Below are 72,089 nucleotides of genomic sequence, written 5' to 3' on the forward strand. Positions count from 1 at the left end.
AAGCACATGCAAATGCGGTGCATGATATGATTACCAAGTTGTTATTAGTCCTTTTCATACAGCAGGATTGGGAAGCTAAAGTACCTTCCTCATATCACCATCCAAACAGTAATCCATACTAAGGTCGTCAATCCTAGATATCTCATACGATCATATAGTTGAGGTCGTAGCAAAGGGCTCGCCACCAATCAATGCACGCCTTTCATGCCCTTACTACCACAGATCGGCTCGTCACCTCCTTGCGGTATCCGGATGCTCGAGGTCACTATAAAGGGCTCGTCACCAATCAATGTAGGCCGACAAAGACGAATATAGTGTCCCATACCACCATAATCGGCCACGAGTTAAGTTGCTCACGGTCACTACGGGAGGCTCGTCACCCCAACGTAGGCCGGCTGACCACGGTGTCCCATACCACCATGTCCCTCATGAGTCTTAGTGGATCGTACCATGGTTATTAGGATTTCCCTGGTAAGTTCGGTATTCAAGCAATAGCGCCCATACATGGTTAACATACCTCGACAATCGGGTTAGTTGACGAACTCGACTAGCACGAGCGCACGTTGAATTGAACGACATAGAGTGCGCAAACACTCCGCGTGGCCAAACCACTGCCGCCAACTCTAATACGGCTCGGGTTCGTCTAATACGTCCTACGTGGCGAAAGCAATCTCAACCACGATTCATAGGGTCAATTACCGATTTCCTGGACTAAGGCATAGTCCCAAACATCCTACACTACGACAAATATTCATATGGAATGTAAAACAGTAATGGAACAACCACTCAAATCATGGTGCATACACATCTGAAGAATACCAACTTAACATAAATGTAAGCATAGGAATGCTTGAATTTAAATAACTTGGAATGTAAATGCATAAAGGAAATCATGCGCATCCATAGAAGTATTGAGAACCACTTCTCAACGCCTGCATTTAGTGTAATCAGTTACACTTAGATCATTCATGCATTTCTACAAACACTTAGCATACAAGGAACAACATACATGACGTATGTTGGAATACATGTACTTAGGCAATTCCCTTTACCAAGGAGTTGTCATACATGCATCTAGCATACATACATGACCAATAATCATGGCAAGCACAAGTGCGTATTTTATAGTATACGGTACTTTATAAATACACTTAGAATACACAAATCTCAATATAGCACATGCATATCGTGAAAGCAATGTAAACATAACATTTGACATGTGAAATCTCATCCATAACAAGAATAAATCACTAACGGGATTGAAAGCCTTGAAAACCATAACCTATACACTTAAAGTCCGCACCTTAAGCAAAGAAAGAACCGCCGAACTGATTTAGACGAGTTGTATGGCGCTAAAATACCCTAAAATAAGGATAGAAATGAGATACAACAACACCAAGTCTAATCTAAGCTCTAACACGGGTTAGGGTTAGGTTAACTTACCCCAAAAGAACTCAGAATCGTCAGAGGAACGATTCAAAGTGAAGGTTCAAAGGTGAAGAAGAACAAGGAAGAATCAAGATGATTCACCAACCAATCTCTCTCACTAACTCTCTCTTTTCCACTCTCTCTCAAGCTAGGGTTAGAGAAAAATCGTATGGAAATGAGAGCTAGGTTTAAGGACTATATATAGGCCTTAAAATGATGGAAATAACCCGAGGCCAAGGTTACTTAGGTTATAACCAAAGCACGCCTTTCTCGATCCAACGAAGCACTTCGGTGGGCCTATAACCACGAAAGGCGGACTTAAGCTCACCGACCATGGATCTAGGTCAGCTGAGTTTTCATACCGCTATAGATCAACCGTGGCGGACCACACTCAATTCAACGGCCACAATCTCGATCAGTCCACAAGCACTAGGATATGCCTGGGCCAACCATCCCGATCGGAGGGTGAAATTGGGTCGAATCCAACGGTCGAATGCTTAAAATCGTCGCGTAAGCAACACGACTCGATTTCATAAAAAGCTTATTAAATTCCAACCGTTTCACACTCTTCACTCGAACTCAACCAAATCGACCTAGAAAGATCGACTTGATTTTGAGGTGAAGACCAAGCCCAACTCTGTGACAAATGCCTAAGATCATCGCCATCGGACTTTCGACGCCGGAGTCCGATCCGATCTTCCAAAAATCCCGAACAACCGGATTTAGGATGGATCCTGCATTTCGAGTAACATATACTAATCTACACGTTTAGAGCCATGCAGATACAATTTAAAGTGATTGATGCGAATTTCACAAGCAATCAAGTAAAGCGCTAATTGCCCCAAAAACAACTACTTAAGGAAAGATTAGCACAAAAATTTCAAGGTCGTTACAATCTACCCCCCTTAAAGAAAATTTCGTCCTCGAAATTCATACCTTCATATAATCCTCGAGGATCGGAGGGTAGGTCTTCCCGACCTCCCGATTCCCAAGTAGCCTCTTCTACGCCACGATGCGTCCATAAGACCTTCACAAGAGGGATAACCTTGTAACGCAATACCTGCTCCTTCAATACGCGTCGGTCGCAGAACATAAGTGGCATCCTCACTCAACCGCACTTGCTCCCAACGATAATATGCGAAGGATCAGGAACGTTCTTCAACATAAAAACATGAAATACGTTATGCACGCCCGCAAGAGGTGTGGGCAAAGCAAGGCGGTATGCTACCGCTCCCACTCGATCCAACTTGAAATGGACCAATAAATCTCGGCCTCTCCCTTCTTACCGAACCGCTAACTCCCTTCATAGGAGAGACCTTCAAACACATGATCTCCCACTACAACTCAAGCGGTCGACGCCGACGATCAGCATTGCTCTGCACTGTTAGAAGTCGACGCGAATGATGTCAACCTTCTCTCAAGTCACCTGCACCTCTAGGCCAAGCAAACTACGCCACCAATTTCTGCCCAGCAAGTGGTGCTCTGCACGGCGACCATACAACGCCTCGTAGGGAGCCATGCCGATACTCGAAACTATTATTATAAGCGAACTCGATCAATGATAATCATCCCAACCGTCTTTGAAATCCAAAACACAAGCTCGCAACATATCTTCCGAGATTCACGCGCTCCGTCCGCCCATCTGTTTGCGGATGAAACGCGGTGCGACTATTTCACACCCATCGCTTCCCGGATACGAGTCCAAGATAGATGTAAAACGCGTGTCTCTATCGACACAATCTCCAGGGGAACTCCACGCAGACGCACTATCTCCTGATATACAACCTAGCCAACTCGTCGAGTAAGTGACTCGGATCGGTAAAAAATGCGCCGACTTCGTTAATCGATCGACGATCACCCAAATATAATCAAATCCCTTTCTCATCCTCAGCAACCCATAAATAAAATCCATAGAGATGAAATCCCACTTCCATTCAGCTATGGGCATGGGCTGCAACAACCCAGGAGGTCGGCGATGCTCTGCCCTTGACTGCTGGCACGTGAGACAACGAGAAACAAATTCAGCAATCTGGACCTTCATATTGTCCCACCAATAAGACCTCTTCATATCCCGATACATCTTCGTGCTACCGGATGCATCGCAAGCTTAGAACTATGGGCTAACTCGAGAACCTCACGCCTCAAGTCAGGGATGTCAGGAACACATAACCGGCCACGAAAACGTAGGCCCCCATCAGAACTAACACTCCAGTCGGAGTTTCCATCGTACCAACCCGCTTCCTCATCTTCACTAAAAGCTCATCATCTGCCTGAGCTGCAAGGATCCACTCGTCGATAAGGGGCTGGACACGAATGTGTGCGATAACCTCATACGGCTCAACCACCGTAAGCTTCTGCTCAAAATCGCGCACGAACTCCAACTCTGCTATCATCAGCGGAGCAGCAAACTCCAAAGCCTTCTTCTCACTCAATGCATCAGACACAAGGGTCGCCTTACCAGGATGGTAAGAAACATCGAACTTAAAGTCCTTCAATGTTTCCATCCATCGGCGCTGCCTCATATTCAAGTCACGCCGCGTGAAGATATACTTAAGGCTCTTGTGGTCACAAAAGAGCTCGAACTCCTCACCATAGAGGTAATGTCTTCAGAGCTTTAATGCAAACATGAACTCCAGGTCGTGCTAGGGTAATTCTCTTCGTGTTTCCTTAATTGACGCCAAGCATAAGCAATCACCTGTCCTTCCGCATAAGGACACAACCCACAACGCGAGAGGCGTCAGGATATATAATATACTTAACCCCTTGCTCGCAATACTAGCACAGGGGCGGACGTCAACTTGTCCTTCACCTCCTGAAAAGTAACTCCGCCCGCTCACTCCAAGCAAACTTCAAATCCTTCCGTGTCACCTACGACCGGTCTGGCAATCTTCGAGAAGTCCCGAATAAAGCGCGATAGTATCCTGCAAGGCCAAGAAAACTCCTCACCTCAAGAATGTTTGTCGACCTGCACTGCACCTACCTTGGCAAGGTCGACGGCTATCCCGTCCACACAACATGTCCCAGAACTTGACTTCCTCTTTCCGGAAATCACACTTCTTGAATTGTGCGAAAAGCTGATGCTCCTTAAGAGTACCCAAAACCGCTCTTAAGTGCTCCTCGTGCTCGTCCCTCGAATAAATCAAAATGTCATCAATGAAGACAATGACGAATCAAACAGAAAGGCCGAAACACCTGCTTCATCGATCCATGAACACGGGTGCGTCGTCGACCAACGACATCACAAGGAACTCATAATGACCGGCGTCCTCGAAGCGGTCTTCCGACGCCCCCATCCTCGACGCCAAATCGATGATACCCCGATCGCAGATCAACCTTCGAGAAGTACCGTGCCCCCTTCAACTAATCAAACAGATCATCAATCCTGGGCAAGGGGTACTTATTCTTCACAGTTACCAAATTCAACCCGCGATAATCAATACACAATCGCAAGGAACCATCCTTCTTCTTCACAAACAAAACAGGTGCTCCCCAAGGAGACACACGGGGCCGAATAAAACCCAATCAACAAACCATCTATCCGCTTCCTCAACTCCTCCATTTCACTGGAGGCATCCGATAGGTGGGTAAAGAAATGGGCGCCGCACTGCATAAGATCGATAGTAAAATCAATCTCACGCCGAGGAGGTAATCCAGAATCGACTCAAACACATCTTCAAACTCCCGAACTACCGGCGACTAACCAACGCCGACTCGGCCGAACTCTCCAACAAAGAAGAATAAAATCAATACGAATAGGGTAATTGACCTGAACCGGGAAAGTAACAGTCCCTCAGGTCCATGGATCGTCACCGATCTCGCTTCACAATCAATCTCACGCATCCTCGTGAGCCAATCCATACCCATAATAACATCGTAGTGATAAAAGCTGCGACTAGCAAATCAACACGGATCGATCCACTTCCCAGATCGACCAAACAATCCATACAACGCTTGCCCAAGGCAGAGGACATCCCCGTAGCGGTAGTAAGCGTCACTCCTGCATAGGAACAGATCTCAAACCCAAACGCCTAATCGCCGCATAAGAAATAAGAGAAGTAGTGGACCGTGTATCCCAACATCGAAACGGGAATACCTTCAATATGCGCTGGTCACCTCAAAGGACCTCGAAGTCAGACATAGGCGCTTCAGCAGAAAGCGCATGAACACGAGCCGCCGACGATTCGGCGGAGGAACCATGGGCCGCCGAGGTGGCCTGAAACCAGAACCGCAGTCCAAGGATGGATGAGCTGGCGCTGATCCAAGAGGAGGAGGAGAAATAACCGAGGCATCGGACGGCTAACCCTCTCCGGTGGAGTAAAACCACCTGCTCGCATGGAAAAGCAGAAACGGTCCAAGTGCCCAACCTTCCCACAATAAGAACATCTCAGATCAGCTCTCATCTGCTGAGCGGCGGCGCTAACGCCCAGGAGGAGAATCAACACGCGGCCTCTTGCCAAGGAAAGGTGCACTCTGAAAGTCGCGGCCTAGGAGACATCGGTGCTCGCATGTGGGACGCTCTATCTCCGTCCCGCTCGCTCGCAAGGACATGCTCACTAGCTCGCATATGAAGAAATGCTAGCACAACAAAATCTTCGATTCGATCTCAGGTCGCAGCCCCTCATAAAAACGCCGCATCCTCATCGGCCGATCACCAAGATCAAAGGAACATACCGCCCCAACTCAAGAAACCGGTTCTCATACTCCGTAACCGACATCCCTCCTCGGCGGAGGCGAAGGAACTCACTCTCCTTCTCGTGCTGGTGTAACCGGAAATACTTCTCGTGGAAGCGCCCTCAAACGCCCGCCACGACCACACGAAGTCCTCTTCGACAGGGCGAAGCACACTGTCCCACCACAAACCGGCCTCCTTCTCAAACATGAAGGTGGCAAGCTCAACTTGCTCGACCTCAGAGCACAGTGAAGCGGCCTCAAGATCTTAGAGATGCGGTCAATCCAATACTCGGCCTCCTCGTCCATGAGAACCCGCAAAAGTAGGAGGTCGCAAGCGCTGAATCGCTCAGAAGTGTCGCTGGCATGGCACTGGCACTCCCTGATGGAGGCATAGGTGAAACAGTTGGAGTCGCCTATCGACTGAGCAAAGATGCCACCATGGAGGAGAGGAACTCCTCGCCGCCGTGTGGCCGGCTGCTGCGCTGCAAATCGCCAGATCAACAACATCATCTCGCTCAAACCTATCAACAGTGAAGCGTAAGAAGGTGCATGGCTCGGCCCAGGAACCGGGGTGTGACCGGAGGAGCCATAGGTGTCGACCCAACACCAACACGAGATGGACCCGCCTGTGGATCTGACTCGCTATCGCTCAAGGGAGGAACCCCAACAAGCGACTCAAAGAGAGACGGCCGAAGTCTTCGAACCCTCAGAGGCATCCCTACATTAAATCAAAGGATGCAACCTCCGATTCTAAGTCACATAATCCATCCACACAACAACAACACAGCACAACTCCAAAAACAAACAACATGCATTCCATTAACCAAAATCGTCGCAATACAAGTAGTGCAGCAATACATGAATCACGACTAGGAAAGCATGAAAACAACAACATCTAACACTACAAACAACCACAACTACTACAACCACTAACAGCTACCACACTACAACAACTCCAACTACAAGCCAACAACGGCCACACACAGAAAGAAACACCAAACAAAGCAAAGACGGCCACGACGATGCTACTCGTCGGAATCAGGAGACGGAGGCGGAGCACCCTTATCCTGCAAGCAACACAGGATAAACTTCAAAGTCCGAGACATCTTCTTGAACTTGTGCTTAACCAAGCCTCGAAGATCAACCATCTCCTGGCGAAAAGCAGCTTGCCCTTCTTCAAGCCGTGTAAGACGGGCATCTCTGGCAACCTGCTCTGGCACCACAAGAGGAGAGCTATCACTCGAATCCTGTGCCTCAATCTCTTCCTCGTCTTGCTCTGCTTCTTCCTCAGACTCCGCACCACCTTCAGCATAACTCTCATCGTCACCACTCTCAGACCCGGCCTCACCCTCAGAGGCAAGCCGACCAAAACCAACCTCCATCAGCTTAAGGGTCCTCAAGTTGATATAGCGAACAGGGACCGGCTTCTCAGCTCCAAGCCTATAGCCAAACTCATGTGCGATCTTGCAAATGAGGCGGCCAAAGGGAAGAGACTCGGTCCGTCTACTCGAACGAGCGATGAGAATAATCTGACGCAGGACGTACGTCGGCACACACAACTTCGCATCCTGCCCCACCTGATATAGGAAATCTACCATCAGGCGCGTACACTCGCTGCGGTTGCTCCACCTTGGATATACATTGAACGTAAAGATGTGGTGAAGCAAACGGAAGTCGTCCGTCATGAAAGAAGCCAGAAGACTCCTATTCGGCTGCCATTCAACCAGACGACCACACAAGGATCGGGTGCGACGATCCTTCTCGCCACACTGTCCACATTCTTCTCGCTGGCATGCACTTCCCCAAGTGGCACCTTCAAGAGTCGGGATATCAAAGCAACATTGACAATTCCAACTCGACCGCTACCACAGGGAATCTTGAACTGCAGAGGATCCAGCGAAGGCTCCAGAATGTTGGCATAGAAGGCCCGAGTGCTAGCATTCGCGCGATACTCGCCTTCGAACAAGGGACCCCAACCAGCCCCTTCTAGGCGCTCCAACAAGAAGAACTCTCCAAAGAGCCGCGGATCAACATGAGCCTCAAAAAGGACTCTACGCCCCTCATAGACTCCATGCGACAATTCCGCCAACAAGGTCCTACTGACAGGAGCTCGAGGATCGAGGTCCCGCTTCGTCTGGAACTCGCGCGTGGCGGACGTGCTAGCGGCGGCACCTCTCGGCCTCCGTGCACGGGTTGGGCGGCTCGGCCCGACTTCATCCACGGGCGCTCTCTTCTTCCCCATCAAGGAAAGAAGGGAAGAAATGGAAAAGTCACAATCTCAAAGAGGGCAATGAGAAATGAGAGAAAGAGAGAAATAGGAAGATGGTGAAGCTTCCACACAACTATGAGCCAAAAAGGGAATGAAAGGGCTCAAATGAGAGGGAAAGATGGAGAAATCAGCAATGGAATGGAAGATTTGAGAATGGAGTGATGGGTTTGCACGAAAATGGGAGGAAAATGGAATTGGGGAGTTTGAAGGTTTGGGGGTTTTAGGGAAAGCTTAAGGGGTTTTGGAAGGAAAAGATGAAAAATGGGAAGTAGGGCCATCCTACACCTCAAATTAAGGGAGAGGGTCTAGGAAAGGATTTTGGCGAGGGTCCTCCCGGGTCCTCCTTGGTCCAAATGATGTGGTTCCCCCCACCCCCAGAAAATGCCCCGATTGGCCCCTTGTGTAGTTTGAAGCCTATCGGGTCATTCTGAGATCTGGTTCAACCGACGATTTCTGGAAGGTTTAAAGATCCAGAATGGGAAGATCGCCCATCTACACTCATTAATAGAGGGTCTAGTAAAGATTTCGGGTCGCTGTGTGTGATCAGGTAGGAGTACAGACTCGGCAAAGGTTTTCAGAAACTTTCGCCGATAGAAACTACGGAGCACAAACACAAAGCGATGATAAACCCGCACCCAATTACACTATAGTGGCGACAATGTGCGGTGTGTGACCATAACCTAGGTCCGGTTTAATCCAGATCATGCTCTGATACCAACTTGTAACGCCCTGAAATTCGGGGGTCGAGCATAACTCAGCTCCCGAGTTCCAAAACATCACTTATGCAACATAATTAATGAATGATGTATGTTGATTGTATTAGCACATAAACATGGGATAGATTAAGCCAAAACGCAGATGATTCAAGGATAAGTGAATAAAGCAAGCGGAAGACTTATAGTAAAATATGTGTACAAGTGTAAGTCCTAATTACATATACAACCAGATCGTGTAAAAGTGTTATTTATCAAAATTATAAGTACAAGTTACATCATTTCAGTTCCCAAAATAGTAATCCCATAGATCCCGCACAACAAGATCGAGGCTCGCTAGAACCCGTCCGGAAAACCGCATATAGGAGAAGGCAGCCTCGTCATCCAGCCGCTCTGCCTCAGACGCGCATCCACATCTGCAACATCGGGGCCAAGACAGAGTCCGGTGGGTGTGTAACACCGCCTAAACGTGGGAGTGAGTGATCAACTCTGGGTGCTATAAGGCAACGGTTAACATGTTATCAGCTCAATCAAACAGTAATGTAAAGCATAACAATTAAATAAATCCTAAGTACTCTTATTAATGCAAGTATGAATGCAATATGATGCGTGCCCTCACCGTACACCCTCACCGTCTTCATCTTACGTTACGCATGACATCGCCTCAAAGTGCGCCACATCTACAAAGCACATGCAAATGCGGTGCATGGATATGATTACCAAGTTGTTATTAGTCCAATTCATACACGATTGGGAAGCTAAGATACCTTCCTCATATCACCATCCAAACAGTGATCCATACTAGGGTCGTCAATCCTAGACATCTCATACGATTTATATTTAAGGTCGTAGCAAAGGGCTCGTCACCAATCAATGCACGCCTTTCATGCCCTTACTACCACAGATCGGCTCGCACCTCCTGCGGTATCCGGTATGCTCGAGGTCACTACAAAGGGCTCGTCCACCAATCAATGTAGGCCGACAAAGACGAATATAGTGTCCCATACCACCATAATCGGCTCACGAGTTAAGTTGCTCACGGTCACTACGGGAGGCTCGTCACCCCAACGTAGGCCGAAAGCGACACTGTCCCATACCACCATGTCCGGCCATGAGTCTTAGCGGATCGTGTACCATGGTTATTAGGATTTCACTGGTAAGTTCGGTACCCTAGATTCAAGCAGTAGCGTCCATACATGGTTAACATACCTGGACAATCGGGTTAGTTGACGAACTCGACTAGCACGAGCGCACGTTGAATTGAACGACATAGAGTGCGCAAACACTCCGCGTGGCCAAACCACTGCCGCCAACTCTAATACGGCTCGGGTTCGTCTAATACGTCCTACGTGGCGAAAGCAATCTCAACCACGATTCATAGGGTCAATTACCGATTTCCTGGACTAAGGCATAGTCCCAAACATCCTACACTACGACAAATATTCATATGGAATGTAAAACAGTAATGGAACAACCACTCAAATCATGGTGCATACACATCTGAAGAATACCAACTTAACATAAATGTAAGCATAGGAATGCTTGAATTTAAATAACTTGGAATGTAAATGCATAAAGGAAATCATGCGCATCCATAGAAGTATTGAGAACCACTTCTACGCCCGCAATTAGTGTAATAAATTACACTTAGATCATTCATGCATTTCTACAAACACTTAGCATACAAGGAACAACATACATGACGTATGTTGGAATACATGTACTTAGGCAATTCCCTTTACCAAGGAGTTGTCATACATGCATCTAGCATACATACATGACCAATAATCATGGCAAGCACAAGTGCGTATTTTATACGTATACGGTACTTTATAAATACACTTAGAATACACAAATCTCAATATAGCACATGCATATCAGGAAAGCAATGTAAACATAACATTTGACATGTGAAATCTCATCCATAACAAGAATAAATCACTAACTGGGATTGAAAGCCTTGAAAACCATAACCTATACACTTAAAGTCCGCACCTTAAGCAAAGAAAGAACCGCCGAACTGATTTAGACGAGTTGTCTTCGTCAACGGCGCTAGAATACCCTAAAATAAGGATAGAAATGAGATACAACAACACCAAGTCTAATCTAAGCTCTAACACAGTTAGGGTTAGGTTAACTTACCCCAAAAAGAACTCAGGAATCGTCAGAGGAACGATTCAAAGTGAAGGTTCAAAGGTGAAGAAGAACAAGGAAGAATCAAGATGATTCACCAACCAATCTCTCTCTCTAACTCTCTCTTTTCCACTCTCTTCCAAGCTAGGGTTAGAGAAAATTCGTATGGAAATGAGAGCTAGGTTTAAGGACTATATATAGGCCTTAAAATGATGGAAATAACCCTATGGTCAAGGTATACTTAGGTTATAACCAAAGACGCCTTCTCGATCCAACGAAGCACTTCGGTGGGCCTATAACCACGAAAGGTCGGACTTAAGCTCACCGACCATGGATCTAGGTCAGCCTGAGTTTTCGTACCGACCTTCAGATCAGCCGTGGCGACCACACTCAATTCAACGGTCACAATCTCGATCAGTCCACAAGCACTAGGATATGCATGGGCCAACCTCCCTGATTCGAGGGTGAAATTGGGTCGAAATCCAACGGTCAGATTGCTTAAAATCGTCGCGAACGCCACGACTCGAATTTCATAAAAGCTTATTAAATTCCAACCGATTCTCACACTCTTCACTCGAACTCAACCAAATCGACCTAATCTCATCGACTTGATTTTTGAGGTGAAGACCAAGCCCAACTCAGTGACCGCAACAGCCTAAGATCATCGCCATCGGACTTTCGACGCGCGGTCTAGGTCCGATCCAGATCTTCCAAAAAATCCCCAGAACAACTGGATTTAGCGATGGATCCCAGATTTCAGAGTAACATAGCGCTCACTAATCTACACGTTTAGAGCCATGCAGATACAATTTAAAGTGATTGATGCGAATTTCACAAGCAATCAAGTAAAGCGCTAATTACCCCAAAAACAACTACTTAAGGAAAGATTAGCACAAAAATTCCAAGGTCGTTACAGGCTTGCAGGTTTTGACCCTTCCATTTTCATGCCTGATTAAATTTCTTCTCTACCCTTTGATTTTATAGATGTGGATTGGCTTGTTACCCGAGGTAGATGGTGGAAAAGCATAGCTTGGATCAGAAAAAGAAGGTCATATCAATTTCTTTTGAAGAATGAATATCTTATGATGCATTGTCTTTCATAGGATAAAAGTCTTATGTTACACTGCATAAGTTTATTTCCCCTGCCTCATCTTGGTTTTTATCAATTTCTACAGGCTGAGAGTCTGCAACATGGACCTGATGAGGTCCACCGCATTAAGAAAATCCGGGTTAGTGAGAATGTACTATAATCCACATCTTGTCTGTTTTCTCACTCGTTATTGGATCCTCCTTTTGGGTTTCCTTTCCAGCACTTCCAACTCTCAATTCTACTTTCTTTCCTTTCCCTACACACATCCATCTGCATTTCATTTCTTGTTTGAGAGTTTCATTTCATGTGTTGCAGCCAGCAGACCACAACTACCTGTTGAGGTTGCAGGGCCTGCTACGCACAATTCGAATGGAGAATGCTGGTGGAGGCAATGATGACGTTGGCCTGGAAGCAGCAGAAGATGGATGAGTAGTGTTATCTCAGGGTCCACCAAGCACGACGGCACCGGTGATGACAGGCACAACCATGACTTTGTATTATTTGTGGAACCTAGTGTTGTGTAACAGTTTGATTGAGTTAAACTTTAAATAGACTATTGTTAACTGTTTTGTTGGTATTGTGGCTTTCATGATTGATTGTTTCATGAGTGGATTGAAAATGCATTAGTAGTTTAAATAAATATTTATATATATATAAAAAAACCGTTTTTAGCCTCAATTTGTAACTGAGGCTTGAATTTAGCCTCGGTTATTGATAACCAAGGTTGAAATTCCCGTGGCTAAAGGCTTTAGCCTCGATTGTTGAGAACCGAGGTTAAAACTAGATTTAGCTTCGATTGGAGGCAATTGAGGTTAAAATTCAGATTTAGTCTTAGTTGAAAACAATGGAGGCTAAAAGTTTGATTTAGCCTCATTTCGAGAAAATTGAAACTAAAAAGGTTTTTAGCCTCACTTGAAGAATCGAGGCTATAAGAGTCATTTTAGCCTCAGTTGCTAAAACTGAGGCTAAAGCCTTTAGCCACAGGGGTTTCAACATCGGTTTGAATAACTGAGGCAAAACTGAAGCTAAAGGCTTTAACCTCTGTTTTTAACCTTTTTAGCCACAGTTTTGAACCGAGGCTAAAACCCCCTTTTCTTGTAGTGACATGTCAAGGAAGTTCTCTCTCACGGTCCTTATCAAAGGAATAATGAATGGTCTACATTAAAGGTTGCCCCTAATGATACATAGCCCAAATCCAAAGCATGTTAGTATAACAAACAAACCACTTCAAAGGAGGGGCCTACATGATGGACTGTCCATATCAAAGGTTGGCACCGCATGATGGGCAATGGATATTTAATGGGCCCCAAATTATGCACAGTCCACATCGAAGGTTGGCCTTTAATGATAAATGGCCTACATCCAAGGCAAGCCCTCCATGATGGATGACCCAGATTGAAGGTGGGGCTCACATGATGGACAATCAATATTGAAGACGTACAGGCCCCACATGATGGACGGTCCACATCAAAGGGGAGTTATAACGATAGGTGGCCCATATTAAGGTGAGCCTATAGACACCCCACCTCAAGTTGATAAGTTGATAGAATTTGAATTGATGGATGGACAATCCAACCTTCATCCTAGAATCTTAAAATCAACTTTACAGCAGAGCCTCCACACGTTTAGAAGATGTCGCCTGCTAAATTAGGGAGTCTAAGTGAGGACCAACGGTAGCCAGGTTTCCACCGGCCATGTGGTACTCTCCCTCTTTTGGGCAACATTCCTCAAGCATGTGGGCTTCTCCTTTCTTGAACCTTAAGCATGTGGTTGAGGGGCATCTAAGATGATACTATGTAGTAATCTCCAATCCTAGCCATTCAACTATATTTTGCCCCTAGGATTACCAAGAGTTACTAGAAAACTGGGTGGGGAGACTATAAATAGCTCATATCTCATTCTCATTTCACATACACCAAGTGTAAGGCCCGTATCCTTGTTGTGAGACCCACTTGATGTATGCATTGTATAAGGGAGGGCCCAATAATAGCGAGGTCCCTCCCCTTCACGTTTCTCTCTATCTCTCTCCCTCTCTCTCTCTCTTTGATGTGTGGCCCACCTGATGATACATGTATTTTATCCATGCCGTCCATACGTGGGGCCCACCTTTGCTACCTGTGCAGCAGGCAAGCCAGCTGCCTGTCTAGACAAGGCTGGTTGAAGGGAAAAATACAAATGTTAGCTGATCTAAAACGGGTGAGCCATATCCACGTGGGACTTGCCTTCTATTGATGTATTACATCCACACCGTCCAATCCATGGATAGTGGATGCAGAATGGCTGATGTACCGTGCAACTATATAGTTACTGACTTACGTCAGCAGGTTTTATGGCCCACTATGTGGCGTGTGAGATCCACACTGTCCAGCCACGAGGACGGTGGATCCCACCATAAGGTACATGTTATATCCTAACCATCCATTCATTGGACGCGGACCTATTCACTCCCCAAGTATAGGGTTGTGATGTAGTAATAAACTCGGTAAGACCGAGGTCGAATCCACAGGGACTGAAACTTGTACGTGATCTGAAACTAATTAGAAATAAAACTAGCCTAAGATGCAATCTAAATCCAATGTAAATTGATGAATAATGGTGAGAGATTAATCTAAACTTAAGGAATTCAAAGGAAGGAAACTAGGGATTCAGAGGATCCACTTGTAGGGATCAGGGAGCTTTTATGCCTGCATCATGGAAATCAAGCTGAACTTACTTGATCTAGTCTTCACAAGATGAAAAGTATATGAATTAGAATGGATTCCATCATCTAACCATGCCCAGAAGACAAAGTAAACAACAGGATTAAACTAATTACTAACCAATCAATAGTGCATGAAAGTTAGAAAGGGTACCATCATCCAACCATGCCCAGAAGACGATGGTGAACAACAGGGCTTCCTGACATCATAAACATCAAAAGGGAAAAGAAATATTCAAAGCCATTATAAACCCATCGTAATTTCAGTCACAACAGACTATTAAAGACTAAGAAAAACCTTTCTTTAATAATCAACTAAAATTAAATTCAGTTCAAAAATTAAAAGCATGACATAGTATCTCCCATCTCGCTACAGGCTTCACCTCTTAGCCCTAGCTAAGAGGGTTAGCCGACCATGATTAGGCTAAAATCCTTAGGAGTCATAAGGAAAGAAAAAATAACAGCAAAGAAGAATAATAAAAAGAAAATAAGGGAAAAATTCCTTTTACTCTTCTTGTCTTCTCGTTCCAACCAAGCCCCCCTCAGCTCTCTCCTTCCTGTCTTCCTTATAACCGCATGAAGGGTTGGTCGGATGGTTCTTCCGCACAAGGAAACAGCCCGTGGACAGCTACAATCGGCGGGATTTTCGCACGACAGGCGGAGTCGGTGCGAACTATAACAATTTACGCTGTTGAAGTCGGTGGGCCCCTGATTAGCGTTAAATGAAAAATCCAGTCCGTCCACTGGATTGTGCACGGAAAACCAGTCAGACATGATCGTTTCTACTCTGGTTTGGTGCAACCAATCAGGATTTTAACTATACCGTTTATTCTTGCGTTTACATGAGATTTGCCTAGGTGGGCATGCATTGAAGCAAAAGGAAATCTTAGCTGGGGTTATCCCCATCCCCTGGAGCATGTGTACGGTCCAGATGGACCATACAATCAACGGTGGTGGGCCACGGAAGGCCGGATGCGCGAACGGACGTCCCTGCGTAAACAAGGACTGCGTAATTCTTATGCTGTGATGATGGCGGGCCTCCATTCACTGTCGATTTAGTAAATCCATGCCGTCCAATGATTTCTTCTCGAAAAACCGGTCGGACGTGATCAGTTTTTAGTCTGTTTCAATGTGGCCCACGTTATCTTTCAAGTCACCGTCCGTTTTCTATTTGGACGATCGAAACCCAATCTCCGATTATGTTGTAAAATTTCTCCATCTAGGCCTGCGTGGCATGAGCCATATGAATGTCCTGGACGGTCCGGATTGGACCTTTTATGCACGGTGGTGGCCACTGACGTCGACCGCGACTTCCTTGTTGCGAAGCAGAACACGGAGATTTTCGTGTTTTAAGAAGAAAATCGGGTCAGCGTCTGCTAACCCGTTTCCTGATTCTGATGCGGCGCGGGTGTTGATGTGCATGATGTACATGCATCACGTACGGGTTCCACCGTGATGATTTTGCCAAATCCAATCCATCCATTCGTTTTGCCTTCCTATTTAAGAGGTTGATACCAAAATTGAAGCATATCCTGTTATCAAGTGGGCCCCAAATTGGAGTTTAATGGGCTGATCTATCCGTTGGCCCACTTTCTGAGATCTTCAATGGCTGAAATTTAATATGTACAGTTAATTATGATCCCCATCACATGTATGAAGTTTCGAGCTGAACAGATGGTGGAAACCCTGTGATCTTGACATCTGGATACTTTTCAGGCCCATTTAGGATGAGTGGCTGGAATTCTTCGATCTCTGGCGTGTAAAACCTCAATATTGTTCCCGTCCAATGCCTTGGTGATGTCTGAGCATTAAATCCTTGCTTTTAGTATCATTTCCCATTCAAGCTCATAAACACGCCCTGCAACACAAACACGATTTAAATCGGGCCGTTAAACAGTATCATGTTTGAAAATCCAGGCAATAATAGGGTCTGATATGCAATATTTGACCCTCAACACAACCCCCAACAAGCATCTTGCTAGTCCTGAGCAAAGTATGCGAAAAATAAATTGAGAATTACAGGACAATTTCTACAAACTCAAGAGATTTATGAAAACAATTCAGATACTCGAATTCTAAGATTCATGAATGTTGGCGATACTTTCTCCTGAAATCAGGTTCACGGTAAACTTCATAATCAAGCTCAAATATTAATCCATTAATTAGAACGATTCTAAATATTAAATTCCATGGGTGTATCGTGTAATCTCGGCTTATCATTAAGGTTCACTTCTTAAATTCATGATATTATCGGTAAACACTAAGATAATTCATAATAACTAAAACTTTCCTCACGGATCATCTTTGATATATTATTTTTTTTTCATTAAAATACCGCCAAGGGGAGGAATCAAATCTTCACCTATAGGGAGCAAACCTATGATGAAGACCATTGCCCACCCCTTTCCGTCGGCTACTTTGGGAAATCAAACCTTCACCTATAGGGAGCAAACCCATGGTGAAGATTGTTCACCCAATCCTTTCAATTTTCTCAGGCCGGTTCCTTTCATGCTTAGTGAGTACCAAGTAAATCCCTCAATATCAAACTGAGACCTTAATGTGAAAGCGAGATGTGACATGTGAGATCATAACTCAATCATAGTGTACAACTTCTAATTCTGGATTAACAATTCAAACTTAATTATGCAATCCAACAGATACTGAATCCAAGCATCTTAAATTCCCAACATCATGTATCTTGAAATTCCAAGTGCCCTAAATGGCTGTCAAAATCCCTTCGAATTCACAAGAAAGTCCAGAAAAATTAAAAAAATTAAAAAAATTTCACAATTTTTGTTCAAGACGACCAAGAAAATGCTGATTAAGTCACCTAATCTCCCACCCCCAACCTAAAATCTACATTGTCCTCAATGTAAAAGATATGAGCGTGCAATACACTTGGGACAACGAAAAGTAAATATGAAGTGATGGGAAGATAGTACCTGGATGATGAATCGAGAGACACTTTCCAAGAAATCGCAGTATGGGCGTCGGTCAGCACGGGAGAGAAGGCAACACAAAAATAACAAAAATAAAATCCTACCTATACCACTTTCGTAGGTGCTCTCGATTGCATTTAGCGTATGTAACAAGCCTTTAAACCCCTAGGTTACCCCTAGTGGACGAGTTGTAGTCTCATGAGGGTTTGTAGCAATGTTACCACAAACATTGAACTAACTAATGATAAAAATGAAATAAAATGAAGAACTGGGTTACCTTCCAGGAGCGCTAAGTTTACCGTCTTCAGCCAGACAAGAAAAGAGCTACCCTAGTCCTATGAAAGCGATAAACCTACCTATACCTCTATCAGACTAGGAGATCAATCCTGGTAAACAGGAGCAGTCAGGGGCATGGACATGTCCTCTGAATCAAATTTCTCGACAAATGGTTTCAATCAATGTCTATTGACTTTAAACTCCTTGCCATTGTCGGGATCTCTTATCTTAACGGCCCCATAAGAAAAAACAGTAACAACAATATAAGGGCCGGTCCAACGAGATCGAAGCTTACCCGGAAAGAGATGTAATCGAGAATTGTACAAAAGGACCTTCTGACCAGGCGTGAATGATTTTTGCAAAATGTGTTGGTCATGAAATGCTTTCATCTTGTCCTTGTAAATTCTCGAATTATCGTACGCATCATTCCGGATTTCCTCAAGTTCATTCAATTGAAGTTTGCGTTACGAGCCAGCATTGTCCAGATTGAAATTAAGATTTTTGATTGCCCAGTATGCTTTATGTTCCAACTCTATAGGCAAGTGACAAGCTTTCCCATAAACAAGTCTAAAGGGAGACATTCCAATAGGGGTTTTAAAAGCAGTACGGTATGCCCATAAAGCATCGGTCAATTGGATTGACCAATCCTTATGATCAGGGTTAACCGTTTTTTTCAAAATGTGTTTAATTTTCCTATTAGAAATCTCAGCTTGCCCACTTGTCTGTGGGTGGTACGGGGTGCTCACCCTATGAGAGATACCGTATTTCTTCATTAAGCTCTCAAATGGTTTATTACAAAAGTGTAAGCCCTCATCACTAATGATGGCTCGAGGCATTCCGAATCGAGAAAGGATGTTTTCTTTTAGGAATTTAATGACCATGCGATGGTCGAGAAAGAATTTCTTCTTATCTTGCGCAGTCCACTGTGTCGGTATGGCACCTGTAGCAAGATAATTAGCAATATCAGCGAACCAAGGTGAATGGGAGACTTTGAACAGTTGTTCATCAGGGAACATGTCGTTGATGTGGGTCGTCTCAAGGGAATCAGAGGTATTAAGGCGAGAAAGGTGATCGGCCACTACGTTCTCTACTCTCTTTTTATCTTTAATTTCCAAATCAAATTCTTGGAGTAGAAGGATCCATCGTATCAAACGGGGCTTAGAATCATTCTTAGAAAGAAGATACTTAAGTGCCGCATGATCTGTGTAGATAATGATCTTGGATCCGATCAAGTAGGACCTAAATTTGTCCAAGGCGAACACTACAGCTAAGAGTTCCTTTTCCGTAGTCGAGTAGTTCACCTGGGCAGAATTTAGAGTTCTACTTGCGTAATGAATGACGTAGGGCCTCTTATCTTTTCTCTGGCCTAGAACCGCTCCAAGAGCATAATCAGAAGCGTTGCACATAAGCTCAAAAGGAAGGCCCCAGTCGGGTGGCTGCATGATAGGTGCAGTAGTTAACGTGCCCTTAAGCTTGGTGAAAGCTTCCTGGCATTGCTCAGTCCACTCGTACGGAGCATCCTTTTGAAGAAGATTACATAAAGGACGAGAGAGGAGACTAAAGTCCTTTATGAATCGCCTGTAAAATCCTGCGTGTCCTAAGAAGGATCGCATGTCTCTGATGTTCTTGCGTGGCGGTAGGTTAGAGATAAGATCGATTTTTGCCTTATCTACCTCGATTCCTTTGGATGAGATGATATGCCTAAGGACAATTCCCTTCTGAACCATGAAATGACACTTCTCCCAATTAAGTACCAAGTTCTTTTCTTCACATATTTCCAGCACACATTTAAGACTTTTCAAGCACTTGCTGAAAGATGGACCGTAAACAGAGAAATCGTCCATGAAGACCTCTAGATATTGCCCCACCATGTCAGAAAACATACTAAGCATACATCGCTGAAAGGTGGCAGGGGCATTACATAGTCTGAATGGCATCCTTCGATAAGCAAAGGTGTCGTAGGGACATGTAAATGTGGTCTTTTCCTGGTCTTCAGGGGCTATCTCTATCTGGTTGTAGCCCGAATACCCGTCAAGGAAACTGTAATAGGAATGACCAGCTAACCCTTCCAGGATCTGATCAATGAATGATAAAGGAAAGTGGTCTTTCCTCGTGACGGTATTCAACTTCCTGTAGTCAATGCACATTCTCCAACCAGTAGTGACTCTAGTTGGCACGAGTTCATTATTAGCATTGGCTATGATAGTGATTTCGGACTTCTTAGGGACCACTTGAGTTGGACTCACCCATTGACTATCAGATATAGGGTATATAATACCCACGTCCAATAGTTTAAGAACCTCGGCCTTAACCACTTTCTTCATGTTTGGATTTAGTTTAGTTGTGGTTGCCGAGCAGTTTTTGCATTATCCTTAAGATATATGCGGTGAGTACAAATCGAGGGATCGATTCCCTTGAGGTCCGCTATCGTCCATCCCAGGGCTCCTTTATGCTCAATGAGAGTAGATATGAGCATACTCTCCTGTTCTTTCTCCAGGTGGGCAGAGATCACCACCGGGTATGTCTCATCTTGACCTAAATAAGCATATTTTAAATCAGAAGGCAAAGGTTTTAGATCAAGCTTCGGCGGCTTAAGATTAGACGGTAGAGGCACTACATCGGTTTGTGGCAATTCTTCAAATTGTGGCCTCCACCGGTTAACTTCAAGTACCGGTGTAGTATCAGGCAAGGCGCACGTCTCCCTAATCATGTCATCATCAAAATCATGAGAGTGGGCCAGACACGTCTCTAGAGAGTCAGAGGATAAGGTTAGAGGTGTCGTATCTTCCACTAAAGAGTCAATCATGTTAATGTCGTGGAAATTGTCATCCTCCTCTAAGTTTCTGCTGTTATTGAAAAAGATGTTTGACTTCAATGTCATATTCCCAAAAGACATAGTCATGACACCATTCCTGTAATTGATAATTGCGTTTGAAGTGGCAAGGAATGGGCGGCCAAGAATGACGGGGATCTGAGTGCTTATGTTATTGATGGGTTCAGTGTCCAGGATGATAAAATCTACAGGGTAGTAAAATCTATTAACTTGGACCAACACATCCTCAATTATCCCTCTTGGTACACGAACAGAGCGATCAGTAAGTTGTAGTGTGGTTAGGGTGAGTTTTAATTCACCCAAACCTAACTGTTTGTATACCGAGTAGGGAATCAGATTGACGCTCGCTCCTAAGTCAAGAAGTGCGTGATCAATTCGATGGTTCCCGATTACACATGATATGGTTGGGCTACCAGGATCTTTGAATTTCTGTGGCACGTCTTGCTTTAGGATAGTACTCACTTTCTCAGTAAAGAAAATTTTCTTTTGAATACTTTGTCGTCTTTTGGTCGTGCATAAGTCTTTCAGAAATTTGGCATATGAAGGAATCTGTTTCACGACATCAAGTAGAGGAATGTTGACTTTCACTTGTTTCAACACCTCTAGAATATCCTGAGAGTTAGAGAGAGGTTTTAGTGAAACCAATTGTTGGGGGAACGGAACAACTGGCTTCTCTAGAAGTTCCGGTTCTAATTTTTGTGGAGCATCACTGGATCCATCATTGTTGTCCTCTTCTGGTTCGTGAGGCTTTTCGGGCCTAACCGGAAGAGTTTTATCAATGATCTTTCCACTCCTAAGAGTGGTGATGGATTTAGCGTGCCCCATCTGATTTGAAGAGCTATGATCATTAATCTCGTACTGCGGTTTAAGATTGGGGAGAGGTTGTGCAGGAAGCATCCCCTTTTCTATAACCGTCATACGAGAATCTATCTTTTGCATAAAATTTGTAATTCCCTGCATTGCCTGAGCCAGCTCTTGTATGGAATTTTGAACCGGTTCCTCTTGAGGTTTCACTTGATTTGGATTTTGATTGAAGAAACCTTGAGAGTAGCCGTTTATCCATTCCTCCAACTAAAGTTTGGATGATTTTTCCAACCAGGATTGTATGTATTGGAGTTAGGTCCAGTAAAAAGTCTTTGATAGTTGTTTACGGCATTAGCTTGTTCATTCAACACTCCTCGAAAGGCAGGTATTGTAGGACAATTTTTAGTTGTATGAATGTTACAATCACAGATGCCGCAAACAATTTTATTAACCTTATCCTTCTTTCCTTTCATGGCCTCAACTTTCCTTATGAGCGTAGTCACTTTACACTTGAGATCATCATCTTCTTTCAAGAGATATAATCCACCTTTCTCCTTTAATTGAGTCAGCCTAGACATGGTGTTTGATTTTGGGTAATAGTCCCAAAATTGTATTTTTTCAGCCAGACTGTCGAGGTAGTCCCATACCTCGTCGACATCTTTATTAATGAACTCTCCATTACACATTGTCTCGACCATTTGGCGCATGAAAGATGTCAGTCCATCGTAGAAAAAATTTGTAATGCGCCACGTTTCAAATCCGTGTTGTGGGCATGAACTGACCAAATCTTTGAACCTTTCCCAACATTGGAAGAATGTTTCATCTTCCTGTTGAGCAAAGTTTATGATTGCTTTTCTGAGGGTAATCGTTTTATGATGTGGGAAGAATTTTTTTATGAATTCCCTCTGCATGTCGTTCCATGTGCCAATGGATCTAGGATGCAGTGAATGTAACCACGTCTTAGCTTTCTCTTTTAAGGAAAAAGGAAAGAGTTTCAGCCTAATTGTATCTTCAGATACATTAGGAAAACATAATGTAGCTATAATCTCATCGAACTCTTTCAAATGTAAATATGGACTCTCTGATTCAAGTCCATGGAATTTGGGAAGGAGTTGGATAAGTCCTGGCTTGATGTCCATTTGTCCTGTGTTTTCAGGAAAAATCATGCATGAGGGCATACTCACTCCCGCCGGTTGTAGATAATCTCGTAAAGTACGAGGCGGGGGTGCCTGATGCACCTCGTTCTCATCTTGGGTATCCTCTACCCTGGGTGGAAGTAGAGGAGGTTGGTCTTCAGCCATAACTTCAATTAACTCAGGGGATTTCGAGTGGTGTCTAGTCCTGCGATGGATAGTCAACCCCTCAATCAATCCTCCTTCAGTCAAGAGACGTCGAGTGTCGTCACGGGCCCACTTGGGCATGAAACACTCGCAGCCCTCAATTAAAATTTGAAACCTAATCCCAAGAAAGAGAATTTAAAAAGAAAGAGAGGGTTGGAAAGGAGTTACCAAATTGGAGGCCCTAAGTTGAAGACCTAAAAAACAAAACAAAATAAGTTAGATTCTAAAAAGGAGAAGAACAATCCTTTAAAAGAAAGATAGCAGTGAACTGATTTCTAAAAGAAGGAATTCCTAAAAGAAAGTGAAAATTTCTAAAATAAATTAGGAAAGTCCTAAACTAGAAAGTAAATCACTAAAAGAGAACTGAAAAATAGAAAGTAGGGAAGGAGCTTACCGAATTAGAAATTTCTATCTTAAAGGCCTACGAAATAAGGAGGTTAGTTTCTAAACAAAAATTCTAAAAATAAATTAGGAAACAAAATTAGATTCTAAAAGAGTTAAAATTAGAAAGTTACTAAAAATAAAAATAAAAATAGAAAGTTAATCCCTGAAAAGGGAAATAACTAACCTAGTTTCTAAAAACAAAAGAGGAAAATTTTCAAAAATAAACTATTTCCTACAAATAGGAAAATACTAGAATTAGAAGATTTCTAAAATTTAAACCCTAATTTTAAAAGTGAAAAAAGTAGAGAAATTAGGAAGGAATTACCAATTTTAGAAACTCATGTCAGGGTCCTACAAAATCAGGAAAACAGGTTAGTTTCTAAAAACAAAATAAAATGAAAAACCTTAACCTAAAGTTAGTAAAATCTTAATCTTAAATTAATTCTAAACCTAATTAATTTTAGAGAATCGCAACCGTCAGTCCCCGGTAACGGCGCCAAAAACTTGTTCACTCCCTAAGTATAGGGTTGTGATGTAGTAATAAACTCGGTAAGACCGAGGTCGAATCCACAAGGACCGAAACTTGTATGTGATCTGAAACTAATTAGAAATAGAACTAGCCTAAGATGCAATCTAAATCCAATGTAAATTGATGAATAATGGTGAGAGATTAATCTAAACTTAAGGAATTCAGAGGAAGGAAACTAGGGATTCAGAGGATCCACTTGTAGGGATCAGGGAGCTCTTATGCCTGCATCATGGAAATCAAGCTGAACTTACTTGATCTAGTCTTCACAAGATGAAAAGTATATGAATTAGAATGGATTCCATCATCGAACCATGCCCAGGAGACAAAGTAAACAACAGGATTAAACTAATTACCAACCAATCAATAGTGCATGAAAGTTAGAAAGGGTACCATCATCCAACCATGCCCAGGAGACGATGGTGAACAACAGGGCTTCCTGACATCATAAACATCAAAAGGGAAAAGAAATATTCAAAGCCATTACAAACCCATTGTAATTTCAGTCACAACAGACCATTAAAGACTAAGAAAAACCTTCCTTTAATAATCAACTAAAATTAAATTCAGTTCAAAAATTAAAAGCATGACATAGTATCTCCCATCTCGCTACAGGCTTCACCTCTTAGCCCTAGCTAAGAGGGTTAGCCGACCATGATTAGGCTAAAATCCTTAGGAGTCATAAGGAAAGAAAAAATAACAACAAAGAAGAATAATAAAAAGAAAATAAGGGAAAAATTCCTTTTACTCTTCCTGTCTTCTCGTTCCAACCAAGCCCCCCTCCAGCTCTCTCCTTCCTGTCTTCCTTATAACCGCATGGAGGGTCGGTCGGATGGTTCTTCCGCATAAGGAAACAGCCCGTGGACAGCTACAATCGGCTGGATTTTCGCACGGTAGGCGGAGTCGGTGCGAACTATAACAATTTACGCTGTTGAAGTCGATGGGCCCCTGATCAGCGTTAAATGAAAAATCCAGTCTGTCCACTGGATTGTGCATGGAAAACCAGTCAGACATGACCGTTTCTACTCTGGTTTGGTGCAACCAATCAGGATTTTAACTGTACCATTTATTCTTGCGTTTACATGAGATTTGCTTGTGTGGGCATGCATTGAAGCAAAAGGAAATCTTTGCTAGGGTCATCCCCATCCCCTGGAGCTTGTGTACGGTCCAGGTGGACCATACAATCAACGGTGGTGGGCCACGGAAGGCCGGACGCGCGAACGCACGTCCCTACGTAAATAGGGACTGCGTAATTCTTACGTTGTGATGATGGCGGGTCTCCATTCGCTGTCGATTTAGTAAATCCACGCCGTCCAATGATTTCTTCTCGAAAAATCGGTCGGACGTGATCAGTTTTTAGTCTATTTCAATGTGGCCCACGTTATCTTTCAAGTCACCGTCCGTTTTCTGTTTGGACGATCGAAACCCAATCTCCGATTATATTGTAAAATTTCTCCATCTAGGCCTGCGTGGCATGGGCCATATGAATGTCCTGGACGATCCGGATTGGACCTTTTATGCACGGTGGTGGCCCACTGACGTCGACCGTGACTTCCCTGTTGCGAAGTAGAACACGGAGATTTCCGTGTTTTAAGAAGAAAATCGGGTCAGCGTCTGCTAACCCGTTTCCTGATTCCGATGCGGCGCGGGTGTTGATGTGCATGATGTACATGCATCACGTACGGGTTCCACCGTGATGATTTTGCCAAATCCAATCCATCCATTCGTTTTGCCTTCCTATTTAAGAGGTTGATACCAAAATTGAAGCATATCCTGTTATCAAGTGGGCCCCAAATTAGAGTTTAATGGGCTAATCTATCCGTTGGCCCACTTTCTGAGATCTTCAATGGCTGAAATTTAATATGTACGGTTAATTTATGATCCCCATCACATGTATGAAGTTTCGAGGTGAACAGATGGTGGAAACCCTGTGATCTTGACATCTGGATACTTTTCAGGCCCATTTAGGATTAGTGGCTGGAATTCTCCGATCTCTGGCGTGTAAAACCTCAATATTGTTCCCGTCCAATGCCTTGGTGATGTCTGAGCATTAAATCCCTGCTTTTAGTATCATTTCCCATTCAAGCTCATAAACACACCCTGCAACACAAACACGATTTAAATCGGGCCGTTAAACAGTATCATGTTTGAAAATCCAGGCAATAATAGGGTCTGATATGCAATATTTGACCCTCAACAGGACCCCACCATGGCAACGTATGGGGCCCACCATGATGTATGTGTACATCTAGCCATCCATTCAGGCCTGGACATGGACGTTGGATGCTAGGATTGTTAAAAATAAAAATAATAATAATAATATAATAATGATAATAATAATAAAAATAATAAAATAATATTAATAATAATATATTATATATAATTGTTGTATTGATAGCAATTTCTGTGGGACCCACCGCTGATATCCCCACTGTCCATCTGTTTTGATGGTGGGCCAGCTGTCGCTGCCAGATGACGTGCAGCAGTAGCCCATGCTGTGTGGATCCACACCATCTAGACCTTGGACGGTGGGACTCACCATGATGCATGTGCTATATATCTATACCGTCCAACCATTTTTGGGGATCATTTTATGGCATGAAGAAAAGAATGAGTCAGAACTGAAGTTCCAGCAACCCCACCATGATGGATGTGTTTCATCCAAACCATTCATCCATTTGGCAAGCTCTTCTTAAGGCTTGGGACAAAAAAATGAAGCAGATCTGATGATCAAGTGGACCACACTGCAGAAAACAATGTAGAATGAACGTCCACCATTGAAACCCTTTCTGGGGTCACGGAAGTTTGAATCAATATGAAATTTATTTTTCCTCTTAATCCGGGTCTTTGTGACCTTATGATTAGGTTGGATGGAAAATAAAATGGTGGGCCCCGCTAATTTGAACGGTGAAAATCATTTATCTCCACTGTTATTTGTGGTATGATCCAAATGATCTTTTGATCGGATTTATTTTTGGGAAATGGTCTAAAATGACCTCTAATTGATGTGTGGGCCCCACCTTGATGTGATGTATGTTGGGCCCAATGAGAGGCACTTTATGATGTATTTGAGGCCCATTGGTGCGACCCGTTAATACGGCCCATTTAAAGCCCATTGGTGCAGCCCATTGATGCGGCCCATTTGATGTATATGAGGCCCATTGGTGCGGCCCGTCGATACGACCCACTTGATGTATATGAGGCCCATTGGTGTGGCCCATGTGATGTGACCTACTTGATGTATATAAGGACCATGAGTAAGGCCCAATGAGATGTATGTGAGGCCTTTGTGTGAAGCCGAATGTGATGTATATGAGGTCCATTGCGATGTGTGATTCCACCATGATGTATGTAATGATGTTTATGGCCGGTCATGCCTTGTGAGCATTGATAGTTTGACGTCCATATTGTAAGAGCAATGATGGTTAAATGTCCACATTGTAACTCTACCGAGGGCCCATTGTTAGGCCCATACTTGTTGTGTGTAGGTCGTCTAGGCCCATCTTTGTTATGAATAGAGTCCATCACCATATAACATGCTTAGTATAGCTCTATGATTCATACTCATACGCATCATATGTATGCTTGATATGAGGAGTGACTGATCATAGCATATGCCTTCGGGGAGATTGTTTATGGGCTCCCTGATAGGCGAAGTTGCCCCACATGAGCGTACGGTACGCGCAGGATTACTGCATGACTGATAATGTGATTCATGCACTTTGTATTTGTATGACATGATTACTATACGCCCTAGCGACATCAGGGCTGTGGCCTTCACAAGCATATCGTGGATGGCAGGATCGGACACCGAAAATACTGTTACTAGCATTGGGGCACCATAAATGTCCCTGGGTGAAAATTTCTAAACCCGATAGTACCAGAGGATGACTCCAACATTGAGACTGAGTGGATACATGAGCGCACAAAGGCCGAATACCACGAGGCTGCATCTCCCAATGTGTCATGGTCAGTTGGAAAGGGGTGTGGCCTAACTGGCCCGAGGGTAGGGGCATTTCTAAGCTGAGTATGACCAGCTCGTGAATAGGTCCATTATCGACATACTGGATAAGTATTGACAGGCTATTAATCAGGCGGATAGTGAGGTTTCTTACGCTCACTTGGACTGCGCACCTAGGAAAACAGCAGTGTCATTTTGAGTGTACTAAACCCTGATGATTATCCAAAGTGAGAATTGTACTGATATTTGATGCTCTAGTGATGAGTTGCATTAACATGTGGATTTGGATGAGGACTGGTATGCTTAAGTTGCAGCTTGCATCGCATGGCCTTAGTATAGCCGATAGCATTCATGCCTTGCATCGCATGGCCTTGGTATGACCGGTAGCATTCATGCCTTGCATCGCATAATCGTGGTACGATTGCTAGTATTCATGGACTTATCAGCAGGATTCTGCATTATTCTGATATTCCATTCTAAACACGCTTATATTGCGCACACACTCTCACCACCCACTAAGCTTTCTATAAGCTTATGCACGATTGATGCATATAGGTGACGCCATGACGCAGTCGTAGCTTACTCGCAGCAGGAGCTTGCAGTCGAGCTTCAGGAGTTTCCGTTATTATTATCATTGTATTTCCCTTCATGCGCATTGTACCTTAAAGTTTTTTATCATAGTGGATTTTGTGATAGTGTGGCTATACTTATGGTTATGCTTATTATGAATCAAATTCATGTTAAAAATTCTCTTTGTAGGATCCCAGGAACAGAACCTGATGTATGGGTGCCGGGAGCCGAGAATGGGGTACTACGGAAGCTGTCGGCGCTGGATTTAGTGATCGAAAATTTTATGAGTTTGGTTTTCGAGTTTGAGGCGTGACACTAAGCATTAAAGAGCCTTCTTATTTTAAAGAGCTCACTCATTAGTCTTAGCCATCCTTCTACTAAGGAAAGTGAGAATGAGAGTGAGAGAGAGCTCAGCCCTAGTCTAGCGTAGCCTATCTAGAGTTCAAGCTTCCTAAGCCACTTAAGTTCAAATATGAGCCACTCAATCTAGCCATGTGACATTACTGTTCATCCTACTATCTAAACCTCTCTCAGTTTTATCAAATCAGTGCATCATCGTCATGCAACATTCATTCCCTTCTTAACCCCCTGCTCCTCATATACATCAATATCATAGTACATTTTCATTGTTTTCATGCATTTGACTAGCGGGCGTATACTTAATGGCTTGTCAATATAATTAGATCTTGCCCATCAGAACCTTATCCATCTAGCCATCGTTATATATATATATATATATAACATTCCATCATTTTTTATCGCATCCGACTACCGGGCGTATGCTCTGAGACCTACCAATATAATCACAGCAGGTCCACTAGCAACCTTAGTTGGTTGGTCGTCGTTTTATCATAAGCATCCATACATCATCCCATACATATACCTTGGACTTGATTATTTCGAACGTATGTTTTGTGGCTTGCCAATAGAGTTAGAACATTTTCATCAGAAATTTAGATCGATTAAACACCACTACTATTGTATCACATTATATTTTCTACACGCGAGAACTATCCTTTATTCTTCAGAAATTAGTTAGATCTTATGAAGTAAAGACCATACATCCGTACGGGTAGAGTGAGCGCCCAACACCTTCCCTATTTGTAACCGCGGCCCCTTACTCGGAATCTCTAGAACATAAACTCATAAGTCATCTTAGGGTTAAGAATCCTCGTGTTCTAAATCTTTAGCATTTCTAAGGGCTTAAACCGACTGTAGAATCGTAATAATTGGTTAGTGGTGACTCTGGTCAAATATAACACCTTCACCCCCTTTACAAAAGCCTTCGAGCGAGACAACCAAGTGGAACGAAGAGAGTAGATCTCTCGTATCCTCAGCGAATCCTCTCCCTCCAACGTCCACAAGGCCACACATGATGGACAATCCACATCAAAGGTCGACCCTAACAATGAGTGGCCAACATCCAAGCAGGGCCCACATGATGGATGGTCCACAAGATGGGTAGTGTATATCGAAGGTGAACCCCATATGATGGACGATCCACAAGATGGGTAATGGATATTGAAGGCGAACCCCACATGATGGACAATAACATTAATGATGGGCCCCACTAATGGATGACCAACATTAAAGGTGGGCCTTACATAATAGATGACCAACATCAAAGGTGAGCCCTACATAATGGATGGTGCACATTAAAGGTCAACCCCTAATGATGAATGACTCACATCTAATGTGGGCTCTACATGGTAGATGACCCACATCAAAGGTGGGGCCAAACAATGAATAGTCCACATCAAAGGTTGGCTCGACATGATGGATTGTAAATACGAGGGTTGACCAAACAAACGTGAGGGATAAATACTTATGTGATGTTGGAAAGAAAACATGAGTTTCTACTTTTTAGTTGATAAGTGCCTCATTTGCTAAACAAGTTTATTTAATTAATAAATAGAAACCAATATAAGCCACTTAAGATATAAGTAGCTTATCTAAAGCAACTTACAATCCAAACGCCCTTAAGGGTGTGTTTGGGTGATAAGGTACTTTAAATAAGTTACCTATGCCCCAAGTAACTTATCTTAGTTTCTACTTAATTAGTATATAAGCATGTTCGGTGAAAAGCATTGGGTTATTGAAACACCCAATTTTGGTAACGCGGTGACAGTGGCCCACTTTAATGTATGTGCTACATCTGTACTCTGTCCAACCATATTGCCAGCTCATTTTAGGGTATTGGCCCAAAAATAGGCTAGATCCAAATCTCAGGTGGACTACATTGTGGGAAACAATGGTCATTGGACGTCCACCATTAAAAACTTCCTAGGGCCCACTATAATGTTTATTTGCCATCCAAACTATTGATAATGTCATGTAGAATGGGACAAAGGGAAAACGCAAATATCAGCTTGATCCAAAGCTTTTATAACTCACAATAAGTTTTTAATGGTAAGCATTCAATCATCATGCTTTACATGGTGTGGTCCACTTGAGATTTGAATCATAGTCCAAAAATGACCTAGCAAAACCGACAGAGCATAAAGCTGATATTTGTGTTTTTGCCTTGGCCCTGTACCATATGTTGAATTGCAAATAAACAACATGTTGGGCTTCAAGAAGCTTCCGATGGTGTACGTCACTATCTCTAGTATTCCCTGTGGTGTGGCCCACCTAAGAACTGAATTAGCCTCATTTTTAGGCTTCATCCTTGAAATGATATGGAAAAATAGGTAGACGACACTATATCTATTGTTCCCTGTGGTGTGGCTCACCTAAGATCTAGATCAACCCCATTTTTAGGCTCCAGCCCTAAAATGATATGAGAAAATAGGTGGACAGCATAGATGAAACATACATCATGGTGGATCTCACGAATGGGACCTCAGCGGAAGTAGATTGTGTACTGAGTAACTTAGTACACTAAGGGCATGTTTGGATTCACGTTTTAGGTGTATTGCATTCTATTCTGGTACTAATATTCATGTATACGTTGGATGATTTTCAGAATACATCCATCAAAAACATGCCTCTAACCAATGTTTGGATAGGAGGTATTGTCCTAGCATGTATACAGCTTCTTGTACAGATCAATGTTTGGAAACGACGTATAAGGGACACACATTGTATAGAGATCTGAGAGGGCAGAGAAACTCATGCACAAGCTGCAGCCACTGGTATTCTTCATCTCTGCTATTCACTCATTAGGAAAACAAAAAAAAAATCAAAATCAAAATCAAAATTTGTAAGTTTTCATCTCAGCCCTTCATTTCCCTCTCTCTCTCTCTCTCTCTCTCTCTCTCTCTCTCTTTCTCTCTCTCTCTCTTGATTTCTTCATAAAAAAGAAAGGAAAAAAAGGAAGAAGAGGATGTTCTATTTCCTTCATTATAGAAAGCTCCTCCAAATCAACAACCAAACACTCCAAATCCAGTCCCTTTAAAACCCATTTCTAAAATCCCATTCCCAAACAAGCTCGCCTTCTATTTTCCTATAATACCTCAAAAACTCATGTCGTCTCTCACCAGAAAAGGCTCTAACAGTCACCAAAATGCTAAAACACACCCCCAAGAACCCAAATTCTGTCCTCACCTTCTTCAAATCTCATGGGTTCTCAGAAACTCACACCAAATCCATCATCGCCACAACTCCAAAACTCCTCTCCGCAGATCCTGAGTCCATCTTAAGGCCCAAGATCCAACACTTCAAAGACAAGGGCCTCTCTGAATCTGATGTCGTGGCGCTCATCGTTTCATATCCTCACATCTTAGCCTCCAGCCTCATTCACATGCATAAAACTGGTGTTTGTCTTCTGCTACTTGGACGAAAATGGAGATGGGAAGATCTCTGCTGCAAAATTATGGAGCTGCATGAGGACCATTGGGGAGGATCTGTCGGAGGAGGAGTCAGAAGCGGTGGTTGAGTCCATTGACTTGGACGGAGATGGGATGTTGGGTTTTGAGGACTTTGTTAGATTGATTGAAGTTCATGGGGAAGAAGAAGAGAGGAGTGATCTTAGAGAGGCATTTGGGATGTATGAAGAAGGGTTTGGATGTATTACGCCCAAGAGTACAATCGATGCAGTTTTTTGGCTTCACACTATATTTGCGTGCGTGGAATACTGTGGTTGCCTACTCCGAACCAAACACCATATATGTCACATCACACACTTTAATACCATACAATACACCCGCAAATGCGAATCCAAACACGCCCTAAGCGTACTGAGTAAACTCTGTGGGGTCCATCCTAATTGACATATTTTATCCACTCCTTCCATCCATTTTAAAAGATAATTTTAGGCTTGAGCCCAAAAATGAAGTGCATCTAAATCTCAAGTGGACCTCACCATGGGAAATAGTGTGAATTAAAATTTTACCATTGAAAGTTTCCTGGGGCCACAGAAGTTTTGGATCCAGATTTTATTTGCATTTTACCTTCATCCATGTCTTTGTGATCTTATGAACAGGTTGGATGACAAATAAACATCACTGTGGGCCCTAAAAACGTTACAACGGTGGATGTCATTAATCCCACTGTTTCCTGTGGTGCAGTCCACTTGAGATTTCCTCATATTTAAATTTTATATTCAACCAATAAGATGAGCTGGAAAAACAGATGAATGACTTGGATCATCCACATACATTCACAGTAGGCTCAACTGAGTTTACTCAGTATGGTAAAAGCGTACTGAGTAACTCGGTACGCAATCCGATTTCGACCTCAGCCCACGCCCAAAAGGGCTTCCGCCCTCATGCACGTTGCACGACGGCTGTTATTTGAGCAGCAATATATATATATATATATATATATATATATATATATATATATATATATATATATATATATGGTAATGGTACTTTGAGGTCGACCTTATGGAAACTTCCCATGAGGTCGAGCTATGTGGGCCCCACCGTGATGTGTGTCTAACATCAAAACCATGCATTTGATGGGTCTACTTTAGGTTGTGGGTTATCCTAAAAATCAACCGTGTACGAAACTCAGGTGGGCCATACCATCTAAAAACACATGAAAACATGCCTAAAACATATAAAATCACTTGGTAGACTATTAGGAGTTTCAACACCTGGTCAAGGGTTCGAGTATCCCTAGGTGGTGAAATCCCACTAAGGCGTGAGTGTGTTGGGCTGAGTGTGTGTGTGTAAAAATAATAATAATATTAATAAAATCACTTGGTGGGTCTACTTAGTTTTGGATGCAACTGAAACTTGGTCTGACGCCTCATCCAAGTGGGACACACAATGGATGGGTTGGATTTGTGAACTACATCTATATGAGACCACTAAATGATTATGAATGTTTTAATGGGAGGGTAACCCCTATCAACTGTTGTATGTGGTGTGGCCCACCAAGTCATTGATTGAATTGATTTTTAAGCCCATGATCCACCATGGAATGGTGCATATGACTAATGGATGCGGATTAGATACCGACAGGTTGAGGAACGAGTTGGACTGAAGTGATGTCACCAAGTTCTGTGGGGCCCACTATGATGTATGTTTTGTATCCACACCATCCATCCATTTTGAGATATTATTTTATGGCATGAGCCAAAGAATGAGGCAGATAAAAATCTATAGTGGACCCCACCACAAAAAATAGTGGGGAGAGTGATTCCCACCGTTGAAACTATCCCAAGGCCCACCATAAATTTTATTTGAAATCCAACTTGTTCAAAAGTTAAAAAAGACATGAAATAAGTGAAAATACAAATATCAGCTTGATCTAAAACTTTTGCAGCCTTTAGATGTTTTTAATGGTGGGTGTCACTGCCTTCACTGTTTTCTGTGGTGGGGTCCATTAGAGCTTTGGATTTAACTCATTCTTTGCATATTGCTCTAAAATGATCTCTCCAAATGGATGGAAGGTGTGGACACAAAACATACATCATGGTGGGCCCACAGAACTTGGTGATGTCACTTCAGTAGCGAGTCTCGCTGCTCAACCTGTCAGTAGCTAATCCACGCCCATGACTAATGGGATAGATGTTCGACGCACATCACAGTGGGGCCCAAACAGCTCGACCTCATAGGAAGCTCCCATGAGGCCGACCTTATAATACGATTTCCTATATATATATGTGTGTGTGTGTGTGTGTGTGTGTGTATATATATATATATATATATATATATATATATATATATATATATATATATAAAGAGAGAGAGAGAGAGAGAGAGAGAGAGATGTTCACACACAACTAGTTTGATCATTCAAATTGGTCTAATTAGTTGTGCATTAAATGATAAAAATTTATGTTTCTATTCACATTTAATGCACCACATGAAGATACATGACATCAAGTCTTACAAAAGTATCATAGTAGTTACATGTCATAGATTTAGCTCGTTCGTCAAATAAGACCTACTAATGAAATTTTATGTACTAAAAATTAATAAATAGTCATTATCATTAAAGCCATACCTGTAAGATGAATTTAAATTATTGGGATTGATTTCTTACAACTCACTTTTTCTTGTAGATGAATATCATCCTATTGATTAAAAAAATAATATTTTTTCCTTAATATGCTTACATGGGACCTACCTAATGAATGGATTGGATTTCTTAGACATGTGGCGCATCGCCCAAATATATAACACATATACAACTTTTTTTAGTCATTCCACTTTCTTTAAAAATAATCATTCTCATTTTCTCTCTCCTCATTTAATGCATTTCTCACCTCCCTTAAGTGTCTCTATGTCCCCATAACTATTGTATTTTATTGATAGAGTTTGTCTTTCTTTAGTACAAAATTTCTATGCTAGAAAGCTAAGTGGCATCATGTTTATGAAATATCCACTTTGTCTATTCTTGTTGCCAACTTATTCTAGTGCATGAGAAAAAAAAATGAGGTGGATCCAAAACTCGTGTGGGTCATGCAAGAGGGAAAAGTCATGAAAGAAATTCCTACTGTTGAAACCTTTATGGGGTTCAGTTTAATGTTTATATCCATCTATACTGCTTATAAGGTCATTCCCATTACAATGAATTGAAAACAAAAAAAATCTTAGCCTGATACAAAACTTACATGGCCATGCCAATATTTTAATGGCGGTTGTATAATCCCCATTGTTTCCTCTAGTAAGGTCCACTTGAGTGTTGAATCCTACTCATTTTTGGGCTGATGTCATAAAATGTGTTGGAAAAAATGATGGACAAATTGGATTTGTCACAAACAAAATGCTAGGCCCCACCATCTCTACAGTACTGGAACTTCCTACCCCGCATGGAGCGGATTAGGTGTAACCTTGTCTAAGCACAACATGGTGCATCCCTAACTTTGTGGCTCACTTTGATGTATATATTATATATTCATGCCATCCAACCGTATTTTTAGTTCATTTTAAGACACTATTCAAAAAATAAAATAGACATAACTCTCAGGCGGACCACACCATAGGAAATAGTGGTGATCGATCATTAGAAACATTTTGTAAGCCATAAAAGTTTTGGATCAAGTTGAAATTTATTTTTTTATTTTTTATTTTACTTTCCCATAATTCAGGTTTTCGTAACTTTATTACCATGTCAAGTGGCAAATACTCCAGTGGGCCTTTGGAAGTTTTTAATGATAAATGTTCAATATCAATTATTTCCTATTGCATGGTCATCCTAAGATTTTTATCTTCTCTCTTTTTGGAATCTTGCTTTAACATGACTCGAAGATATGGAATAATGGCATGGATATATAACACAACCCCCCCCCCCCCTGCATGTACGCAAGGAGGAAGAGAGCCCTACCATCGATCTGAATCGATGAAAATGTCCAGGGAGGGCCTCGTAATTAGATAATTGTGTTTTAGTTCATTGGAGTGGACCCGATAGTCATGTGAATCCCACCATAGGGTTTTCATGATCATGGCCCACTATTCTAAATAATCTAGTACTTTGGGTTTTGTTTATTATTGTTATTAGGAATATCATGGACAGTTTAGATTGCTTTGATTAGTTATTATTTTTTATTACTTCGTCTCCAAGTAATAGGCTGCGCACATCGCGTGAGTTTTGGGGTATAGGGTTTTATTATAAATAGGCACCCCTTGTAGTCTTTTATTTTCTCATGAAAGATTAATTAAAATTTTTACATTTTTCTACTCCTCTGAGTTGTGAAAGCCTAATTGGGTGCGAAGCCCTCCCTTTTTCGAAGGGCTAACTATCATGGTGCGAATCTACACCCATCCCGATTTACCCTCATCTCCTACCATCCATATCCACCATCTCTTGCGACCAACCAATCATCAAATCTATCATCCTTAGTGGAATTTCACCACCTATGGATGGCCTTTTTCTGATTCGTGGGCCCTACACATGTGCGAGCTACCACCAGCGCACGTGCGTCAGGCGGGTTTACTGTCTACACATGCGGAATCGGTTCCAGGTTCTCTCTTTCCTCTCCTTCACTCCTCTATCACCTGATTTCCCTAATCCTAACCCTAAGTTATCCTAAATCTCTATTTTCATGCCATTTTTAAACCCCTAGGGTTCCCCGAATTGAAATCCGTGAATCCGTTATATTGGGGAAAATTTCTGTGTATGTGTAGATGAATTTACTCTCATTTGAGTATTGTTTGGTCTATAATTTTTATTGATCCAGCCCTAACATGTGTATGTCTGGACCTGCATAGATTCCCCTTGATCGAGTACTTGAATTTATGTGGGATGTGAAATTTTGTGTGATTGTTTCTAATTTAGTATGATCTTAAGCCTGAATTTTTTTGCATATCATGTTTAATTTCCATGTCCTGCATCAAATTTGATATCAAAGCATAAGGTTTATTATTATTATTATTATAGGAGAATGCATTTCATGTTTAGGGTTTAGTTTATTTGTGTCCATTATGAATAAAATATCATCATATAGAGATATTTAGAGGTCCATAATTTCTGATATAAGTTGCTAAATTTTCTGCTATCAAAAAATCCCCATATCTCTTTGTTGAATTTTTCGTTGACAGATTCTTTGGGCAGATAAGTTGTTGGAAATTGAGTAGTATTGTGTTGTTCTCCCCATATAGAGTCATATAAGAGCATTTAGTCCCATCTAGGCGTATATAGTCATATTAGAAGTTCCTTACGTTGAGTTAGTAGTTATATACATATACGTATGAGTCGTGGTTTTGGCTCGCACCATACACTAAACATGGAGCAATTGCAAGAGTCAATAAACAAACTGACCCAGCAGCTTGAGTCTTTGGGTAAGTGCTTGAAACAACGTATGAATCAACGCTTCGAGCAGCTTGATGTGCACATTACCCAACTAGAGACTTCCTCCAGGGTAAACCCTACCATTGGGGAAGATGCCCAATCTTAGACAGGTGGTTAGGAGGATAGACCAAGAAATGGAGGTGACCAAGGAATCGGTTATGGGTGCGCACTCGTGTATCCACCTCGTGAGGGACATTAAGACCATTATGACCCCAATGCACAACTTCTCAAAGGAGTTAGAGTAGATGCCCCCATGTTTGATGGCCACTTGGACCTTAAAGCTTTCCTAAATTGGTTGGCAAACATGGACCACTATTTTGAGTAGTACAATATGTATGGCCTTCTGGCTAAAGAGAATACACCAGAGACTAGTGTAGAATTACCCATTGAGGCCATTCGAATAGTGGATGAGTTTCGTGATGTCATTCCTAATGATCCACCGGATGAGTTTCCCCCTATGAGGGATATATAATATACCAAGATGTGGGACACCGTACTACCTAAAGCCGAGTTTGCGTTTAATGGTTCTGTAAATAGGTCAACAGGTCTAAGTCCTTTTAAAGTCATTACTGGTTATAAACCTAGGAAACCTATTGATCTTATCCATATGTCTCTGTCCCGTAGGCCATCAGAGTTTGCAGAGTCTTTTGCGCATCACATTGACTCATTACGCATCAAGAAATCAAGCGAAAGATTACTACTAGTAATGACACTACCAAAAAAAGGGGTAAAGGCTACGGATTAAATCCGTAGCCATAGACCTATGGCTATGGATTTAGTCCGTAGCTAGTCCGTAACACGACCGTCGGCGTAGGTGCCATAACGATAGGTCTGGAACCCATGGCTACGGATATAATCCGTAGCAATTATATCTGTAGCAAAAATTTAAACACATACGGATATTATTTGTAGCTGAAAGTCCGTAGCAATAGGCCAAATTTTAAAAGGCTACACCTGTCTGATTAGTGGCTACGGATTTAATCCGTAACTATATGTTAAATAGCTACAGATATAATCCATAGCAATTATATCTGTAGCAAAAACTTTAAACAGCTACGGATATTATTTGTAGCTGAAAGCCTGTAGCAATATGTCAAAATTTAAAAGGCTATATGTAATGCCCTGAAATTCGGGGGTCGAGCATAACTCAGCTCCCGAGTTCCAAAACATCACTTATGCAACATAATTAATGAATGATGTATGTTGACTGTATTAGCACATAAACATGGGATAGATTAAGCCAAAACGCAGATATGATTCAGGGGTAAGTGAATAAAGCAAGCGGAAGACTTATAGTAAAATATGTGTACAAGTGTAAGTCCATGAATTACATATACAACCAGATCGTGTAAAAGTGTTATTTATCAAAATTATAAGTACAAGTTACATCATTTCAGTTCCCAAAATAATCATCCCATAGATCCCGCGCAACAGACCGAGGCTCGCTAGAACCCGCCTGAAAACCGCATATAGGAGAAGGCGGCCTCGTCGTCATCCAGCTCGCTGCCTCAGCGTCGCATCCACATCTGCAACATCGGGGCCTAAGACAGAGTCCGGTGGGTGTGTAACACCGCCCGAAACGTGGGAGTGAGTGATCAACTCGGTGGAACAATAAGGCACTTGGTTAACATGCTATCAGTTCAATCAAGCGGTAATGATAAAGCGGGACAATTAAATAAATCCTAAGTACTCTTATTAATGCAAGTATGAATGCGGTATGATGCGTGCCCTCACGCGTACACCCTCAGCGTCTTCCTCTTACGTTACGCATGACATCGCCTCAAAGTGCGCCACATCTACAAAGCACATGCAAATGCGGTGCATGGATATGATTACCAAGTTGTTATTAGTCCAATTCATACGGCAGGATTGGGAAGCTAAGATACCTTCCTCATATCACCACCATCCAACAGTGATCCATACTAGGGTCGTCATTCCTAGACATCTCATACGATCATATAGTTGAGGTCGTAGCAAAGGGCTCGCCACCAATCAATGCACGCCTTTCATGCCCTTACTACCACGATCGGCTCGTCACCTCCTTGCGGTATCCAGGTATGCTCGAGGTCACTACAAAGGGCTCGTCACCAATCAATGTAGGCCGACAAAAACGAATATAGTGTCCCATACCACCATAATCGGCTCACGAGTTTAGTTGCTCACCGGTCACTACGGGGAGGCTCGTCACCCCAGCGTAGGCCGACGGCTCGACCACGGTGTCCCATACCACCATGCCCGGCTCATGAGTCTTAGTGGATCATGTACCATGGTTATTAGGATTTCACTGGTTAGTTCGGTACCATATATTCAAGCTTTAGCGTCCATACATGGTTAAAATACCCTGGACAATCGGGTTAGTTGAGGATCTCGACTAGCACGAGCGCTCGTTGAATTGTACGACATAGATTGCGCATACACTCCGCGTGGCCAAACCACTCGCCGCCAACTCTAATACGACTCGGGTTCGTCTAATGCGTCTCACGTGGCGAAAGCAATCTCAACCACGACCAAAGGGTCAATTACCGATTTCTTGGACTAAGGCATAGTCCCAAACATCCTACACTACGACAGATATTCATATGGAATGTAAAACAATAATGGAACAACCACTCAAATCATGGTGCATACACATCTGAAGAATATCAACTTAACATAAATGTAAGCATAGGAATGCTTGAATTTAAATAACTTGGAATGTAAATGCATAAGGAAATCATGCGCATCCATAGAAGTATTGAGAATCACTTCTCAATGCCTGCATTTAGTGTAATCAGTTACACGTAGATCATTCATGCATTTCTACAAACACTTAGCATTCATGGAACAACATACATGACGCATGTTGAAATACGTGCACTTAGACAATTCCTTCTTCCAAGGAGTTGTCATACATGCATCTAGCATACATACATGACCAAAAATCATGGCAAACATAAGTGCGTATTTTATACGTATACGGTACTTTATAAATACACTTAGAATACACAAATCTCAATATAGCACATGCATATCGGAAAGCAATGTAAACATAACATTTGACATGTGAAATCTCATCCATAACAAGAATAAATCACTAACGGGATTGAAAGCCTTGAAAACCATAACCTATACACTTAAAGTCCGCACCTTAAGCAAAGAAAGAACCGCCGAACTGATTTAGACGAGTTGCCTTCGTCAACGGCGCAAGAATACCCTAAAATAAGGATAGAAATGAGATACAACAACACCAAGTCTAATCTAAGCTCTAACACAGGTTAGGGTTAGGTTAACTTACCCCAAAAGAACTCAGAATCGTCAGAGGAACGATTCAAAGTGAAGATTCAAAGGTGAAGAAGAACAAGGAAGAATCAAGGTGATTCACCAACCAATCTCTCTCACTACCTCTCTCTTTTCCACTCTCTTTCCAAGCTAGGGTTAGAGAAAATTCGTATGGAAATGAGAGCTAGGGTTTAAGGACTATATATAGGCCTTAAAATGATGGAAATAACCCCAGGGTCAAGGTATACTTAGGTTATAACCAAAGTACGCCTTTCTCGATCCAACGAAGCACTTCGGTGGGCCTATAACCACGAAAGGTCGGACTTAAGCTCACCGACCATGGATCTAGGTCAGTGTAACGCCCTGACGGCTCTTCAGATCAGCAGTGGCGGACCACACTCAATTCAACGGTCACGAAACTCGATCAGTCCACAAGCACTAGGATATGCCCGGGCCAACCATCCTGATCGGAGGGTGAAATTGGGTCGAATCCAACGGTCGAATGCTTAAAATCATCGCAAAAGCGACTGACTCAGATTTCATAAAAGCTTATTAAATTCTAACCGTTCTCACACTCTTCACTCCGAACTCAACCAAATCGACCCAGAACATCAGATCGACTTGATTTTCGAGGTGAAGACCAAGCCCAACTCAGTGACCGCAACAGCCTAAGATCATCGCCATCGGACTTTCGACGCGCGGTCAGGTCCGATCCGGATCTTCCAAAAATTCCCGAACACCTGGATTTAGCGATGGATCCCGGATTTCCGAGTAACGTAGCGCTCACTAATCTACACGTTTAGAGCCATGCAGATACAATTTAAAGTGATTGATGCGAATTTCACAAGCAATCAAGTAGAGCGCTAATTACCCCAAAAACAACTACTTAAGGAAAGATTAGCACAAAAATTCCAAGGTCGTTACACTATACCTGTCTGACTAGTGGCTACGGTCAATATCCGTAGCTATTTTGTACATTAAAAAATTAAATCATTTGTTCATTCAATTACCACCTGTACAATCAATTACCACCTGTACAATCATTCATTCATTCAATTACAATCCTTCATTCATTCAATTACAATTACAATCCTTCATTCAATTAATTACAATTACAATCAATTACAGTTACAATTACAATAATACTGAAAATACAAATCTTTGGTTTCATTAGAGAAATGTGCTCGACTTCACCCTAAAATTTCAACAGCTTCGTATATTCCATCATCCTACAAACAGTCATATCATTCATAAATTAGAATGCCCATTGGAGAAAAGAAAGACGGTGAAAGAAGTGCATCACGTATAACCACTTTTTTTTCCTTAATGAATTAAAAAAAAAACTTAAAGAGGAATGAAATTGACACAAAAGAAATGGTCTCACCATATGATTATAGGTTTAGGTTTTGGTTTAGGTTTAGGTTATAGGTTTAGGTTAAGGTTAGGCTATAGGTTATAATTAAGTTTAGGTTATAGGTTAAGGTTTAGGTTATAGGTTTAGGTTAAGGTTTAGGTTACAGGTTATAGCTTTTGGGAACTTGATTACAGGTTAAGGTTTAGGTTTAGGAAATCGGGTTCGGGTTCGGGATCGGGTTTAGGTTTAGGTTAGGCAGTTGAGATTAGGATTATGTGTAGGTTTGGGTTTAAGGATTTGAGAATACATTTAGGTTTTAAGTTTAGGTTTAAGTTAAAGGTTTAAGGAAAGGTTATAAGTTTAGGTTAGGTTTAGGTTTAGGTTTAGGTTTAGGTTATAGGTTATAGCTTTAGGGAATTGAGAATGGGTTATGGTTTAGGGAAAGGTTAGGTTTAGATAATAAGTTTTGGGATTTGGGAATAGTTTTAGGTTATAAGTATAGGTTTAGGTTAGGTTATAGGTTAAGGTTTAGAGATTTGAGTTTAGGCTATAAGTTTAGGTTTAGGTTCAAGGAATTGAGTTTAGGTTATAGGTTTAAGGAAATGTTAGGTTTAGGTTATAGGTTTTGGGATTTGAGAATAGTTTTAGGTTATAAGTATAGGTTTAGGTTAGGTTATAAGTTAAGGTTTAGGGATTTGAGTTTAGGTTATAGGATTAGGTTTAGGTTTAGGTTTAGGGATTTGAGTTTAGGTTATAGGTTTAGGTTTAGGTTTTAGGTTTAGGTTTAGGTTTAGGTTTGGGTTTTGGGATTTGAGAATGGGTTCGGGTTTAGGTTATAGGTTCTGGTTTCGGTTTAGGTTATAGGTTTTGGGATTTGATAATGGGTTCGGGTTTAGGTTATAGGTTATAAGTTTTGGTTTTGGTTTAGGTTATAGGTTTTGATTTAGGTTATAGGTTAACGGTTTAGGTTTAGGTTTAGGTTTAGGTTATAGGTTTTTTGGATTTGAGAATGGGTTCGGGTTTAGGCTATAGGTTTTGGTTTTGGTTTAGGTTATTGGTTTTGGTTTTGGTTTTGATTATATGTTTTGATTTAGGTTATAGGTTATAGGCTTAGGTTTTAAGTTTTGGTTTTGGTTTTGATTTAGGTTATAGGATATAGGTTTAGGTTAAGGTTTAGGGAAAGGTAATAGGTTTTGATTTAGGTTATAGGTTATAGGTTTAGGTTATAGGTTTAGCTTTAGGTTTAGGTTATAGGTTATAGCTTTAGGGAATTGAGAATGGGTTATGGTTTAGGTTTAGGAAATCGGGTTCAGGTTCGGGATTGGGTTTAAGTTTGGGTTTTCAAATTTAGGTTTAGGTTTAGGTTAGGGAGTTGAGATTAGGATTAGGTGTAGGTTTAGTTTTAGGAAATTGAGTTTAGGTTATAGGTTTAGGGAGAGGTTAGGTTTAGGTAATAGGTTTTGAGATTTGAGAATAGTTTTAGGTTGTAAGTATAGGTTTAGGTTAGGTTATAGGTTAAGGTTTAGGGATTTGAGTTTAGGTTATAGGATTAGGTTACGGTTTAGGTTTAGGTTATAGGTTTTGGGATTTGAGAATGGGTTCGGGTTTAGGTTATAGGTTTTGGTTTAGGTTATAGGTTTTGATTTAGGTTATAGGTTATAGGTTTAGGTTAAGGTTTAGGTTTAGGTTATAGGTTTTAGGATTTGAGAATGGGTTCGAGTTTAGGTTATAGGTTTTGGTTTTGGTTTTGGTTATAGGTTTTGGTTTAGGTTATCGGTTTTTAAATTTGAGAATGGGTTCGGGTTTAGGCTATAGGTTTTGGTTTTGGTTTAGGTTATAGGTTTTGATTTAGGTTATAGGTTATAGGTTTATGTTAAGGTTTAGGTTTAGGTTAAAGGTTTTGGGATTTGAGAATGAGTTCAAGTTTAGGTTATAGGTTTTGGTTTTGGTTTAGGTTATAGGTTTTGGTTTAGGTTATAGGTTTTGGGATTTAAGAATGGGTTCGGGCTTAGGTTATAGGTTTTGGTTTTGGTTTTGGTTATAGGTTTTGATTTAGGTTATAGGTTATAGGTTATAGGTTTAGGTTAAGGTTTAGGTTTAGGTTATAGGTTTTGGGATTTGAGAATGGGTTTGGGTTTAGGTTATAGGTTTTGGTTTTGGTTTTGGTTATAGGTTTCGAGATTTGAGAATGGGTTCGGGTTTAGGTTATAGGTTTTGGTTTTGGTTTAGGTTATAGGTTTTGGTTTAGGTTATAGGTTTGGGAGAGGTTAGGTTTAGGTTATAGGTTTTGGGATTTGGGAATAGTTTTAGGTTATAAGTATAGGTTTAGGTTAGGTTATAGGTTAAGGTTTAGGGATTTAAGTTTAGGTTATAGGATTAGGTTACGGTTTAGGTTTAGGTTATAACTTTTTGGGATTTGAGAATGGGTTCGGGTTTAGGTTATAGGTTTTGGTTTTGGTTTTGGTTATAGGTTTTGGTTTAGGTTATAGGTTTTTGAATTTGAGAATGGGTTCGGGTTTAAGCTATAGGTTTTAGTTTTGGTTTAGGTTATATGTTTTGATTTAGGTTATAGGTTATAGGTTTATGTTAAGGTTTAGGTTTAGGTTTAGGTTAAAGGTTTTGAGATTTGAGAATGAGTTCAAGTTTAGGTTGTAGGTTTTGGTTTTGGTTTAGGTTATAGGTTTTGGGTTAGGTTATAGGTTTTGAGATTTGAGAATGGGTTCGGACTTAGGTTATAGGTTTTAATTTTGGTTATAGGTTTTGATTTAGGTTATAGGTTATAGGTTTAGGTTAAGGTTTAGGTTTAGGTTATAGGTTTTGGGATTTGAGAATGGGTTCGGGTTTAAGTTATAGGTTTTGGTTTTGGTTTAGGTTATTGGTTTTGGGATTTGAGAATGGGTTCGGGTTTAGGTTATAAGTTTTGGTTTTGGTTTAGGTTTACGTTATATGTTTTTGGATTTGAGGATGGGTTATGGTTTAGGTTTAGGAAATCAGGTTCAGGTTCGGGATTGGGTTTAAGTTTGGATTTTCAAGTTTAGGTTTAGGTTTAGGATAGGGAGTTAAGATTAAGATTAGGTGTAGGTTTAGGTTTAAGCAATTGAGTTTAGGTTATAGGTTTAGGGAAAGGTTAGGTTTAGGTAATAGGTTTTGGGATTTGGGAATAATTTTAGGTTATAAGTATAGGTTTAGGTTAGGTTATAGGTTAAGGTTTAGGGATTTGAGTTTAGGCTATAGGTTTAGGTTTAGGTCTAGGTTGAGGTTTAGGGAATTGAGTTTAGGTTATAGGTTTTGGTTTTGGTTTAGGTTATAGGTTTTAGGATTTGAGAATGGGTTCGGGCTTAGGTTATAGGTTTTGGTTTTGGTTTAGGTTATAGGTTTTGATTTAGGTTATAGGTTATAGGTTTAGGTTAAGGTTTTGGTTTAAGTTATAGGTTTTGGGATTTGAGAATGGGTTCGGGTTTAGGTTATAGGTTTTGGTTATAGGTTTTGGTTTAGGTTATCGGTTTTTGAATTTGAGAATGGGTTCGGGTTTAGGCTATAGATTTTGGTTTTGGTTTAGGTTATAGGTTTTGATTTAGGTTATAGGTTATAGGTTTATGTTAAGGTTTAGGTTTAGGTTAAAGGTTTTGGGATTTGAGAATGAGTTCAAGTTTAGGTTATAGGTTTTGGTTTTGGTTTAGGCTATAGGTTTTGGGATTTGAGAATGGGTTCAGACTTAGGTTATAGGTTTTGGTTTTGGTTTTGGTTTTGGTAATAGGTTTTGATTTAGGTTATAGGTTATAGGTTTAGGTTAAGGTTTTGGTTTAGGTTATAGGTTTTGAGATTTGAGAATGTGTTCGGGCTTAGGTTATAGGTTTTGGTTTTGGTTTAGGTTATAGGTTTTGATTTAGGTTATAGGTTATAGGTTTAGGTTAAGGTTTAGGTTTAGGTTATAGGTTTTAGAATTTGAGAATGGGTTCGGGTTTAGGTTATAGGTTTTGGTTTTGGTTTAGGTTATAGGTTTTGGTTTAGGTTATAGGTTTTGGGAGAGGTTAGGTTTAGGTTATAGGTTTTGGGATTTGAGAATAGTTTTAGGTTATAAGTATAGGTTTAGGTTAGGTTATAGGTTAAGGTTTAGGGATTTGAGTTTAGGTTATAGGATTAGGTTACGGTTTAGGTTTAGGTTATAGGTTTTGGGATTTGAGAATGGGTTCGGGTTTAGGTTATAGGTTTTGGTTTTGGTTTAGGTTATAGGTTTTGATTTAGGTTATAGGTTTTTGAATTTGAGAATGGGTTTCAGTTTAGGCTATAGGTTTTGGTTTTGGTTTAGGTTATAGGTTTTGATTTAGGTTATAGGTTTATGTTAAGGTTTAGGTTTAGGTTAAAGGTTTTGAGATTTGAGAATGAGTTCAAGTTTAGGTTGTAGGTTTTGGTTTTGGTTTAGGTTATAGGTTTTGGGATTTGAGAATGGGTTCGGGCTTAGGTTATAGGTTTTGGTTTTGGTTTAGGTTATAGGTTTTGATTTAGGTTATAGGTTATAGGTTTAGGTTATAGGTTTTGGTTTAGGTTATAGGTTTTGGGATTTGAGAATGGGTTTGGGCTTAGGTTATAGGTTTTGGTTTTAGTTTAGGTTATATGTTTTGGTTTAGGTTATCAATTATAGGTTTAGGTTAAGGTTTAGGTTTACGTTATAGGTTTTGGAATTTGAGAATGGGTTCGGGTTTAGGTTATAGGTTTTGGTTTAGGTTATAGGTTTTGGGATTTAAGAATGGGTTCGGGTTTAGTTTATAAGTTTTGGTTTAGGTTTAGGTTTAGGTTATAGGTTTTTAGATTTGAGTATGGGTTATGGTTTATGTTTAAGAAATTGGGTTCGGGTTCGGGATTGGGTTTAGGTTTGGGTTTTCAAGTTTAGGTTTAGGTTTAGGTTAGGGAGTTAAGATTAGGATTAGGTGTAGGTTTAGGTTTAGGGAATTGAGTTTAGGTTATAGGTTTTGGGAAAGGTTAGGTTTAGGTTATAAGCTTTGGGATTTGAGAATAGTTTTAGGTTATAAGTATAGGTTTAGGTTAGGTTATAAGTTAAGGTTTAGGGATTTGAGTTTAGGTTATAGGATTAGGTTTAGGTTTACGTTTAGGGATTTGAGTTTAGGTTATAGGTTTAGGTTTAGGTTTTAGGTTTAGGTTTAGGTTTAGGTTATAGGATTTAATTTAGGTTATAGGTTAATGGTTTAGGTTATAGGTTTTTAGATTTGAGAATGGGTTCGGGTTTAGGCTATAGGTTTTGGCTTTGGTTTAGGTTATAGGTTTTGGTTTAGGTTATAGGTTATAGGTTTAGGTTTAGATTATAGGTTATAGGATTTAAGAATGCGTTCGGGTTTAGGATATAGGTTTTGGTTTTGGTTATATGTTTTGATTTATGTTTAGGTTATAGGTTTGGGTTTTAGGTTAAGGTTAAGGTTAAGGTTAAGGTTAAGGTTTAGGTTTATGTTAAGGTTATAGGTATAGGTTAAGGTTTAGGTTATAAGATATAGGTTTAGGGAATTGAGAATAGGTTAAGGTTTAGGTTTAGGAAATCGGGTTCGGGTTCGGGTTCGGGATCGGGTTTATCTTTGTGTTTTCAAGTTTAAGTATAGGTTTAGGTTAGGGAGTTAAGATTAGGATTAGGTGTAGGTTTAGGTTTAGGGATTTGAGAATACATTTAGGTTTTATGTTTAGGTTTAGGTTTTAGGTTTTAGGTTAAGGTTTAGGTTTAGGTTAAGGTTGAGGTCTAGGTTATAGGTTAAGGTTTTAGGTCATAGGTTTTGGTTTAGGTTAAGGGTATGGTCCCTGCAAATACAGATATAAATACGGCCATCCGGCGCAAATGGCCAGGTCCTTCCAATGCTGTCCATAAAAAATGGACAGCTTCATCATGGTCATAATAGCGGTTCCCTCTTTCCAGGGACCCCCGCTCTTCCGGATAGCTCCGATGCACATCCAGGTCTGCTCCATCAATTTCGAGTAGCGGTTCATAAATACGGCCTGTCCAAATGGCCAGGCCACTCCAATCATGATTCAAAGAAGAGAACTCGAGGGTTTTCCTTACCTTCCATTGTATGCTTTTAAGGTGCAGATGACCCCTGAAAGACACATACATCCTGGGAATCGATCGCTTCTTAAAGCCACAGACTGTTTTGTTTTGAAACTCGTTCATCTCACCTGAAAACCTGTCACATAATGAATAACTATAACCACAATGATAACTATTGTGAATGCACTATAATGAAAAAATTATTATTATTATAGATAACTGTAATTACAACATAGATATCATGAACACGATATCACATAATGTATTGTTTGATGAACTACACATGTGCATTCTTGACAAGAGACGTGCCGGATGCTTGAGTAATCAATACAACCTAGCCACAACAGAATCCTTGATTTCATTCAGGTACTGAACTCCCTTGTACATGTCAACAACCATATTTGGGCCAGTAGTTTCGAGTCCAAAACACCAGATCTACTTGGTAAGATCCTTGTCCCACTCGAATTCTTCAGATAGGATCTTTGAGCGGGCTTTTAGGTCATCCCTAGGGCCGATACGCCCCTTGTCAATGGCTCAGCAAGCCCATCTTCCAAGGGACAGGCCTCCGTGTAGACACGATTGTGCTTGTTAGGGGACTTGCTCATTATAGTCCTGACTGACTTCTCAAGCACTGTCTTACGAAAAAAGATAATAGGATTTGAAACAAGAATCTCAGCCCCACCCATGAAATCTTCCTGCAAGTCCTTCAAGCAAATCTCGAGGTGGAGCTCTCCATAGATTTCTGCCCCAAAAAGCCCTTAAGAAACCCGAATTTAGGACATACCCCACAAACCTCTGCCCAAAACACCTGCTTTTTTAAATGTAGTAAATAACTCACAGATTCCATGTAGACCATAACCCATGCATGCAAGTTAGAATTTATTCACTAGGTGAACCATAACCTATGAACACAAACAACAAATATGATAAAAGCATTTCCCACATTTTTGCAGCATTGGACCCACATTGTTGACATCAATGTCTTCTCATTTCTACTCCACACTAAAGCTCTCATTTCCCAGGTTAGAATATTTTCAGAAAGCACAAGTTCACCAACAAGAGGAGAAACAGTCAACTCATGAACTGACAAACCTTGCAGTTTTGGAATCCTGAGTTGCATTCGTGAATCCATCAATTGCTAAGTTCAAAAAACACAAGTCATAACCAAAAGGAGCATTTGGATGATACTCCACCAGCAACAAGGAGAGTACATACATACTCACCTGTCTAGCAATTCTACTGGTTGAATCAAGGGTCCTTGCTTGCTCATCTGCTGCTCCATATAGAAATACAGGGACTGCATGATTTGTATCAAGGAACACTAGCAAGTGGAATAAAAAGTTTGAAGAACTGTCTAGGAAAACAAGATTTAGAACTGCTTCTGATAATCACTACAAAGGTAAGAAAATTACAAAAAGTAAGACTCATGAGATTGACATATGTACAAATAGTGACAAAACTAGCTAGTAATGACAGGAGGCTAAGACATCAAATTATTTATGAAGAACAGGAAAAAACAAAGATAAAATAAATAGTTAAAAACTTTACCATTTCAATATTGAACCTTGCAATGGAAACATTGATCTGTGGGGCTGAAAATACATCAGCCTACATATAAAAATCTCAAGTTAGTTGGGCCTTTGAGGTCCTTAGATGGTAGTAGAAGAAGTCATTACTAATACGTTTTATAAGAAAACTCTTGAAATTAACCATCAAGCATTTTAAAAATATCTCTCGAAAAAGGAATGAAAAGTACACAACTCATCTTGATGCCCATTCTCCCTCCTCCTTTACCTGGGCTTGGGAACGGCAATGCAAGGAGTTGCATTGGCGAAGTTAAAAAGGGGCTTAGGCTCCATTTGGCTTGTTGTGTGGGTTCTTGTTTGGTTAGACAGAAAATTTTCCTATTTGTACAATAAGGAGATAATTTAATTTGTGTCCTTTGTTTTCAAAAGATTGTATGTGAAGATCCCTATTTGGAGATGCTGGTGTAATTTGTTTTTCTAGATTCTGCAGAAGTTTCTTGATAATATGCAGTGAGAAGAATTTTATTACAGATGATTGTGTAAAAACCAGCTTTTGATGTCTTCCTGCTGCAAAATGGTATGCTTTATGGTTAGTCTGAGTTGGCAGTTTGGATAGCTGTTGTTATGCTTGGTATGTATCCAAGGTCCAGTGTAAGGTGGTGGTCTAGTTATATCATTTTATTGGTGGGCTTGTTATTTATAATGGTTATGTAGGTTGTTTCCACTTCAGTCACATGAGGAACCCCTCTCTGTACACTCATTTTCTTCATTGCAATAATACTCAAGTAGTGAGCTCCCAACTTTTTGAATAATGTAATTCTCTGTTGCCCGCTTGAAATTCTATTATCTTTTATTTCATGGTTAAAAAACTCAAAATTGACTTTCCAAAAGTAAATATACATATAGAAATGATCACATCAAAATAATGTTACAAATAGAAAAAGAGAACCTTCCCACATACAGGTGCAACTTCTCGAAGAAGATACATTGAATAAAAATAGGCACAATTTCTGATTGATCTGATTGAGTTACAGAAGTTAGCACTTTTGTTTAATACATCATATGACAAAGATGGTTATGGTTGGGTTCTCTATAAGAAATTGGCTCCAAAACAAACAATGATGCCAGATTCATCAAATTTTAAATTGTGGACTATTCTTAATTCAGAAAACATCCTAAATAATTCAAGCCATTTATTCTATAATTTAAGAGAGGGAACCTAAAAACGTCCAAAAATATCATTTTCTAAGATATTTTATATTTCAAAATAAAACCATAAGCAATGTCTAGATCTCATTTGACCAATTCCTGCAACAACAGGGGGAGGAAGAATAAGGAAAACTTTTTTATTTCTCCATTTCTATGGAATCATAAATAATTGCCTTCCTGCACCTTTTCTTGAGTTCCTAACTTCTAAACTCAACCATAAACCATGGCCTTGGGTAAGATAGATGGCCCCGAAACAACAGATATCAGGCATGGCCCATAAGAATTACACATGAATACTAATAAACCACACATTAACGTAGTAATATCCATGAACAACAACTTACCTTGCATATGTTAGAATACCAATTAGTCAACCATCATATATAAGATTGAGCAAGGAGTAAAACATTCATAGCTGAATAGCCTGAGCTTCTTTAATCCATTTTTTTAGTTTAAAAACTAAAGTTTAGTCATTAACCAGAATATTTATAGGAAGAAGCATAGGCATTCTCATTTTTCCAGGGAAGCTTAGAATCTAACATAAGCAGACTTTAGGTTTGTCAGTCATGCAACGAAGCTTCTTGAACCATTTATATTTGATATACTAATTAGGTTTGTACAGTAACTTGAAAAGTAAATCTGACCCTGCATGTTCTTATTGGAGCTTACCACAAATGGGGAAGAAATGACACTTTTTTATACTCTTGCCTGAACTTACTGTCATTTACCTGTCCAATATTTAAAGTCAAAAGAAATAAACATTCGCCCGTGAGCTTGAGTACTTCAGAAGCTGTGGAAAAGCTATAAATACCTTCTCTCAGGCATTTTACCAAACAGCCTCAAGGCATCATCAATGCTACCACAGTTGGCATCATTATTGTAAATATAAGAACCAAAAATCATGCAAATCAGATCATTGAAGAAGCTTCTATCCTTAATGATCTCATAACGAAAAAGGACTCATTTCTACAATTAATGATCTCTCCACTAAAACCATAAATCAACATTTCAAAAAGCAGAACAAGGAATTCAACAAAGATAAACCTAATTCCGATCAAATCTCAATTCAACATAGATTACAAGAAAGGAAATGAAGGAAGAACAATATACTTGATTTTTTACAACCGATCACTCCCTCGAAACCCTAATTTCCATCGAAAAATGATACACCCAGAATAAGAACTACGAAAATACCACTACACGCACCTCGCACCTGCGGAGCTTCGGGCCTTTCCCGATCTCTGGACATGATTTTTGCCTTGGACTATCAATCGGACAGAGGAGAGAGCGCCATCCCAGGACATGGATGTTGGGAGAGGAGGGTTTGGGTTTGGGTTGAGAAGGAGAGTGGGAGAGAGAGATAGAGAGGGCGGAGATGCGTTGGAGAGAGAGCGAGGAGAATGAGAAGATGGAGCAGAGACCGGGAGGGAGAGAGAGGATCGGGGAATTGAGGGACAGAGGATTACGGAACGGAGAGAGAGAGAGAGAGAGAGAGAGAGAGAGAGAGAGAGAGATAAGAGTATTGGGCGCGGCTCCATTTTTTAGCACGCGCCCAATTTTAGGCGTCCTTTGGTGAGACGGACCTGGATGGTCCTATCAAGAGCTCTGTGGGGTCCACTATGATGTATTTGGGTCATCCATTCCGATCATTAATTTTAATAAATTATTTTAGTTGATGATCCCAAACTTAAAGTAGATTGAACACCCAAGTGGACCACACAATAGGAAGCAAATGTGATTTAATCTCCATGTTTCCTACCGTGTGGTCCACTTGAGCCTTCGATCTACCTAAGTTTTTATTTCCTATCCTAAAATAATATTTCAAAATAGATGGACTGCTTAGATATAACATATATATATATATTTTTAAGCCCTATAGGGCCCCTTACACCACCGTTAATTAGGAATGGTGAAGCAACATTTTAGCTACGGATTAAAACCGTAGCAATATTAGCTACAGTTTATATCCGTAGCAAAAAATTGACGTAGTTTGTAGCTTTTGCCCCTTTTTTTGGTAGTGTGAACATTATAAAATTTCTGCAAACTAACATAAACGATTCAAGGATTTCAATGTATGGGCTCTATGATGGTTCGTATTAAGTTAGAGCGATACCCTCAGGGAGTCGTTCGTAAATTACATGCTCGTAGCACTGTACCATTCAAAATTATAAAATGAAACGGTCTCAATGCATGTGGTAGATCTTACACCTTCTATGGAAATTAGTTCTACATTTAATATGGAGAATTTAGTTGCATTTCAGGGGACCACTGATACATTGTCTGACCTTTTACCTAATCATCCTGATTTTTCAGACCCTTTCCTTGATCTGTGGCCCCCTTCTAACTCTACCCAGCCTCTACCTCCCATACCTACCCTTCCCACACCCAGAAAGGAGATATAGGATATTCTGGACCATCAGATAGTATCGACGTCGGACGACGAATTTTAAAAGTTCTTGTTGAAGTGGAAGTCACGCTCAGCATCAGACAGTACATGGCTTACTGAGGAGGAGCTTCAGAGACTTGATCCTGATATCTCGGAGCGATTAAGGATTTTTATTTTGCTAGTGACGAAACTTTCACGGTTGGGGAGAATTGATGGGGACATCACGCACACCCCTCCTGCGCATGTACGCAAGGAGGAGGAGAGCCCCACCACCGATCTGCATCGATGACAACGTCTAGGGAGGGCCTCCTAGTTAGAGGACTGTGTTTCGGTTTGTTGGAGTGAACCCGATAGTCATGTGAATCCCACCATGGGTTCTCATGATCATGGCTCACTATTCTAAATAATCTAGTACTTTGGGTTTTGCTTATTATTGTTATTAGGAATATCATGGACGGTTTAGATTGCTTTGATTAGTTGTTATTTTTATTACTTCATCTCCAAGTAATATGTCACATATATGGAGTGAGTTTTAGGATATAGGGTTTTATTATATATAGGCACCCCTTGTAGTCCTTTTTTTTCTCTTGAAAGATTGATTAAAATTTCTACGTTTTCCTGCTTCTTTCTGAGTTGTGAAAGTCTAATTGGGTGCGAAGCTCTCCTTTCTTCGAAGGGCTAACTACTGTGGTGCGAAGTTACACCCATCCCAATTCACTCTCATCTCCTACCATCAATATCCACCATCTCCTACGACCAACCAATCATCAAATCCATCATCCTTTCGCAATGTTTCTTTCCTTACGGTAGAATTTCGGAATCTGGCTCTACAGGAGGGTTGAAATTTCGGCGGAGCACCATTTTCAAACCGATCATCCGTTTGGCCTGAAACTTGAAGAGAAGGTGGCCCACCCTTGGTCGACCAGGGACAAGATGACCTTTTTCTAATTTGTGGGCCCCACACATGTGCAGCCCAACACCAACGCACGTGTGTTAGGCGGGTTTACTATCCACACGTGTGTAATCGGTTCCAAGTTCTCTCTTTCCTCTCCTTCACTCCTCTCTCACCTGATTTTCCTAACCCTAACCCTAGATTGTCATAAATCTCTATTTCCAGGCCCTTTTTAAATCCTAGGGTTTCTCGAATTGAAATCCATGAATCCCTTGAATTAGAAAAATATTTTTGTGCATGTGTGGATGAATTTAATCTCATTTGAGTATTGCTCGGTTTATAATTTTTATTGATCCAGCCCTAACATGTGTATGTCTGGACTCGCATAGATCCCCCTTTATTAAGTGCTTGACTTTGGGATGTGAAAATTTGTGTGATTGTTTCTAATTAAGTATGATTTTAAGCCTGAATTTTTTTGCATATCATGTTTAATTTCCATATCCTGCATCAAATACATATACTAATTAGGTGACCCAATAGTCAAGGATGTACCACATGATGATTGGGGGTTAATTTCATGTTAACACCATAGTGGGTCAGTTCACACCCCAAGTATAGGGTTGTGATGTGGTAATAAACTCGGTAATACCGAGGTCGAATCCATAGGGACTGAACCTTGTACGTAATCTGAAAGTAACTAGAAACAAAACTAGACTAAGATGTAATCCAAATTAGAGGAATATGAGGGAATAATGGTGAATTAGTAAACTAAAATTTGTAGAATTCAAAGGTAGGAAACTAGGGATTCAGAGGATCCACTTACAGAGATCTAGGAGATTTACGTTTGATTCATGAACTCAACTGGACTTCGAGTGCCATCTTCATCCAGTTGGAAGATATATCACTAAAGCTCAATCTGAACTTCCTTTGATCTAGTTTTCAAAGAGATAAAAGGAATGAGAATTAGAGTGGATTCCATCACAAAACCATACCCATGAGACAAAGTAAACAACAAAATTAAACCAATCAACAACCAATCAGACAAATGTATGAATGTTAGGAAGGATTCCATCATGTAAGTGCTATAGTTTATATCCCTGTTTGTTGTCAAATTTGTAGTGCCAAAATCACTATTATACTCTGTTATATATAACTTGCATAAGTGAAGCTCTCTCAAGGATCAACATACATGAACAAGCTAAGCTCACATCAAGCAAAGCTCTCAAGTACAAGACTCAAGATCTTGAATGAAAGAACTGATCACAAGACAAGACTCTTGAATGCAAGAACTGCTCACAAGACTCAAGCTGAAAAGAAAAAGAAAGTACAAGGCAAGACTCAAGCTGAACTCAAGACTCAAGCTGAAACTCAAGCCACTTTCATGATTGAGCTACTTCAAGGTTTAATCTACATCAAGACTTCAAGGCTCATTCTTCATGGTCTCTTGTTTCAATGTCCATACTTCATGATTGAGGTTTGTTTGACCATAGGATGACCTTAGAAGTAGGTCATTTCGGATACATAAACCGAATGTTATTTTACATGTGATTGGTCTGTTCTTCGACCAGTCTTAGGTCTGCTTCGACTAGTCCTAGACTTACTTCGACCGCCTAAGAAATTCCTCGACCAATGTAAGTTTGTTACAAATTCGGATAAAATCTAGCCTTCGACTAGTCCTCGAACTGCTCGACCTCGTAGGAACAGTGTTTCGCATCTTCGACTCGTAGAATCTACGACTCAAGTCCAAATGAACCTCAGGACCTACGACTCCGAAGGAAACCTACGACCAGTCGAAGGTGACCTACGACCAGTCGTAGGAGAGCTACGACCAGTCGTAGAACGGTCTACGCTTATCCCGCCTAATCTTTCAAATATCTGTTATGGCTTCGACTAGTCGAAGAGCACTCTAGACCAGTCGAAGACCTGATCTTTTCACCTATAAATAGAGCACGAATCTCAGAAGAAATCATCGATTTAAATATAGTATTCAAGCCAATCTTCGTCAAACTTCTGAGAGATAATTCTGCACTCCATCTAAGCTAAGTGTGCTTATTTAATATCTTCTTTCCTTAGCTTTATTTTAATTGATTTTGTTTCTTATATTCCAATCTGATTTGATAAAGAGGAATTGTTATTCCCTTTCTTTGGAATCAAAATCAATTAAGGCAAGCCCTATTTGGTTTAATTTAAAATCTATTAGAATTAGAACCATTGTAATCGAGTATTGGACATTGAACTTGGACATTCAATCATCTACTCTAACTTGGTTCTACCGGGCTGCTACAACGAAGAAGATATTCAGGTATTTTACATATTGTAAATTCCTTTCTATTATTTTGGTTTCTTTCAAGATTTGCCAGAAAAATCTTGTTATTTTGGTTATCTGAGGAGAGCCAGGAAAACTCAGAAGTGGGGGTTTTTTTAATTGTGTAAGCCCACATATAAAGACACAATTGTAAGGGTTTTGGGTGAACCTGGGAAAACCTATCTTTAGTGAACGCTAATATCCCCTGTGTGAGGATATTAGGAGTGGAGTAGCTTTTTGTGTGGCTGTTGGATAACAGTTGGTGAACACACAGGCGAACCACTATAAACCCTTGTGTTGTGGTTGATTGTTTTACTCTTCTAATTTTTATTCTTTTTGTGGGATGTATATATGGTGGTGAATGTTGTAATTATTTCAAGCTTTGTGAGAATGTTGTAATAGCTTAGAATTTACTTTCTGCTATTCCTTTATAAGCTTGTTTTTCAATTTCATTTTGAAAGTTGTTCCAGCAAGGTTGCCCTGCCATTTTTATGGTGTATGGCTGTCCCTAGAACAATACATCTTTAATTACAAGTTATTTCAATTCAGTTCATATTTGTTTTTGTATTCCTCTTCGATTTGAGACTTGATACAAAGACCTTTCTAGAAATAAGGTTGTCCTACCATAAACTCTGTTTTTGGTGTAAGGTTGTCCTTAGAATAATATTTGTATCAACCTCTCAAAATCTGAATTTTGAGGTTGTTTTACTTTCCTGCATTGTTATTTAATTTGGCTATCATTTTCTTTATCATTCCGCTGTTATAAGTTTTTATTTGGCATTGTCCTATTCACCCCCCCTCTAGGACATATGGCTTGGCCTTTTCACATCATCCAACCATGTCCAAGGGGCAATGGTGAACAATAGGGATTCCTAACTTCACAATCAAAATAATGGAAAGGGAATACTTAAAGCCATTGCAGATCTATTGTAATTTTAGTCACAACAAACCATTAAAAACTAGAGGTATTCCTTATAATCAAACTAAAATCAACATTAGTTCATTCTAACATGAATCAAGCCATAGAGTCATTCTCATCACGCCACAAGCTTCACCTCTTAGCCCTAGCTAAGAGGTTTAGCCCGACATGATTGGGCTAGATCTCTTAAAAATCATAAGAAACAAAAATAGTAAATAAAATAAATAAAATACTAAAAGTTTCTCTCTCTCTCTCTCTCTCTCTCTCACTGAATCATTCGATCCATGTTCTCTCTCTTCTCTTTCTTTTATAAGAGTGGTGAGGCGATGGAGAGCTGTGTAAGGGCTGGAGTCGGTATGTGGAGAAGATCTCCTTACGCATTATGAGAACTGACTTCCTTTCACAGCAAGGAATCGGCAGAAGAGGTGTTACAGCTTATGTAGTCGGTGATCAGAAACTTCTTGCGGCCCGTTGTTCATCTTCCAATCAATTCTTCCAGCATGGAAGTGGATAAATCTTCTATCTCTATCATTTAGATGGTTCAGATCAAGGCCACAACTTGACCATGGACGCACAACCGCCCGGAATGTCCGGGTTTCTTGGACATGCGAAGCTCTTTACGCAGGGGCTGCGCTGATGCTTGGTGGGGCCCACTTCAGCTAAATTTTGAGAAATCTACTCCATCCAATTGATTCCTCTCGGAATTTCAGTCGTAAATGTGTATTTTTTGCCTTCTGTTGATGAGGTCCACAGGATCTTTTGCTCTGCCGTTCATCTTACAAGTGAATGTAATCTATCCATGTGTGCATGCATAGGACCATGAAAAGGCCTTGAAGAGGGTCATGGACACCTCCTTCTCATGATGGACGACTCAGATCATAAAAAAGGATGATGATGGTGGGCCATTGCATTACCTGATGGAGGGCCCTGTGTAACAGAGACTTCGGTTCTCTGTTAGGAAAGCGGGTGGATGCGTGTCAACCTGTAGTCAAACTGCTTGTTGGCTCGGTGCGATGTGAGTGCACAATTAGTGTGTACTCTCTCTCACATAAATGGGTCCCACCTTGATGTCTATAAGAAATCGGATCCGTCTATCCATTTTACCAAATCATTTAAGGTATTTCAACCAAAATTGAAGTATATTCGGATATCAGGTAGGCCCTATATTGATGATCTGTGGGCTGATTCATCCATTGGGCCACTTTCACAGGGATCTGGGGATTGAAATTCGACGTGTGTGGTTAATTTATGGCCCTCAGGCCATATTTTAAGTTTCAAGCTGAACGTATAGTGGGAACCCTGTGATCTTAAATTTTGGAAGCTTTTCAGGCCCGTGTAACGTGAGTGACTTGATTTTCTTGAATCTCTGGCATGTAATTTCTTCGATCTTGGTCCCCTGGGGTCTGTACCTTGTCTTGGTGACTTCGGAGCATTAATTTCATACTTTTACTACCCTTTCCAGTCCAGGCTCCTACGTACACGCTGCATCACAAACACGAATAAAATGGGCTATTAAACAGTATTATACTCGTAAAATTAAGTAATAATTAAGGTCTAATATGCAATATTTGACCCTTAACAGGGTCCCATGCCTTTTAATCTCTCTCTCTCTCTCTCTCTCTCTCTCTCTCTCTCTCTCTCTCTCCCTTTTTTTTAAAAAATTTAAAAATAAGAGCCTTTTAAAAGTCATCATGAAACAACTGTCTATTTCGAGAATTAATTAACATTAATTAATTATAGCAATGCTCAACTGCGCACTAGTTCTCATGAGAACCTGTGAAAACTTTTTCAAAACTCATCTTCCATGATATGTGCATAAAATCTAAGCCATCCATGTGATGTAGCACCCCATGAAACTTCGAGGCCCAAACTTTCACACTGATCCAAAACTTTGGTAGGCCATGGCAAAAGAAAGTGACAAATGAAGGGAGGAAATTGTTTCCTTTTTCCATGGCCCACCAAAATTTTGGACCTGGGTGAAATTTGGGCCTTAAGGGTTTCATGGGGTTCTGCATCACATAGATGGTTCATATTTTACGATCATGTTGGATGAGTTATGAAAAAGTTCTCATGAGTTGTGAGAATTGGTGGGCTGGTGAGCATTCCTCTCTCACACACATATTAGGGATTATTCTTTGTTGCACATCTTGGCTTAATCCGACTAGATCTGACTTGATAGTGGTTTGACTAGTATTATTTTACCCGTGAAAATATTTTGGTTAGATATTTTTGAACCCTGAGGTGTTTATAATGGATAAGCGAGTAGTTTTTAAAGGTATGGGTGTAACTGTAATTCAATATAACACTGCCAAACTAACCGATAATTTTCATGTGTATTTCATGTGCTTCGTAATAATTGATTTATTTTCATGTTTAGGTGGCCCTTTGATGGATATAAGTATAACAGACAGTCAGATAATGGGAAAAAATTGAAGCAACTATATGACTAGAATTCTCATCAAATAAGCGAATTATTGTACTGACAACCACATAATGTATTTTAAAGGTGATCTATGTATATTGATGGATTCAAGTGATAGTTGGCGTGTACAGGTTACTTAGATTGTCACTTTGACAGTCATCTATAAGAGACTGACAAGATGAATCCAAACGATAAGACAGCTAGGGACAAGATAAATGGATCCAAATCTTAATTCATCATGCAAACCAGCGGTGGTTGGTTTACTAATATGTATGTAAACTGTTACATATTCTCTTCCTGTTGTGAGGGTAAGTTGATTGGACAGTTTTTTTTTTTTTAAATAAACGGGTCAAAATAACACGGTACGGGTTATACAGGCGGGCCCGTGGTCGGTGAGATTGCAGGCGCTTGTCAGTCCGCAGCCCAGTTTTGCCGCCCATAACTCGGACGACCCTCAGACTTGAACGAAACTCGATCCGGATCGTATAACACTCTTTCAAAGCACCAGATAACAAAGAAGAAGACTAAAAGAAGCTCTGTTAAGCAAGAAAGTGACCAACCCTCGATCAAAATGGCAATTGATAATCTAGGCTGTCAGAGTCAAATCCAAGCCGACGAAAGTCATTCCAATGCAGGAAAGCATCAAAATAAAGGTTTAAGTGAACACATCAGCACCCAAAGTGATCTAATCATTGATCAAGAAACCCATTTCATTAATTCAACAAATCCAACCATACACAAGGAAAACACCAGTACATGAAAAGAGACACAAGCTGATAAGAAGGCATGAAGAAACCCTAATATCCACCGATGTAGTCGTCATCGTCATCCTCATCTTTGCACTCCTGCTCCCTGCAGTCAGCATGCGGAGCAGGAATGATGAAGTGTTTAGACGGAAGATCATTGACTGCAGCAAGAAACTCGTCTGCGAGTACCTGCCTCCATAAAGCTGGCTCGAGAGGTGTGAGCGGAACCGAATGGATTTTGTCATTTGTCGGAGAAGTCGCTCACCTAGATACCATTTGTAAGTCTTCGGATCTGCAAGGAGGCGACACTGGCATGACCTGGCAAGAGCTTCAGCCCCGAAAGGCCATATATACACAGCTACACAAGTGTAAGGCTGAAGATGGAACTGAGAAAAACTAGAGGTAGTCAGTCAACAAAGCATCAACATAGACTGAAAATTTCCAAGGTCAAGTACTCACATCTCTCCAAGAAAGACCGTCAATAACGGCTCTCCAGCTAGCTGCTGAGATACGTTGGGACCATTGTCAACCGATAAGTTGGGGATCTTGATCTTTAAGTTGTGATGCTAGACGTGGAAAGTGCTTGTAAAAACAGATCTATACGTTTACACGAGAAAGTAAGGGTAAGTGCATGGGCAAATAAGAAGAAGTTGCCAACAAGAGAGTTTACCTCAACCAAAGGCTAGAAGTCTGTGAAAGACTCGGTGGTGCGGGAAACTTTGTCAAGACCATGGTAAAGTCGAGCTAAGATGACAGCATTTCAGTTGTACGATGACGAAATATCCTCGGTTAAGCGAACCAAGCACGCATCCGCTCGTTCCCATGGCAGAAAAGGAACGAGCCTAGGGTGAAAAGGATCATATATAGCGCGAGCCTTTTAAAGAGCAACTTCGTTGGTAGCTGGGATGACATGACCAAAAGTGTTGGTGAGCCAGCGTAGTTTCAATTGCTCACTTTGGAACTCAAGACAAAGGGGGAACAACACCAAGAAGATAAATCTAGTCCTCATTGGCTAGAGGAAGTAGATTCTCAATATTCGAGATCGGCGACCTTCCGAAAGGAAGCCCCGTATGAATATACACATCCAATGGTACCTCACTCACCACAAGGCAATTGGAAGGTGTGCGTTTCGTCTCACCACCATTCACAAAGGGAATAATCAAGAAGCGGTTAGCAGTTGGGAATATAAGGGTATAGATTCCGAGTGGTTGCTCACAGGGAAACCACTTCCCCCAGACTTCACATGAACCCCTCCCTTTGAAATCAGGCAGCAGCATCTCGAGACCGGCTGAAGCCGACAAATGCCCCCAGCCATAGGAATGAAGGCTAGATCGACAAGTCCCCCGGCAGCGGGATCGACACGGCCTCAGTTTCTTCTCAACATAGCTATACACAAGCAGTTTAAGGTAAGTACCCCTTCCATCTTTCTCAAATTTCGTCATGACTTTTCACATAGAAAGAGGACTCATGCAAACATTAAATCATCAAGTTGAAAACTCCAATTGCATACCATGTGTACATGAGTTCTCTTTCAAGCCCCACAATAAGACCAAGAGGTTCTTAAAGGTGATGCAAGGCTGCTAAACCCAGCAAGGAAGGATGGGCCTCATTCAGAATACATTTTAGGGCAAGCCATCCCGAGGACCCAAGAACAAAGAAGGCCCCCCAAACATACTCAATGCGAAAAGTTGGCTATCTTTGGGCATTGATGGATCCATGCAACTATGGAAGGTAACAAAGTGCCATGCTACAAGTCTACCTGTGGCACATTTGAAATCAAATATGACTTTGGTAAGAAATAAAATTGGAAAAGATCCTTACCCTCCACTTGATTGCAAGATCGTGGCCCAAAAGAACAATTAAAAAAATTAAAAAAATTTTAAAAAAATATCCATTTGAGTAGTCGAAAGGCCAAAGAATGCCACACGAACTACATTGGTGTGAAGATGTCCAAAAGGGCCTACAAAGAACTTGCTAAGATTCATTGGAACATGAGTATCACCAAATCCCTTTTACAAACATACAGGTGGACTCTTAAAAGGCAAGTTAGGATCCACTTGAGGATTTAAATAACCAAGTCACTATGATTAAAACCCACATGGGCCAAACAGGAAATCCATGGCCCACTCAAGTATGAAAAGAGAATCAAAGAGAATTGGTCATTTAGTGCACATCCACATAAGCCCTAAAAGAAATTTTGGGCCCAATTAAGTACAAAAATAAAAAAAGGAATTGGTTACTTTGCCCACATGGGCCTACGGAGAAAATCAGGTCCACTTAAATTCAAAGGAACCAAAGGAGTGACATGGGCCACATCTCTTGTTTACATTAGAAGATTCGGTCCATTTCAAAGAAATTTAGAGGCAAAAAAATCTGATGTGGGCCATCTTATCCTCATTGGGCCCAACCACCTTCAAGAAAGAAAAGGAAAAAAGAGCATGAAAGAAAAGAAAAAGGATAAAAGAGGAAGTAGAGAAAAGAAAGAAAAATGACCAAAACAAGTCTTAGGTCCACCCAAATGCACATAGGGCCCTAGACCTTGCTTTGGGCCCACTTAATACAAGGCCAATCCAACTCCCAAGTGATGAAGTTCCTCATGCAAAAACAATGTACATGGAAAACCGTATCTCACAAGCATGCTGGGAGTAGAGAAGAATGAAAAGAATAGCAAAAGAAAATAGAAACTTGAGCTCCCGAGCCCTGGAAAAGGAGAGAGCATGTGGGTTTTAATCTGAAGGGAAACTCCATCCAGCTCAATCACTCTTCCACCTTGGCTAAAGATCACCTTGGAAAGGGAGAGCATGTGAGAAAAGTGAAAGGAAGAGAAACAAATGAGAGAAAGCAAGAAGAAATGAAGAAAGGAAATGCTTACATCGATCAAAACTGGAAAGAAGCTCCTCTTCATGCCTCAAGCTCCTATGAACACTAAAAACAGAAGAAAAAACAAAAGGAAAAAGGAAAAGAGAAAGAGAAGGAGAAAGAGAGAACTTATAGAATAAGGAGCAAATGGGGGTGAAATTTATAGAATGAGGCAAAGCCCCCTGTTATCCAGCACCCTGTAAAAACCGGGGTGCAAAAGATGTTTGGGCGAGACATTGTGTGCCACCTGGTATTCCAGATTATGCTCCCCTGTTTCGAAAAAAGAGAGACCTTGGGAAGGTCTCTTCCAAGGGAATTTGTAAAACTAGATTACATGAGAGGGAAATGATGGAAATGGGATGGAAATTTTAAAATAATGTGAAAAACTAGATTACACGAGAAATTGGGAAGAAATTGAAGAGAAATTGAAAGAGGAATAGTGTAGAAAAGAGAAATTTTCAAAAATCTTTCAATAAAAACAGGTATCGATCATGACTGTTGATTTGTGATCCGATGGACTATAGTAAAAAACTTTGTTAATAAAAATTGGCATCGATCACGACTGTCGATTCACATTTTGATGGACCAGATCATTGTAAAATTTTCCAAAAAAAAAATCTTTCAAGAAAAACCAGTATCTATTGTGACCATTGATTCGCGATCTGAGAGACCAAATCAATTCAAAACAATATGTCATTTCAAAAAAATATGTCAATAAAAATCGGCATTGATCATGACCGTTGATTTGTGATCCAATGGACCAAATCATTTCAAAATTTCTAAAATATTTCAATAAAAGTCAGTATCAATCAATCGATTCATGATCCGATAGATCGGATCACTTCAAAATTTTTTAAAAATCTTTCAATAAAAACTGGCATCAATCGCAGTTGTCGATTCACGATCCGATGGATGAGATCATTTCAAAATTTCTATAAAATCTTTCAATAAAAACTGACATCAATTGAAACTGTGGTTTTTAGTCCGATGCTCTGGATAGCTTTAAAATTCTTCAAAGAGAATATATAAAAGCTTTGTTCATCAACAACCACTGATGGGCGAAATAACAATTTGGATTATCCAAAAAGTCCCTTGCGGATCTCTGATAGTAGTGAAAAATGAACCGAATGATTTATACTCTTTTAAAACATCCTAGGGAGGCATACATCAACATTGAGACAATGGAACCGATCGATGAGAATCTTGATCACGATTGCCCAACCAATCTCGATCATGATCTGTACGCATGGAAAGAAAGACTGGATTAACATGCTTAATCATTATCCCCAGTGGTTCTTAACCTAGATCATAGCCAACCGACCATGAAAAGACGAATCGACCCCTTTTGCTTGTTTCCAATAAAAACCAACTCAAGGAACCCATGGGCATCCCCAATTGTGGCGACCAAGCGAGTAAGACTTATTTACAAAGTCATTTGCAAAAAAAAAAAAAAAAAAAAAAAACCCTACGAAGTGTCACTCCCTTGAGTGGGGTGACTTTTACAATTAAAAATAAAAATAAATAAATAATCCATTTTTTTAAGCGTAGAGTGACGGGCTTCTATATCTCTAGGTTTCCCTGGGGCTATTAAATTTGTATGCATGGGAAGTGTAGACGATTTGAACTCCACTAACAGTTTGGTCATACCAAATGCTAAGGTAAGGGTAGATGATAAGCTAAACCTCAGTTAGAAGAAACCATCTAAAATGGTGGAAAAGACAAGTTACAACCTAAGTATCAAAATTAGCAAATTGCATGAAAAGAGGTCACTAACACATATCTAGTCTTGGATACTTGCGAAACTTGATCAAGTCCAAGTCCGCATAGTGAGTTCCCCATAAGGCCATAGAAAGCATAAGGCAGCTAACCACTTTGATGACTAAGCACAAACATTTACTCCTATGGTGAGTTGGGAAGCAATGACCATTCCATCTCCAGTCATTATTGTCGTAAGGCCACAGAAAGCATAGGGGCTCTACTGTAACCCTCCACACACTTGAGGGAGCTCGTGTGCCAAAGTAAGGAGTCCTGTGCCACCTGAGCGGAACACTATGTGCCACTTGCCACGTGGTAGGCTCCCTACTTTAGCAAGGAACACAATACGTGTGCCTTTTCCCCCTTTTTCACCTTGGTTTCTGTGCCCTGACGAATGGACTCCTATATCCATCTTTTACACTCCAAATTACGGCCCATGCCATCCAATCCAATCATTGAGATCTTGCCATGTGGCAATCTCAAATCCCAACCATCCAACCCATCTTCAACTCTGGACTTTACAAGAATTACAAGAAAACCAGGTAAGGAGGCTATAGATAACCCCCTCCCCTTCGTATTTGAATCACATAGAAAAATTGAGAACCCCTTTAATCCAAAAACCAAGCATAATCCAATAAATCCTTACCCATTCAGAAATCTCTTAATCATTCCTTAAGCCCCTTAGCCTAGCCATTCCATCTCTCCACTAAGGAGAGGGGAAAACCATATGAGAGAGTCCAGCCCTGGTCAAGTATAGCCTAGCCGAATCTATAGCCTCCTAAGCTAGTTGCTTAACTTAATCCCTGCGACACAACCTTCCAATCCTACCATCCAACTTTAAATGAGCTCCGTCTAATCTGGACATTAACATTGTGCAACATCTTTCCCCTTCTTAACCCTCTGGTCATTTCTTCCATAGAATTTCATACATAGCATTCTCACCCAGTCAACTCGAGTGTATGCTCTGAGGCTTGTCGAGTTCCTCGGATCCTGCCCATTAAAAACTCGGATCTACTGGCTATTCCGCTCATCAAGTAAGCGAGTCAAGGCAGATTTATCTAGCCCAATACATTGCTTGTTAGCAATGGTGCATTAAACACAACATTCTACACACATAACATACATCAATGTGTAAGTACTAATTAACCCAATCATTAAAAGTTCGAGAGATCATGTAAAGTAGGGATCGTACATTTGTATGAGCAAACTGGGTGCCTAACACCTTTCCTCTCTGTAGCTGTGGTTCCTTAGAATCTTTAGTGGCAAATCAGAGAGTCATCTTAAAGCAGGGAATCCTCAAATTCTCTATTCAAATGTTTCTATAGGGTCTAACCAACTGTGGAATCAGATTAATTGGCTAGTGGTGACTCTAATCAAATATAACCTCTTTATAATCACACCTGTAAGTGCTTCAAATATAACCTCTTTATAATCACACCTGTCACATGAGTGTGATCCGCCTGGGGTCTAGCATCCATAGTGAGACCCAAAGGCGTCAGACTATGATCAAGTTGCGACCAACCTCCAACCCTATGCATGTGTGAACAACACAAGTGCGTGCATGAACCCAAAGCATAACCAACATGCAGACGACGTTCAAACGATGATGGAGGAAGAAAATCCTCAACCAGTTTCTTTATTTAGAAACTCAATCAACCCACGAATCCATGTGGGGTCTCCTTCATCAAATCCACACGGTCCAACTCAGTAGATCTTAACCGTCCAAACTCCGCACTCGTGTGTGAGTAAGAATCCATATCAAAATCACCCACTACGCAAAGACCATTCGAAACAGAAACTTTTTCATTTTCTTCCTCTTTTAACCACAATCTGTGTAAATCATTCAAGGATGATTTAAACCATCCATGGAGGAGAACATCAACACAAATTCACATGTAAGAAACAAAATGGATTTGGTTCTAGAAGGCGCATGATAAAACAATTAGCATTATTCTCTCATGATCGAACACGGAGGCCCTGTTTGTTAAATCTAAAGTTTGAAGCTTGAATCTGAAATATGAATCTAAAGTTTGAATCTGAAATCGGAAAACCTATTTAATAACGATTGGAAAGAAGGGTTAGAGTCTAAAAATTAAGTATTGAATCTCAAACAACCTACTTGTTAACAAACATCCGAAATGCTTGAAATTTGTTAATTTGACCCATTTCCGTGTCCCATAGTAATAGTCGTGATTGAATCCCTTCCATTAAAAACTTCATGGATTTCACCGTTTGTTTGTTTGTTTGTTTGTTTGTTTTTTTTTTTTTTTGCATCCAACCATTTCATAAGGTCATACAGACCTAGATGAAGTGTCACGCCCCAAACCCGGAAATCGGATTTACGGGAATCCCGATTGCCGAATCTGGTGCCGACAGCCTCCGTAGTACCCCGTTCTCAGCTCCTAGCATTCAAATGTTAGATTTCGATCCTGAGATCCTACAGGAGGTTTTATACACACACACACACACACACACACATATATATACATTTAACTCGTAATAAGCATAACCACAAGATTACCCAATTCACAAAGGCAACATCATCAGCACATATCCTCTAATATAATCATTTGAGTACAATGCTGAAGGGAAATACATAAATTAAAAATTAAGCTCCGAAAGGCCGCAGCATGCTCCAAGCTTAACACTGCCGCAACCTAAACATCACCTGCACGCGTCTATCGTGCATAAGCTTATAAAAAACTTAGAGGATGGTGTAAGTGTGTGCACAAGGTAAGCGCCAAGTATTCAATACAATACCATCATCATACAATACTGGAGATATTGTTAATCCATAAATCGTACATTATCGGAATAAGCAGAAAGACTGACAAGATCATAAATCATAAGATAACAGAGTAAGCAATATAGGACAACTATGCAAATAAGGAGCCAAATATCAGATGCTGAGGATGCGATGCAATATACATTCCTAATGAGTAACACAAGTAGCGTCAGTCGTACCATATGCCACGATGTAATGCAACGTGCAGTGCGAATGGAATGACCATGCTGGAGTGTGAAGTCAGGATAGTAGTATGTAGTATCGCAGGCTATGGGGTTTATCACAATGGACTTCTATCCAAACTAGTCCCATACCTAATTTGGATAGTCAGACTCAATGTGGTAAGCTCCTGATCTCAAGTTAGTCGCGCGCCCCAACCGAAATTCCGGCCATTGCGAAGGCACACATAATAAATAGTTACGCACTACCAACCCAAGTGGATAGTGAATGAATGAATGCATGAATGAGTATGCAACTCCTGCTCACTAAATCCACATATCAGTACAATTCATCTCTAGGATCATCACCGGGGTCTATTACACTCTACACCAGCTTGCCGCCCCTATCCGAGCGCACAACTGAGTAAGTGGAAGACACCTCACTATCCGCCTGTCAATATCGGGCCCGACTCGTCAATAGCGAACTCATTCCTCAAGTTGGTCAAACTCAACCTAGACATTGCCCCCTCACTCAGGCGAGTAAGGTCACACCCCTTCCCAACCGACTACGAAATAGTGGGAGACGCGGCCTACTGGTATACGGCCCTCATGCGCTCATATATCCACTCGGTCTCGACGTTGGGGCATCTCCTAGCCACGGAGGTTTAGGAATTTTCACTCAGGGACATTTATGGCACCCGTATGCTAGAACCAAACATTTTTGATGTCCCATTTGGCCATCCACGATATGCCTGTGAAGGCTACGGCCCTGATGTTGCTAGGGCATATAGTAATCATAATGTGAGATGCATGAGTCATACAATCCAGTCATGCATCAATCCTGCGCATACGGCGTTCTCAAGTGAGATAACCTCCGCCTATTAGGGAGTCTCATAACAACATGCTCGATGACATATGCAATGATCAATTACATCTCATAACCAACATGCAGATGATGCGTATGGGCATGTATCATGATGTTATGCTGTCACGTACTCATAATCAGTATCAATAACCGACATCGACCATCAATCACAATAATGTGGGCATTTAACCAACATTGTCCCCCAAGGAGTGGTGGACCCATGGCCTTACACTAGGGCCAACCATACAACACCATGGGTCCCTCTTAATAGCGTAATACACACCACGATGGACCTTTCACATGGGCCTAACATACATCACAATGGACTCCATCGCCTGACCCTCCAATGCATCACAAAGGGCCTTAACTATGGATCGCATATCATCATATAGGTCTCGACAATCGGCCTCGGCCTCAATTGATAATCAGTCTCGATCGATATTCGGTAATCGGCCAAGATAGGTCAGAATCGGTAATTGTCCTCGATCGATAATCAGTCTCGATCGATATTCAGCAATCGGCTAAGACAAATCAGAATCGGTAATTGGCCTCGATCGACAATCAGCCTCGATCGATAATCAACAATTGGCCAAGACAAATCAAAATTGGTAAGTGACCTCGATCGATAATCACCCTCGATCGATATTCGGCAATCGACCACGATAGTTGGGATCGGTCAATAATCGAAATCGGCAAATCGGTCACGACAATGGCACCGATAACCAATAGATAAACAAAGCGGGGTCCATAAATGATCAGCTGATTAACCATAGTATAAGGATCGGTACTCGGCTGTGGTTATATTAACTCCAAGAGCACGGAGCTATCCGTCTACGGCAAATGGGCCCCACTTATTTGGGTTAACCCATGAAGAGAATGGCCTAACAAGGCCTAAGGGAAGGTTACAATGTGGACATTTAACCGTCATTGCCCAATAATGTGGACATCTAACCAATATTGCTCACAATGAGTGACCCACATAAGGCCAAATATATAATGGGCCCATAGCCTCACACAATGATCTCATAAATCAAGCAGGTCGCATCACATGGGCCTAATGCACATCGCTATGGGCCGCCTCACATGGGTCGAAAATACATCTCAATGGTCCTCATCATATGAGAAGGAATATATCACAATGGCCTCACTAAATGGGTCGAAAATACATCACAATGGGTCACAACGTATGGGCCGAGTATACATCTCAATGGGCCATGACTCATGGGCCTCATTACATCATAATGGGCCGCAACCGTTGGCCTCAAATACAATAAGTGGACCACATCAATGGGCCTCATACACATCAAGTGGGTTGCATCATATGTGCTGCACTAATGGGCCTCGCCCATTGGCCTCGGATATATTACAGTGGGCCATGTCTCATGCATGGACCTAACAAAACAAACAGATGGCCCACACATGGGCTAAACACATCGTAATGGGCTACATACGTCACAATGGGCCGCACTAATACATCAAGGTGGGCCTCATTTTATGGGCCGCACCAAAAATCATTTCAATAGCTGTAGGTCTAACATGTGTATTATTACACCCATGGCCCACGTATGATGATCAGCACTGTCCAAACATATCCATGTAAATCGGCGCCAACCAAACATTGTCCAGCACTATCCCAACATTATGGACGATGTGGATACAAAATACGTACATCTAGGCGGGCCGCACAAGTGGTCGGTATGGGTGAAGTACACACAACATGGTGGGCCTGTACAGTGTAGGCAGGCCCAGCACATACATCGGGGGGGGGGGGCAGTCCCACCATCCATCGGGCTAAATGGTGCGGATATATAATACATTTATCCTGGTGGAATCACACATTGAAATGGGCCTTATATACATTATATTGGGCCTCGACCCATGGGCCCCAAATACATCTAATGGGCCGCATCACAGGGACCTCATATATAACAAGGTAGGCCTTAATAATGGGCCACAAATATGGTAAGTGGGCCACACCACATGGGCCACATGTATATCAAATGAGCCACACTCAAATATAAGTGGTGATAATGATTTCCACTACTAAAATTTCCAAGGCCTGCCATAACATTTATTTCCCATCCAATCTAATCATAAGATCTCAAGGATTTCAAAGGTAGCCATTCAATCCTCACCGTGCACTATGGTCCACTTGATAAATAAATCTATCTTATTTCCGTCCCAAACCTTAAATTCATTTTCCAAAAATGGTTGGACGGTTGGATGAAACACATGCATCATGGTGGGATTACACTACAATGGGCCTTATGTACGTCCCATCGGGCCTTAAGCCATGGGCCTCATAATATGGGCCCTATACAAATCAAAGTGGGCCTCAACAAGGACCACCAATACATCAAGGTGGGCCTCAACAATGGGCCTTAAATAATCTCCAAAATGGTTGGACGGTTTGGATGAAACACAAGCATCATGATGGAGCCCACACTAATGGAGAATGTGGATTACAATACATACATAAGTGGATTCCATGTGGGGCCTACCATAATGTTTATTTTCCATCCAACCCGTTGATAAGGTCATTCAAACTGGGGGCCCACAGTAATGTTTATTTGCCACACAACCTGGGCCCACTTTAATATTTATTTTCCACCCAACTATTCATAAGGCCACGTGGACCAAGGTAGGGCCCACTATAATGTTTGTTGGCCATCCAGACTGTTCACGGGTCACGTGGACCATGGGCCCACGGTAATGTTTATTGCCATCCAACCTGTTGATAGGGTCTCACGGTCAGGGAGGGGGGCCCCACTGTAATGTTTATT

At 41.1% G+C, this 72,089-nt stretch overlaps 3 long non-coding RNA genes and 1 other non-coding gene across 7 annotated transcripts; 2 read left to right on the plus strand and 2 right to left on the minus strand.

The window, feature by feature from the left end:
- The first annotated feature begins 12,232 nt into the window (after positions 1-12,232).
- On the plus strand, positions 12,233-12,908 carry LOC131229159 (uncharacterized). 2 transcript variants are annotated; one of them, XR_009163193.1, is made up of 3 exons: positions 12,233-12,262; positions 12,390-12,443; positions 12,620-12,908. It is a non-coding gene; the product is annotated as an uncharacterized LOC131229159 (long non-coding RNA). The 2 variants fall into 2 exon arrangements; XR_009163192.1 differs by lacking the exon at positions 12,233-12,262 and having other exon boundaries at positions 12,269-12,443.
- A 9,702-nt stretch (positions 12,909-22,610) lies between these two features.
- On the plus strand, positions 22,611-22,717 carry LOC131229985 (small nucleolar RNA R71). Its single transcript, XR_009163717.1, has one exon. It is a non-coding gene; the product is annotated as a small nucleolar RNA R71 (small nucleolar RNA).
- A 27,310-nt stretch (positions 22,718-50,027) lies between these two features.
- LOC131229426 (uncharacterized) lies at positions 50,028-52,653 on the minus strand. The gene is made up of 3 exons (XR_009163316.1): positions 52,026-52,653; positions 51,859-51,942; positions 50,028-50,087 (listed from the first exon to the last, which is right to left on the minus strand). It is a non-coding gene; the product is annotated as an uncharacterized LOC131229426 (long non-coding RNA).
- A 5,463-nt stretch (positions 52,654-58,116) lies between these two features.
- Positions 58,117-63,778, minus strand: LOC131229085 (uncharacterized). Of its 3 annotated transcripts, none has more exons than XR_009163169.1 (4): positions 61,555-62,081; positions 61,344-61,450; positions 61,074-61,258; positions 58,117-58,239 (listed from the first exon to the last, which is right to left on the minus strand). It is a non-coding gene; the product is annotated as an uncharacterized LOC131229085 (long non-coding RNA). The 3 variants fall into 3 exon arrangements; XR_009163168.1 differs by lacking the exon at positions 58,117-58,239 and adding an exon at positions 63,757-63,778 and having other exon boundaries at positions 60,563-61,258; positions 61,555-61,784; XR_009163167.1 differs by lacking the exon at positions 58,117-58,239 and having other exon boundaries at positions 60,563-61,258; positions 61,555-62,082.
- Between the last annotated feature and the right edge of the window lie 8,311 nt (positions 63,779-72,089).

This window comes from Magnolia sinica, chromosome 16 (genome assembly GCF_029962835.1).
Source record: "Magnolia sinica isolate HGM2019 chromosome 16, MsV1, whole genome shotgun sequence".
Classification (NCBI taxonomy): domain Eukaryota; kingdom Viridiplantae; phylum Streptophyta; class Magnoliopsida; order Magnoliales; family Magnoliaceae; genus Magnolia; species Magnolia sinica.